General features: G+C 36.2%; 5 protein-coding genes and 1 long non-coding RNA gene across 8 annotated transcripts; all 6 read left to right on the forward strand.

Moving 5' to 3' along the window:
• The first annotated feature begins 7,234 nt into the window (after positions 1-7,234).
• LOC137747439 (uncharacterized) lies at positions 7,235-8,340 on the forward strand. The gene is made up of 2 exons (XM_068487546.1): positions 7,235-7,789; positions 8,006-8,340. Exons 1-2 carry the CDS (start codon positions 7,367-7,369, stop codon positions 8,168-8,170), a joined length of 588 nt encoding a protein of 195 aa, XP_068343647.1. The 5' UTR covers positions 7,235-7,366; the 3' UTR covers positions 8,171-8,340.
• Positions 8,341-14,704: 6,364 nt separating this feature from the next.
• On the forward strand, positions 14,705-21,517 carry LOC137748382 (WD40 repeat-containing protein HOS15-like). 2 transcript variants are annotated; one of them, XM_068488529.1, is made up of 14 exons: positions 14,705-14,994; positions 15,866-16,011; positions 16,131-16,506; positions 17,328-17,404; positions 17,529-17,575; positions 18,047-18,197; positions 18,447-18,510; positions 18,630-18,788; positions 18,866-18,987; positions 19,539-19,613; positions 20,044-20,097; positions 20,195-20,268; positions 20,793-20,867; positions 20,959-21,517. In XM_068488529.1, the coding sequence occupies exons 1-14, from the start codon at positions 14,934-14,936 to the stop codon at positions 21,176-21,178; spliced, it is 1,701 nt and encodes a 566-aa protein (XP_068344630.1). In that variant the 5' UTR covers positions 14,705-14,933; the 3' UTR covers positions 21,179-21,517. The 2 variants fall into 2 exon arrangements, with proteins under 2 accessions (XP_068344630.1, XP_068344631.1); XM_068488530.1 differs by lacking the exon at positions 14,705-14,994 and having other exon boundaries at positions 15,871-16,011; positions 16,123-16,506.
• Positions 21,518-21,920: 403 nt separating this feature from the next.
• LOC137748769 (uncharacterized) lies at positions 21,921-23,261 on the forward strand. 2 transcript variants are annotated; one of them, XR_011070117.1, is made up of 2 exons: positions 21,921-22,251; positions 22,959-23,261. It is a non-coding gene; the product is annotated as an uncharacterized lncRNA (long non-coding RNA). The 2 variants fall into 2 exon arrangements; XR_011070116.1 differs by having other exon boundaries at positions 21,943-22,209.
• A 3,384-nt stretch (positions 23,262-26,645) lies between these two features.
• Positions 26,646-27,597, forward strand: LOC137746502 (zinc finger protein 4-like). Its single transcript, XM_068486522.1, has one exon. It carries the CDS (start codon positions 26,776-26,778, stop codon positions 27,385-27,387), a length of 612 nt encoding a protein of 203 aa, XP_068342623.1. The 5' UTR covers positions 26,646-26,775; the 3' UTR covers positions 27,388-27,597.
• Positions 27,598-44,683: 17,086 nt separating this feature from the next.
• Positions 44,684-48,150, forward strand: LOC137748775 (probable indole-3-acetic acid-amido synthetase GH3.1). Its single transcript, XM_068488956.1, has 3 exons — positions 44,684-45,054; positions 45,147-45,248; positions 46,415-48,150. Exons 1-3 carry the CDS (start codon positions 44,735-44,737, stop codon positions 47,790-47,792), a joined length of 1,800 nt encoding a protein of 599 aa, XP_068345057.1. The 5' UTR covers positions 44,684-44,734; the 3' UTR covers positions 47,793-48,150.
• Positions 48,151-59,695: 11,545 nt separating this feature from the next.
• Positions 59,696-61,314, forward strand: LOC137746468 (UDP-arabinopyranose mutase 3-like). Its single transcript, XM_068486486.1, has 2 exons — positions 59,696-60,085; positions 60,902-61,314. Exons 1-2 carry the CDS (start codon positions 59,759-59,761, stop codon positions 61,154-61,156), a joined length of 582 nt encoding a protein of 193 aa, XP_068342587.1. The 5' UTR covers positions 59,696-59,758; the 3' UTR covers positions 61,157-61,314.
• Positions 61,315-72,089: the final 10,775 nt, after the last annotated feature.

Raw genomic sequence — 72,089 nt, forward strand, 5'->3', positions numbered from 1 at the left:
ATATAAATGTATTATAACTTATTCATTATTTAACTTAAACCAAATTTCTAATTCTTTTAATATAAAAATACATCGTTGCATTCAAAATTTCCAAACCACTCCATTCAATTTCCTTTAACTATTGGTTCTTTTCCTGAAAATATAATATCCATCAACTAAGATTCCCATGGAATATTGAAATATGTGGATCCTGTTTCATGGTGTCACCTAGGCCGTTGTTTATATGATATTGACATCTGACAACCCCAGACAACTTGGAGACTTCTGCAGCACACATTTTCAGAATTTGATTGATATGTACTTCCTTTCTGGCATGTAAAAAGAAATTATTCGTTGCAAATAAATTATAGTTTGATATGTCTAATTTTTTTACTTTTCATGTCCTTGTGAGGTTGTTGATATATGCCGAGCCATGTTTTCAATGACTGTTGAGGTCTACCGAGCAATGATGTCGATGCTTGTCTAACACCACCGCTGAAATCTGCCAAGCAAGCATTTCATCAAACTAGTGGGCTATTTTAAAGTAATTTAAAAAAAAAAAAAATTATGCAGACTATCTTAATTTAATTTTGTGAACATTTTAACTTAAAAAATCATTAAACTAACACTATAAAACTCATGGAACACTACGAAAGAATATGAAACACATAAAAGAAATTTTTTTTTAGTTACTTTAGCCATTGGATTTAAATTTGGACCGTTAGATTTTTTTTTTTTTTTTTTTTTTTTTTTTTTACGGTTGGATTTGGATTATATTTGATCTTAGCCGTTGAATTCCATAAATTTATAAATATAAAACTAAAGAAAATACACATATATGGTGGGCCAGTCCCACTAACCAAGGAGAATTCTGGCCAAAATTTGCCCCAGAAATGAGTTTTGGGTTAAAACTCATATTTGCCCCAAGGGTGGAGCAAGCTTGGGTAAGTTTAAAACCTAAAATTTGAGTTTTACTCGGGGTCTAAGACCAACTCCAACTCTTGGAGTAAAACTCAAATTTTCGGTTCTAAACCTACTCCAACTTGCTCCAACCCTTGGGCCAAATATGAGTTTTAACCCAAAATTCATTTTTGGTGCAAATTTAGCCCAGAATTCCTCTGAGTTAGTGGGATGGCCCACCTATATATGTATTTTTTTAGTTTTATATTTATAAATTTATTGAATTCAACGGCTAAGATCTAATATGATCAAATCTAACAGTAAAGAAAAAGATCTAACGGTCCAAATTTAAATCCAACGGCTAAAATAATTATAAAAAAAATCTTTCATGTGTTTCGTATTCTTTTATAGTGTTCCACTAGTTTTATGGTGTCGGTTTAGTGATTTTTTTTTTAATATTTATTGGAATCTAAATATTTTTAAGTTAAAAGATTCATAAAATTAAATTTGGATAGTTTACATAACTCTAAAAAAAAAAATAAAAAAAAAATTACCTTAAGAATCCTGAATTCATTCTTTAATGATCTCGGACTAAAAATTTAATCATGTAGGGTTGGAGCCAAAAACATATTTTTGGGTTAAAACCTAAATTTTTTTGAGTTCAAAATTTTAGATTTTAACCCAAGAGTTGGAAATATTCTAAAAGTGTCCAATTTGATTTGCTACCATAACACGCACCTACCTATAACTCTTAAGAGTTGTGCAATGCGTGCACCAAACCGACCTCTAAATTTATCCAAAGCGGTAACCCGTGTTTATATTTTGGTCGGAGCCAAAAACCCCATTTTCTCACGAAGTCCTGAAATTGGGACAAACCCATACGAATGTGGAACAGAAAGTCATGAATCACATGCAAATGGAATTTAACAACATAGACAACATAGGATTTGGTCAAAGTCAAAGACTTCCTTGTTAGGGTCCCACACGCAAAGGGCCCTTCACCGTCCTCCTCTGCCACCCAAATCCCTCATCCTCCTCCAATCCCTTGTATAATGTGGAATTCAAGATGCCAAAGAACACCAAAAAGCCAATCTTTTTGTGCTCCATTCTTTTTGCGCTCCATTCTTTTTGCTTTGGAGAATAATATATATGGTTGAAAGAATCATCCTATATAGTTGGGGAGGAGTTTCATATATTCAACAAAACTTAGTTTTTGAAGCATAAAAAGTTATGAAACACATTAGTTCCTCCTCATCATTTCTACTAGTTTTGATGATGTTTCTAGTGTTTTCACAGTCCAGTGTTGTTGTTCTAGTTGAATGCAGAGGTCTTCTTGGTTCAGATGGGCGTAGAGGAGCCGACGTTGGACCGACAACGAGACCTTCGTTTTCGAGCTTTGCCGGGAAGATGAGGGACAAGGTTTTCATCGGTTATCAGAAAATGCATACGTTGGCTTCTGGACCTAGCAGAAGGGGCTCTGGCCATTAGATATAGTCATATGACTTGTATAATCTTCCCTTAGATTCATACTTTCAATGTTTTTCATGTTTCCTTCATCTATTTTTGGCTGTGTGGTACATGTTATTCTTATGTATTTCTCAGAGCAACTGTATATAGTTTTGAACTAGATATGCATCAGCCTATGCATATATGATTGTAGCCTAAGCCTATGTATATTTTCCATTGATAGTGTACTTGAAGAGATGAAACACAGTTCTTAGACGCTAACGTAACTCAAGTGACTTCTAACTCAAGTAATTAAGAGCATTTACTGTGCTAGCAAAAGAACGGAAAATCTCACATCTGGAATTTGAAGTTTCTACAGTATGTAATATCTTGGACCTGATATCGACTCCTTTTTTCAGTTAGTTGTGATCACCTATGATCTCTACAAGTCGTTTATGTTTTGAGCCCAATTTGGTCGCATGTACAAAACGTCTTTAACAAATTTTGTTTAAATTTAGACAGAGCCATACCCGATGCATTTGTGTGGAGGTAATGAAGCCCTCTTGGCGCATCTATGAAAATTTGAAGTCTCTGAATCCATGAAACCCCGCTTGCAATTCGGTGTCAAAATTGTTTATTACAGGCTGAAGTTCGGCGAATGATATCTTCAACCCAAGGTTTAGATCAGAGATAGAGGAAACATGCTATGGGAACTCCCTCCACTTGCAGGCTTTGGTGGCCATCCCGAAGTTTCAACAGTCTTTGCCTTGCAAGAATGAACCAACCACAACATCAACATTTGTGTTCTTGCACTCTTTCATACTTGATACGGAAGCTATCCCCTCCATTGTTTCCAAACATTTCCGGTCCATTCAAAAACGTAGTTCTATTTAGACTCTGTCCTAGAGCCTACACCAATTTTGATGAGTTCAGACTCATCCGCCTTCACCTCGAAATCATAGTAGAAAGGAGTTGCATACACTTGATGAAGTTTCCGTTGAATACAAGTTAAATACTACATTACCAGGTTGACCGATAGTGGCACAGAAATGAAGTGGGACAAGGTGTCTTGCATTCCTACTGACATTAAAAGGCAATGAAATGAGTGGCCTGATCATTATAACAAGGTTAACTTATATACCTCACAAACAGCACAGATTTATCTGGCATCCCCAATCTTCAATTGTGTGAATACTTGGTTTAATGCCACGTTCAATTCATCCACTCCGGAAAAGATCATATCATCTCGGTTAACTGTGGAGCTATGCAAAGGAAAACGCTGAACATTTGGCACCACGAATTCTGACGAAGCATTGATCGTGATGTCCTCGTGGGGCTCTCTAGGCTTTGCCGTTTGCTGGAGCTGTAATGCGTACTCCAGGTCCCACATCGCATCACCCGTTGTGGGCCTATCATAAGCATCTTCTTGCAAGAATCGTGCTAACACAACGCGACTCCAGCTCCTCCCACTGGTCATTTGTCATTTCTTTAGGCTTCCCATCTTTTCCCTTCAAAGCTCTAGCCGAGCCTTGTTGAGTCAAGACATCCTTTACTCTCATCTGCCAGAGAGTAAAACTGTTTTTCCCGTTAAACTTCTCAACTGAAAATGACATGTTTGTAGTCATCATGGTGAACGACAAATCTGAACCTTCAATGAACCAAAGCTTCCAACAACGCTCTGATACCAATTGTTGTGCTTTGGCCGGTCAGTGCAAAACCAAATTCAAATTATCTCACCAAACTTCAAATTCACAGTTGAACAGTTTAAAATACAAGAAATAAAGACATCGAGAGAATTACAAGATTTGGCAAAATCCTGCCTACGTTCTCGGAGATATATTGATCTTCACTATGAGAATAACTAGTACAAGATACACTTGAGTTAAATCGACATAACCCAAACCCCAATCCTTTGTACACTCACAGAATTTTCCCAAGAACCTCACCCTACCCCAAGAGTTTCTCACTCTCTATTTTCTATCCTTTGTGTTCTACTCCGGATGCCCACTCAATGCATAACTATTTCCTTTACTTATAGTCATGCACTGACAATTATGCCAACAACCAAGACCAAGAAAATCTTAAGTTCACACGGCAACACCCTTTTCTATACCTAGCCTATAGAGTGTTGGAACTTGTGTTATGTGGGACTCCCAGTCCCACATCGCCCATACACCCTTTCACATAACTCTTTATAAGTGAGTTCACTCACTTGTAGTTTGAATTGAATTGGGCTAAAGCCATGGACCTTGGGCCTTAGAGTTGGAGGGTTTGGGTCTATATATTAAATGTCAAAGATGGGCCTTGGGTTCAGTTTTTGATTTTTTGGAGGGCTCGGATGGACGAAAAACACAAGTTACGTTTTTGATTTTTTGGATTCAGTTTTTTTCGAAAGGATAAAACTGATTGGACAGTTACGTTCAGTTTTTAAATTGATTGAACAGTTGCATTCGGTTTTCTTTTTTAAAAAACTGATAGGTTGGATAAGTTCAAATTATGCCATTATATATATGGCAATAAAAATCAGAAACAAGTATCAATTTTATTCCAGATTCATTCCTCCATATTTTCACTTAGAACCACACAACCGATTCGCCAAGAATCCAAGTTCGAGTGCAAGAACTTGGATTAGATAGTTGTATCCTGCAAGATAGACGTCCATTGAACTGCTGCACTGAAGTAGGGACGAATTTCTGTCTTAGGAGATTGCTTCTGCAAGCCTCTATCATCAGCAACAAGTCAGTGATTTATGATTTTATATATAATCTCATTACATGTTTATGTTTTAATATAGTGTATTTGTCGTTGAGGTTTTATATTTGAAATAAAACTGTGCAAATTGTTATATAATATACACTTGACGTTTGATTGGTTCTAACATAGAGTACAACTTTTCTCCATTTGCCATTTGATGCATAGAAAATAAAACATGCACAATTGCGTGCAAGCAAACACAAAGTCAAGATTTGCTTGCTTCCAACTTTGCTTGTGGCAGTCACCATGTCTTCTCTTGAAACAAGACTTCCATGCCACAAACATTCAGAAAGTTACAATTACAAAATTGTTGCCAACTCATAAGTATATGAGCCAAACACAACACTATTCTTAGTAGTGAAATTGTTCAACAGCATGAATGCAGAATTCAAATATCAGGAGAAGCCGAAACATGATAAAAAGCAGCGGATAGATTACTTAAGGAAGAGGCGAAAGCCAAGAAATGCAGGCGTACAAAATAAGTAGCGTTTTCAGTGATGTCGAGCTCCTAGTAGGATTGCTACCTGAAAATTCTTGCTGTATGGTAAAGATTCGAATCATTCGATAATGTAGCTGGCAACTGGTTGCCGCCATTGACAAAGCTGCTCGCCTTTGAGTACAAGAAATCATCTGCAGTGAACACCTGGTTATTGAGGTTGCATTAGCATTTGACACACTATTGATTAAGTACTTATCCAGGAGCTCATAAGCTCAAGGGAAAAAGTGGAGGAGAAAAATAAGCACAGAAAATAGAGGGATACGGGTTTTACCGGCACGAAGATTTTCCATGAAAATTTGATGGAGTTGCTGAATTTTGCAACCTTTTCGCCTGTGGAGTTCCTATCTGAGTGACCGTGGAAATTATGGAAGTATGAAGACTAAGAACAAAAAAAGTGGTGGTGGACAACATTTCCTACAATATTATGACCCTACCTGAATAAATAATAAATTAGAAGTGAACACAAAAACGAAAACTAAAAACTAAAAATCAAATGATTATCCAACGGGGTTGTGGAAATGCTCATAAATGAAGATATACTAATGTCAAACCAACGTATCACACAACTTAATCCAATTTATAACTTCATTATCTCAAATTAGCACAAAAAGAATTGAATGGGAAAATACTTATCTGAAAAATGGATTTCAATGGCCATCAGCTGTTCTGGGCGCATCATCCTCCTCGAGAGGGAAGCTACTAGAAGAAGAAGAGGCAAATGCTGAAGTTGGGTAATGCCTACTTCATAAGGTGACAAATAAAAGGAGAAAAAAGAACATAGCAGGTATGAAAGCTAAATCTTTACATGGGCTTAGTCACATTGGTTACGGCAAATGTTAATTTACAATCAAATTCAAATCGCCTTCCACACAGTTTAGATTAGTTTTCAACATTGATTACTTTTTTTTAAATACATAAGGTATTTATTTACACTAAGGGGCAAATAGTGAATTAAATTTAACAATTAACAACTCATAATTATTTGGTTTGAATTTTTGTTTGATAATAATCGAACTAGGACATTTAAAAACAATTATCACTTGCTCGTAGTATTAAACTATCTCCAAAGGAGATGTCAAATTTTAAACCTAAAATTTAAATTTGAAGGCTTACGTGGCACTTTGGCATTTTTTAAGCTTTTGATCTTCAACCGATATGTCAAATTTTAAACATAGAATAATAATTTATATGTATTTTTTTTTTCATTAGGAATGAAAAGAAACAAAAGGATAATGGTTTAAACCAATAAAAAACTAATAAAAAGTATTTAATAATTAATTAAAAAAATCTGAAAGTGATGTTAAATTTGACAGCAAAAAGGATAGATGTCAATCCATGTCATATCACATCAGATTTGACCTCTCGATTACAAGATATTAATGTTATTTTTTATTAAAATTTGAAAATTCTGACCTTTTTTTTTGGGATATGCTCTTTAAGCGGCTGTAAACTTACTTTTGAAAGTATTAAAACCAGCAACTTTAGCCGCACAATGATGAATTTTTTAATCTCAGCAAAGCGGTTTCATACTTTCCAGTAATTTGATTAGCCCACGGTTTCACCTTCATCCCTATTTCCTCGTCCCTTGTCATTTTTATGAATTTTTTTAATGTATTCGGAACATAAACTAATACTAGTGGCGCACCTTGAATTATGAAACACAAAAAAATTTATTGTCATTCTCCTTCAATTGCCATATATAAACGCATACAGAGCCCACCCAAAATCGAGACAAAAAGCAAACTACCTGCAACCCGAGTCGTTTAAGAGCGTTTACCTCTGCATCCGATGTCTTCTGTTCGAATCCCCGTTTCTCAATATGGATCCACAGCTAACCCAAACCAAAACGGAAGAAAGATCAAACCTTTGATGGTGGTGGGGCAGATGAAGCCGGTAAAGCCGAGCCGGAGCGACGAGGTGTTGTCACCCGATGAACAGCTCAAGATCGCGGAGCAGGTAAGGGCCCAGTTCGACTCTGCCGCCCCAAAGCGACCCATCAAGCCGAGCCGGAGCGACCCCGATTCAAACCCGGTTCCCTACTTCGTCGTCGACCAACAACCCACCATGCCTGAGCTGGACAAGTTTCGTTCTCTAGAGTCCCAATCCGATGCTGTTATACTCTCAGCGCAGGGAGATCCCACGGTGGAAGATGAGTTTGTGGATACAGAGTACTACAAGGAACTCAATTCCATCGACAAACAGCATCACACGGTAATATCTCTTACTTTTTTGGGAAATTCTGAAATGATTCATTATTTTCAAATCATCTATATCTGATCGGTATATATGTTGTAAATATTGGAATTTAAATTCTGATAATTTTATTCAATTTTTCTCTTACTTTTTGAGTTAATATATCCTTTGGTTTGATGAGTTCATGAATTTAATTTGGTTTGGTTTTGATTTGAATTGGATTAAATTGTTCAGACCGGAACTGGGTTCATAAGAGCGGTGAGAGAAGAGGGCAGTGAAGCTGATGGGCTCCATCTTCATCCACCTGAAAGTCATGCGAGAGTGGGATCGAAGATCAAAAGCAACCCTGCAACAAATGATTGGACTCCCAGGAACGATGACGATGACACATGGATTTAGATCCTTAATTACCTACTTAATTAATTATGCTTTGTTAATGTAATTTTGTAATTAATTAAGGAGAAGATCACTATGTTACATGTAATGGTGATCATGTTCAAGAAGTGGACTGCCGTCCCATGTAATTTTCTCTGCAATGCTCGTAATGGATCCTGTTATTTTTAATTCTAGCACCAATTTTTGGATCTATTTTTCTCTTTTGGCTGAAGGACTTGTGCCTTGTTCTTATCCCTTCCACAGTTAAGTGGATATATTTAAAAATTAAGGCGACAGCGACATGAAACCAAGAAAAAAGAATGGGACAGGAAAACCAACCTAACAAGAAAAAAGAATGGGACAGGAAAACCAACCTAACGAGATTTATTCAATTAAGATTTAAAAAATAGTTTAATAGGGTTATAAATTTGTGAAGTTTGATAATGTTTTGATGGACATTCATACACAAAAAATTCATTAAACATAGGAAACAACAGTACAAAGGGTATTCGAGAACACCTACCCATATAGGAAACAACACAATGGAATCCCGACAAATTTATCAAAATCATTCATTTTTAGTACTACGGTCTAATGATATTTCTCTTTACTTATAAGGGACATGTCTTAGATTTGATTCTCGCCAACGTGAATTTGAACTGATTATTGCTAGCCTATTGTTTACCTCTTAATATAGATAACATCATTTGTTTCAAAAAAAAAAAAAAAAAAATCATCGAATAAGAAGTGAATGTGTTTGGATTACTATAAACTCTTTTAAATTCTGATTGACTATGGTTTTTTTATTTTTTTTAGATTTTATTAACTCTCTTAAAGTTTGATTGAACACACATATTTTTTGTTTCAAAATTTGTTCTCCATATTTTGTTTCAAAATTGTCGTAGGGTGAAGTGGATACAGATAAGGTCATCTCCAACTGAATGAGGGCCAGAGGGTTCCTTTTAGCCCTATAGCCCTCCAAGAAATTAATATTTTAATGAACAGTGTCATGCCATATTTCTTATCATCTCCAACCGAGGACCAAAGAGCTATAGGGCAAACATAGTCCTATGACAAAAAATCATCTCCAACCGAGGGAGCCAAAGGGCCATAGGCCAAACATAATTTATTAATTGAATTAATATGGTTACTAAAATTAAACTACCTTATTAATTTTTCGAGATGGAATCTCAATAATTTTAAGTCTCAGATTTCGAGTGTCACGTGTCGATATATGTCCAATTTTGCAAATTTCTTGTCGATATGGAATCTTAATATCTCTTTCAACTCGATCTCTTTCAATTCAATATCTTTTAATTCAAGTTTGCAATGAATTCCAACATTGGATCCTTTTCGGATTCCAACTGGGGTCGTCATCCAATTCCAAATTGGAAGAAAAATAGGCGCATATGAGATGAGAAGATGAGGAGTCCGATGAAAAAGATGAAGTATGGCACAACACATCGTATATGGCAGCCATGGCTGGGGTCATGGCGTGTGAGCCAAATGAGGAACAACCTCAATAGGGTGGCTCTGTTGCTGGTCGCTCTTACAAACCACGAAACAGATAGATGGTGCATGACAATCTGATGAACAACTACTTTAACCCCAACTCGGTGTATACAGAAGAACATTTCAGACATCGATTCCGGATGAGGCGTAATGTCTTCGAGCGTTTACTTCATGATGTCCAATATGTCAATCCATACTTTCAAGAGAAGCTAGACAAAGCAAGTCGTCCTGGTTTTTCACCGGATGACAAGAAGGCTTTAGCGGAAGATCGACAAAGCCAACTATTATGTTAGAAGCGGTTACCTCGTTTGACACATGAATCTGACATGTTTTCTTTGGAGTCTCAGGATCCCAAAATGACATTACAGTTCTTGGGTGTTAATAGCCTGATGGAGGATAAATCACCTCAACTTGACTACCACATCAACGGTTGTCAGTATAATATGGGGTATTACTTGGCAGATGACATCTATCTAAAGTGGGCAACACTTGTCCAAGCAATTCCAAACCTTGTGGATGACGCTCAAAGGTGGTTTACCTTACACCAAGATGCATACTAGAAAGACGTTGAGAGAGCTTTCAGTATTCTACAAGCACGGTGAAAGAACGTCATAGAACTGGCAAGAGGGTGAAGTCGAGATAAATTGAACTATATCATGATGTCGTGCATCATATTACCTATTAACATGATTGTGGAGGATAAGCGCGATGACTATATTGATAGAGAATCTGATGACGACTAAGATGATCCAAATAAGTAAAGGAGGGCTCGTGCAAAAATATATGAGGGGCCTAATTTGCCTTTCGATCCAAGAAATGATAATATCTCGTAAAACGAGTACATGAGGTGCTATAGGATGATACGTTCGCATGCCACAAACAAGTACCTACAACAGGATCTTGTTGCACATCTTTGGGCCAAAAGAAGCATGGAGTAGACATTTAAGTTTTATGTTATTAAATATTTTTTTAAATGTTGTTTAAGTTTAATGTTATTTAATATTTTTAATATTGTTTAATGACTTAGGTAATTATAGGAAAAAAAAAATTAGATTTTTTTTTAAATTTGTAAACAAAATAAAATAAAATAAAATCCAACGGCTACCTGGCATCATGTTGATGCCAGGTAGCTGCTAAGCTTGAATTGTAGATCGGCCCGGGGCTAGCTGATTGGCTGGTTCGAGCCAGCCGGTTGCCCCGATTATGCTCTGATACCAAATTGTCACATCTCGGCCCGGGCCTGACCACTTCTTGAGCCCGCTCCATCACTGTAGCACGATATTGTCCACTTTGGGCCCTGACCACGCCCTCACGGTTTTGTTTATGGGAACTCACACGAGAGCACTCCCAATGGGTCATGCCTAGCTGTCTGTTGGAGACGGTTTTTGTGTTATTTTAGACTATTTTCAACCCTCTGTTTGACATCCCACATCGCCCAGAGGTTTGATCTTTATATGTCTCATCCCTACCTAGCTCGAGGCCTTTTGGGAGCTCACTGGCTTCGGATTCCGTAGGAACTCCGAAATTAAGCGAGAAGGGGGCTAAAGCAATCCCAAGATGGGTGACCCACTAGGAAGTTCTCGTGTGAGTTCCCAGAAACAAAACTGTGAGGGCGTGGTCGGGGCCCAAAGCGGACAATATCGTGCTACGGTGGTGGAGCGGGCCCGAGAAGTGATCCGCCCCGGGCCGGGATGTGACAATTTGGTATTATAGCTTAACCCTGGCCGTGGTGTGCCGACGAGGACGTCAGGCCCCTAAGGGGGGTGGATTGTGACATCCCACATTGCCCAAGAGTGTGATCCTTATATGTATATTCTCATCCCTACCTAGCTCGAGGCCTTTTGGGAGCTCACTGGCTTCGGGTTCCGTAGGAACTCCGAAGTTAAGCGAGAAGGGGGCTAGAGCAATCCCATGATAGATGACCCATTGGGAAGTTCTTGTGTGAGTTCCCAGAAACAAAACCGTGAGGGTGTGATCGGGGCCCAAAACGGACAACATCGTGCTACGGTGGTGGAGCGGGCCCGAGAAGTGATCCGCCTAAGGCCGGGATGTGACACTTTGGTTGGATCGGTTGGAGATGGCCTAAGCTTGCTAAGGGCAACTCGGGTCATGCAGTAGAGTTAGCCCACGCTCGGGGTTGGCGATATATGTGCATCGAAAGTGACTCTTCAGTATGATCTCCAGCTTTTCTTCTGGCTCTTTTTCTCCTCCTTGGCAACTTCGGATTAGTTGAAAAAAAATTATATTTTCCTTTTACAGCACATGGTTTTTCATTATTCTCATGTTTCTAATGAAGGGAATGCGGTATAAATTAGTAAATTTAGTGTTACTTTCGTCTTCCCTTGTATAGCATGCGGTTCCACCCTTCAAGACTCTCTTTTCTGCACACAAATTTTTAGGCATCCAAGCCTACAAGTTTTTCTCTCCTCAATGATTTTTGTTTTTTTGTTTGTTTTTAATTTCACACGAATACAACCTTCTTGTATCATTCTTGTCCATTTGCACCGTTTTGATTTTATTATATGTAAGTTGTTAAATTTAACAAGTTAGAATACAACCCTTATTGTGTTGCTCTTATCCATTTCCACCAATTTCATTGTCAAAGTTAAACGCTTAAGGTGAAGGTCACATCAAACGAAGGAAATAAAAAATGCTGAAGACGACAGGAGAAAGAACCTAACATTGAATTAGGCCAGCTAACCCTGTAAACCTACTCCTAACCAAGTATTAACCCAAAACGAAAACCCTACAAATTAGTTTCGTACTAAAGGCTGTTAGATGATTATTTCGCTATTAGTGTGTTTTTTTTTTTTTTTTTTTTTTTTTTTTTTAACATTGAAATTGAAAAACAAAACCTAAAAATTGAAAGTTACTTTTGTGAGTTTTCAAAATTTAGCTTTCCATTTTTAATTTAGGATTTTTTTTATTTTATTTTTATTTTTATTTTTTCATTTTTTATGACTAAAAGTAGTTACCTAAAGCGTTATCATGCTTCAAAAAATTGAAAACCCAAAAACTTAAATAGTATCAAACAAGCTTTAAAGAGAAAAGTTGGTTTAGGATTTAGCTATTTAAATGTATTGTGAAGACCTGCATTTTTGTAAGTACCAATACAATATTTGTGTGAAATGTTGTGATCACTTGTATATCCAATATATATACGGTTAGGATCCGGGGTGACAGGTTTTTGAGACACATTTTGTGGGATCCATTATGTAATGTATAGAATGATCCACCTGTTTATTTTTTATATCTTAACTCAAATATCATGTCTGTAAAAAATCACCCAAATACAAACCGTATGATTGTTGAATTAAACGTAATTTTTCTTTGAGAATCGCATTCGTTCATTTTTTTCACTATAAATGAATGTCTTAATGATTTTAGATTGTCTAATTTTTTTTTGCAAGGATACTAAAATATAGATGATTCAGATTGTTAAAACACATTACGAAGTGAACCCTATTTGTCAAAATGTACACAAACGTGCGACCCTGATCCTACCTCATATATATATATATATATATATATATATTTCCTAAATCATATGTTTACAGTATTTATTATATATTTAGCATGAAGGGATCATATCTAAATAATTTATATATTATAACCCCTAATATTCTTGGCATTATATGATTTAAGTCTATTTTGGTAAACCTTTATTATGATTAGTCCAATTTTGTATTCCTGCTTAAATAGGTCCAATGATTAAGACTCTACATCTCAAATTTATTCCTTAAATAATTACTTGGGTAATTAATACTATCTCTTAATTTGAGGATTATCTTTCATTAATGATAAATTAATTATCAGAATTAACAATCATTCCCTACAATTTTCTCTGAAGAATCGTACTCTCCTCCCTACTATTTTTCAGTTTTCTATTTGTTTTCCATTTTATTCTTCAATGTCTTCCATTAGCATTTTTTTTAAACAAACGATATTATCTACGGGAATGAGTGGGCTTAGTCTCATAATAGGGTAGCAATAATGTAGTTCAAATTCACCTATATAATGTAGTATAGAGGAATACCACTATAATGTAGTATTAAGTGGCAACTTCCATTAGCATTTTTAATGGAAGGATTATATACAACTTCCTCATGTTTTTGGTTTTTTACCTAACTCATCAAAATTTTAATGTGTTTTCTTCAATTTTATTCCTCATCGATCATCTACATGTAATGTAGGTCTCCTAATTTTTTTTCTTTTAATGAAGGCTTCTCCTCATTACTCATGTTATTTATCTACCTATAGCACATGATTTTAGTTTATCTCAACCATATCTTTGAGGTTTTTTTTTTTTGGGTTTCAACTTCTGTAGTAGTTTAAATGTATTTATCTACCTGTATTACATGGGTCCCACAAAGGCCAGATAATTCTTGTCTGAGCTTCATCTGCACTCTTGACCCCGCTCAGGACGCACCCAAGGCCCCTCATGATAATTGCTTGGTAGTTTGGACCACTTACGTCTTGCTTGAGAGATTCTCTCATGTAACAAAATTTTAAGCTCAATAATGTCATCGTTCAATAAATATTTGTTTAAAAAGTATATTATTTATCTAATAAACGATTGACATGAGTTAATGATATGCGAGAATCTAGTGGATCGAAAAACAAAAAAATGGAAGTAGCAAGGTTTGTAGGATGGACCATGAATCGATTAGAAGCAAAGCAATTAGACCCGACTGAGGCCTAGTCAATTTTACCCAATGGACTGCGAATGGACCGGGCTCATGCCCAGTGAACTTGCGCACAAGCCGATCCAATAAGCCACGTGGCATAATCTCGGTGACTAATTGTGGGACCCAAGAATACAAGTAACATGTTAAAAGGTTTTACATTATCCAAAGCATTAAAAATAAAAACAAAAATAAATAAATACAAACAAAGAGAAAATCTCAATAATAATAAAAAAAAAAACTAATAAAAAGAATTTAAAAATTTGAGTTCTAATAAAAAAATAAAAAAACGTTGTAAGTAAATAGTATATGAATAATATTTTAGATTAAATATTATTTTCGTTGAAATTGATATACAGAAATGTTTAATTAAAACTTCCGTGCAGAAAAGGAAAATGGAGGGTCCTTGCTTCCCTGCCCTTCCTTCTTCTCCCTGGCTCGGGTTTCCAAAGTCCCTCCAAACTCTGCAAAACCGATAAATAACTCCCGCCTGTTTGCCATTGCAATCTCTCTCTCTCTCTCATTGAAACTGGGCCGCACGATTTGCGGGTCTCTCATCACAGCCATTGGAGCCGGCAACTTCCGCGACGATGACCTCTATCACCTCCGTTGAGTTGAATTTCCTCGTCTTCCGTTACCTTCAGGAATCAGGTATTCTACACTTCGCAACCCCCCAATCTTATCGATTCTTCGGATTTTTTTTGCCCTATATTTCCCCTTTTGAATTGCATTGACATTCTAGGGTTTCTGGGAATTTGAGTGTGCTGTACAAATTATAAGGTTGTATATATCAATTTGTGTTGCATGGTTACTAGTATAACTTAATTAGGGTTCAGAACTATAATTTTTGGGAATAATTTTTCAATTGGCTTCCTGTTTATTGGACGTCGAGGGGGCATGAGATTATAGATCTTAAAACAGTAGTGGGTATAATTTTGTTGTGTTATCTTCTGGAATGCTCGAAAGTTCAGTACTTTCCGTTTTCTCTTTATTTTGGATGGTGCTATCCACACCCTTTTATACCTCCTAGACACCCTTGTTAAATTATGTCATTTGATCTTTTTCAATTCATTCTTTCCCACTGCCGGAAATTGAGAGGAGTGTGTGAAGGTAAAAAGAGGTGTGTGGATAGCATCGCCCTTTATTTTTCCTAATCAATTTTTTTTTAAGTTTGGTTTGCCGTAACCTGAATAAAAATTTATGTTTAACTGAATGTTATTTATATACCTACTTATTATGATATTATAAGATTTGAATCTGACTAGGATTTGATGCGCAATCAATATGCGAAGCTATTGGATGTTTTTTTTTTTCAAGTAGTAGATTATTTAACATCATATAAAAGCAGTAGAATCCGAGTTGTGGAGTGATCTTATGGGTTTTTGTACACAAGCCAATTGCATGTTTGCACACTCTAGATTTGTTATCAAAGTAAACGTGAAGCAGCTTCCGAATCAATCAAAGATTGTATCGATGAACCCAATTCTTTTTCTCTACGTTTCTTGTTTTGTTACTTCTGCAGGTTTCACGCACTCAGCTTTTGCTTTAGGATATGAGGCCGGTATTAACAAAGGCACTATAGATGGAAATTTGGTTCCACCTGGTGCACTCATTCTATTTATACAAAAAGGACTTCAGTACTTGGAGATGGAAGCTAACTTGAGTAATGTTAGTCTTCTTGTTCTTTTTATGGATTATTGAATAGCTAGTAATTTTTGTTCAAGAACTTTACGCGCAATGAACATCTTAGAATATATGTTAACCAGCTTTTGTTTTAAGCTTGCCAGAGTGATGCAGATTTGGATGAAGATTTCTCATTTTTACAACCTTTAGATCTTATTACAAAGGATGTAAATCAATTGAGGCAAATGATTAAAGAGAAAAGGAAGAATGCACAGAAGGACAAAGACAAAGATAAAGAGCATGAGTCTTATGAGAAGAAAGATAAAGACAAGGAGCATGAAAATGAACATGAAGGAGAACGTGCACAAGTAAGAGAGAAAGAAAGAAAAGAAAGGGAGAAGGATTTTGAAAAGGATAGAGAGAGGATAGAAAAGAACAAGGAGCGAGAAAAGCAGCCGGAGGACCACAATGACAAAGATGTGGTTAGAGATCAGGAAGATAAAGTTAATGTGAAACATGAAGAAAATGGAGCTTCTAGAGGTAGATTCAAGTTTTACTGCGAATGATTTTCTCTTTTGTGGTCTTTATTCTTTTATTAGCCCGAGGGCTGGTTTGGTATTGCTGTAAAAAAAACTGCTTCTGCTATACTGTGAGAATAAGCTCATTTTTGCTGCTTCACGTTTTCAGCTTTTTTTCACCCAAAATTGTGAAAATATGCTGTTTTTAAGTGTTTACCACACACTTTTTTGAGCTCAGCTTTTTTTGATACCTGCTTTTTATAAAAGCACCTCAGTACCAAACGAGTACTGAATACAATTACTAAGGCCACAAAATGGCCACAGTTTTTTAGCAACCACAAATCCATTCAATGATTATGTTCTTTTATTTTGTGATTGATGAGAAATGAGAACTAAGATGTAGACACTTGATTTTTTGGAGCTTACCAGGGTGCAGGAAAAGTTTTATTTATGTACAAACATCCACTTAGCCGGTGACCTACTCTTATATAATTTTTTTCTAATTTTTAATGAACTGAAAGTAATAAAGGAAGAATGCTTTAACTTCTTGTTTTCTCTTGTAATGATATCATGATCTGCCAAGGTGAGAATTGGTTTTGGAATGTGGTGCCTTGCGCATTTCTTGGCATTTGAGAATCTGTGCAAGGAAGTTTAACTAGCTTCATTTCATAGTCATTTAGGTATGATGAGTTAGAGTTTTTGGCATATGTGTAAAAAGGCAAAGCATGCTATGTAAAACTCACCTTTAATACAGTTGAAAAATTCCAGTTCTATCCAAAATAATCTTTCTCCTGTCAATTTCTTAACTGTACAAGTAATCATTATTTTCTTTTGTTGGAGCAGAACCAATGGATATTCCTCTTACAGATGTTGAAATCCCTAGTTCTGATGTGACAATTTTGGAGGGGCATACTAATGAGGTTTGTGCATGCTCCTATTTTCCTGCATTACCCACCTTACACTTGGCTTTTCCCCCCTTTCTATGCCGTATGTTTCTTCATATCTTTGTGTGTGACATTGGATCTCATTTCCTTTCTTCATTAGGTATGTGCTTGTGCATGGAGTCCAGCAGGTTCTCTTCTTGCATCGGGGTGTGTATTTGTTATTGTTCATATGTAGTGGATGTTTCTATTATCTATTTTCTTCTTTAGAGAATAATGAACCATGGAAAAATGTTGTTAATTTATTCTCTCTTTACTAATTCTTTCACATGTTTTGCTAGTTAATTGAATACTGATGTTGGACGAGACATGTTTTTGCCTTTATCTGCTCTTCACCATTTGATTTGATACTATCTTTTGTTGTTATTTTCTCTCTTAGCATTAAATTTCAGTAAAATCAACATCCCTTAAGACTAGCTGGAAACTGGTGATATTAATTTATCATATATCATGTTAATTGTGGGCCTTAATGTTGACCAGAATATGGGCTGTTTCCAAATCCATGGTGTTACCACACTTTGTTAGGATTACTATACCAGTGGCAAATTTTGAAAGATCTCTTCTTTCCACATTATTTTTTCAATCCCTTACTCTTGTCACTTTTAATTAATCACTTTCCAGGTCTGGAGATTCAACTGCTCGTATTTGGACCATTGCTGATGGAAGCTCCAGATTTAGTTCACAAAATGGCTCCTCAAATGTGTTGGTGCTGAAGCATGTTAAGGGTAGAACAAATGAAAAGAGCAAAGATGTGACGACACTTGATTGGAATGTGAGCTCTGTTATTGTGGATTTATTTTGTGATAATTGGCCTATCAAATTTTCTTGTAATTGATTACATGCAATGCGGATGCTCTTTGTTACGTGCTCTTGCGAGTTTCACTCATCAAGAAGAAAACTTGTTCTCTTTATTTCAAAAGCATCTAAAACTGCAAGAGCCTCTTGTATTTTCTTTTTCTTTTCTTCTAGAATTTTTTCTTTTTCTTTTGTGTATATGCAAACAAACCTTTCACTTATTCAGGGAGAGGGAACAATGCTTGCAACCGGATCGTATGATGGGCAAGCAAGAATTTGGGGTACAAATGGTAAGCAGATGATTGTTTTTCTGGTTTTTCTGTTCCATTTGATTTATGATTCTTGTTTACTTTTCTGCATCATTTTGGAAGTTTTTAGAACATATATTCTGTGTGGTATCTTTGCCCAGGTGAATTAATTAGTACTTTGAGCAAACATAAAGGGCCTATATTCTCACTAAAGTGGAACAAAAAGGGAGATTATCTTCTTACAGGAAGCTGTGATAAAACTGCAATTGTGTGGGATGTAAAGGCAGAGCAATCAAAACAGCAGTTCGAATTTCATTCTGGTGTGTGTTATTTTCACAGAACAGACAGTGTAAAAGTGGTTGTGTCAGGATTTTGACGATTATTTTCTGTCATTTAGGTCCAACACTCGATGTTGATTGGCGCAACAATGTATCCTTTGCAATGAGCTCAACAGACAATATGATATATGTCTGCAAGATTGGGGAAAACCACCCTATTAAAACTTTTGCAGGACATCAGGTATTCTCAAGCATTTAGTTGCTCTAGATTAAACCCGAGGTTAATTATGTTTTTAGCATTTTTTTTCTTATTATCGTTGTTTATGTATACTCTACTCTTTTCCTGTAGAGGCTGCAGATAGTTTTGTGTTGTTTAGATTGTTGAAGATCTAGGTTCACCCAATTCTAGTCGGAGATATATTGTCTTGATGCTGATCATGTTAATGTTCAATTTCATTTGAGAAAATCTCGGTTAACTGGTCCTCGTCTGGTTGAATATGGATTTGAGAGGGTCTTGGTAATCCAGCCTTCCATTCTAGAATGTTGCTGTTTTATTTCCCTAAAGCTTACACACCTGCATTTGATTTTGTCAACTGGAAAACCCTGAGCTTACCAGTTTATTTGAACATGTCTGGTTGTAGTTACTGGAATTTTCTCAGGTAGCAAAAATGGTTTCACTTGTTTTGAACATCTGCAAAAATTTGCATGTTTGCGAACGATAAACTTTATAATTTACAATTGTACTTGATAGTATCAGTTTTTGTGGCTAATCAATGGATTTTCGCTGTTCAGGGAGAAGTTAATTGTGTTAAATGGGATCCAACAGGTTCATTGTTGGCTTCATGTTCTGACGATATCAGTGCAAAGGTTATCTGTGCTACCTGCTCAATTTGTAGTCAAGTAGTTCCATTTTTTGTCCAGTAAGATACTTGTTTGCATTAATATTTTTAGTCTATACTTGTATATAATCAAAGATAGGTACTGAAGTTGAACACAGACCTGGTATGGGGTTGGCGTCATAGGTATACTCCGGAACATGGGAACAATAGGATTGATTAAACCAATCTCGTTTACTGCTAGATTAGAAGTTTGAGTCCAATAATTCATATATATATATATCATTCTTCTTTTGTACATCTTATCCCTATTCAGTATAATATAGCCATTTTCAATTAATTGGATCAGTTTCAGTTGGTTCATTATTTTCCATTCAATTAATTGGATCAGTTTCAGCTGGTTCGTTGTTTTCCATTGATAAGACTATTGAATTTGCAACTCATGTGAAATTATGGTGTAGATATGGAGCATGAAGCAGGAAAAGTATGTTCATGATTTGAGAGAGCATTCTAAGGTATTCCTCAGATTGTCATTCAAGTTTAATTTTCCTATCATGTCTGTTAGAATTTACTATTGCAGAATCTTAGAAGCGTTGAAAATTTGGATTGCAGGAGATATACACTATCAGGTGGAGTCCGACTGGGCCAGGAACAAACAACCCTAACCAACAGTTAGTTCTGGCAAGGTATAGTGCTTCTTAGATGAAGTGAGATACTGTATTGTGTGCATTGCGGTTACCATGTCTTTTATTATTTCAGTTAAGTTGCAAATTGTTTCAATAAATAGCTTTTACATGGTTTTCATATTTTTCAAGAAAAGCTTAAATGTTGGCAGTTGAAATTTTGTACAAAGACAGAAAATGATTTATTACCTGTGTAAAACCTGGTTGGATGGTAATTCTCCTGATTCATTCTGTGCTAACAAGTTATTGTCAAACTTCTTATTGCTGTTAACCCTGTGGTGCAGCGAGAACTGTATTTTAAGCCACTGCTCTTTTGTATTCATGTTGTTGCATTTGTGGGTTTCTGTTTCACGCCTAAGCGCAGTTGTCTTTATGCAGAAATATTATTTCTTGATAGGATTCAAACCTGCACTTCATTCTGCATGTATACGCTGCTGAGAAAGTACACTCAATACTTTCGGCGGAGAAAATACACTGAATCTTTTTGTTATGGTTACAAGTTGTATGTGATTGTGCTTCTTGTGCAGTGCTTCATTCGACTCCACTGTGAAGCTATGGGATGTGGAACAAGGAAAACTTATGTGCAGCTTGGATGGACACAGGTACTGGATTTAAACAAACCGTATGGTGTTCGAAGCTTAATAAAATTTCTGTACTTCATTCTGTATTGATACATTCAAATTGAATCAACAGGGAACCTGTTTATTCTGTTGCTTTTAGCCCAAACGGTGAGTATTTGGCCAGTGGATCTCTTGATAAATCGATGCATATATGGTCACTGAAGGAAGGCAAGATTGTGAAAACGTACACTGGAAGTGGCGGTATATTTGAAGTCTGCTGGAACAAGGAAGGCGACAAACTTGCTGCATGTTTTGCCAACAACACAGTCTGCGTTTTGGATTTTAGAATCTAGAACTGGAAATACCAAAATTGTCTTGTATCGGAAGTTAGTTGGTCGTCAAATCCAAGTCGTAGATTAGTTCTTTGCATTTGATTAGGTTGGGTGGCTGAGTGTATTTTAGGTGGGTAAGCATTGCATTTTAACCGTAGATCAAGGCTAAACTCACTAATGTTCATTTTGTTTGTGAGCCCGTTTCTTGATTCGATTGTTGATTGAGCTGCTTTTCTAGGAGAGATGTACAGGATTGCTTTCAACTTTTTTAGTTAGCCTTGTTGATGTAGTTTGCTTCTCTCTAGATGTATGTCATGCTACTGAACATTCTCAAGAAAGCTGTTACTCCAACTATTTTTCTGGTTTTGATTTGTGTTGACTACTTTGAAAGCAAAAGTATACGTTCAATTTGACTAACGCACGTACAGTTTTCGGATACGGAAGATCTAGAACCAGTTGGAAATGTCAAACTTCAGAGTTGTATTCATTTAAAGACTTAAAGTTTTGGAAGCGGAAGTGATACTAGTCGGGTTTTCCTTGGGCTCTAAGACGTGGCATGTATCTGTTAGATGGAAACCATGGTTTAAGGGGCGCTCTCAATGGGCCAAAACCGAATATTGGACCAGAACTTGAAGAGACCAAATGTAAAACAGGCCCAATGATTTTGCAATTGGAAAGACAACTTCTTCGGTTCCAGGGTTTAAATCGAAATGCCCTAAAACCCTTGCTTCCAATCCAATACCCAATTCCTAAATTTCCAGCAAGCAAAGGTATGGCGTGGCGATCTGGGTCGTCGTTGTCAAGGTCTCTGATCTCAACCGCAAGAGCTTCGACGACATTCCGGTCGTCTCCGTCGATCTCATCTCTCCCTCGCGCTCCGCTTCGTAATCTCCTCGGCTGCAACTCCCGCCGCACCCTCTTCTCCCTCCCAGTCAATGCGGGCCAATTAGCTTGCGCGCAGTCGCTGATGCCATTGCACAGCGCCCTGGCTTCGGCTCGTCTCACAAGCCACATCTCCGTCGAAGCGCGGCATTGCTGCGAGCTGTCTCAGGGTACCTCCATTGATCCCTCGTAGTAGTTTCTCTCTTTCTGCGGTGCGTCTTGTACTGACATTTTTCCCCTTTCAAATTTCATTGAATTACTTGTCATCTGTGTGTGAGATTTGGTGAAATGGAAGTGTAATGATAAGGAATTTTAATTGAAAGAGAAAAATATGGGAACTTTGAGTATTTTTTGTATGCAATGCCTTGTCAGCTGTTTGTTTAATGGGAAGCTTGTGATTCATGATACTCAGCACTAGCTTATTGATTTGTACGGATTTTTCGATCTTATTGTTTTTTTCCAGTTATCTACGTGTTAGATTTTGAGAAATGGGAGTGTAATGATAAGAATTTCAATCGAAAATAGAGCCAAGATGGGAGCTTTGAACTTGTTGGGTATGCAATGCAGTGGTTCTTCAATCGAAAATAAAGCTTATAGTTGTTTCTGAACCCAATAGAAGTTGATTAATTGTGGAGTTTCTAGATGTGATACTATGATTCTCGGTAACATTTGGCATTTCATCCTTGTGCTTTATCCTTTTTGGTGGTGGATAATGAAAGCTTCCGTATAGGTGTTATTCTTCGTCCAAATTCCAATATTTTGGACAGAATTGTGGCTGCTATATTTTTAACTATCCATCTAATCTATTATTATTATAAGCCATCTCAAGTGAAATGCTTGTGGGGTTGTCTTTCGGTGTGAGTAGTGTCTGTTTAGATTTGCATCTCAGCTTATTGGTCTTCTGGGTGCAATGTTGTAGGTTCTTGAACGTTGGATCGACACAGCAGCAGTTGTTGCTTTGTTACGTGGATCCTGAGAGTGGAAGCATTCTGTACTCCTTATGTTTGATAAGGTGGGTGTAGGATGTAATTTCACGTTGTAGTGGATAATTTCTAGTTTCAACATTGTTGCTATAAGGCGTGTTCATTTTCTTATAAGCCATTTGGCTTGTGTAGGCTTTTATGTTCAGAATTACAACATCATATGACTATTTCCTGATCTGACTAACAGTGTTGTTTTACTGTTATTTATTGCTATCGAAATTAATGGATCCAAATTGAAATCTAACACACGACATAAAGGGGGCAATTGGTCTTCCCCTGAAGCTGCATTTGTTTTGCTATAATCTTGTAGATTTTACACTAGCTTATAGAATGAAAGAGTAACCTCTCTCCAAAAGGGTGTGGTAGTTTGTAGTCGAAAATCCAACCTCATTTATGAATCAGGTGAAATCCATGTTGGTTGGTCCACATACTATGCATTTGAACTTTGTTGAGAAATTGCTCCTCTGTTTTCCTCTCATCGCATGTTTACTTACCCCCATCAGTTGATACAATTCAGATCTTGAGGGTATTGGATTACTGATTTTAAGGTGGAACGCATCTTTTTTAATTCCTTGTGTGTTAGTAAACGCGGGTAATCAGAAATTCGAATATGATTCCCCTTCTTCTCATACTCATACCCAGTAAGTAACATGCCAGCACTGATTCTTGTTTATGGACCGTACAGATTATTTGTGTCTTAGCTTGATGAACTAGTGTAGTCAAGACTGAATTTTTTCAATTTGTTCTTGATAGATGGAAAAAATTAACCTGGCATCATTGCATTTCAAAGAAAAACGCAGTCTCATGAGTTCTGATATCATAGGCGATAAATGAATAACCCAATTCGAAATTAATAATTTACTGTTATTCATTTGATTTTGGAAACTTTAACAAAAAAAACTTTCGGTACTGTTTACTTTAACGAAAAATCACATTTTTACACTAAAAAGTCAATCTTGGTATTATTCACTTTACTTTTTATTTTGTTCTTATAGTTAAAACTTAAAGTTTTCAAATTATTTTCATTAGTTTTTTTTTTTTTTTTTTTTTTTTTTTTTTTTTTTTTTTTGCCCCTTTCTTGCTTTGGATTGAATTAGAAAACAATTCTTTTGCTTGATGATTGAAGGGAAAAAGCCAAACAGCAGTGTGGCCAAAACAAATCCAATCTTCAAGCACACAGACGATCCGACTCATCATTCCAACTCCACCAAAAAAAATATTTTTTAATTTAAGCCTTTTACAATGAAGATTTTTGGATGAGCATCAAGATTCTGATTTGATTTTTTAAGAATTATGTGGTCGTGGTTTCTCGGCTCCTACTGTGCATATGTATTTATGTGTACACATAGCCCACTACTAGTACGTGATACATCCAACAATGATCCTCGGAATCCCCAACTGGGGAAAATAGACATCCCACTTTGTATATAAAGCCAACAAATTTTGGATAAAAAGGCCTCCACAATAAAAAATTTCAAAAGTAACCCAAAATAATATATGAGTATTTTCGTCATTTTAATAGTACTTTTAATAATTAATTCTTTTTGTACAATTTTTTAAATTAGTACCTCACAATAGACAATAATATGATTCAATCAATTGTTTATTAAATATTATTTTTTCTATTTTTAAACACGTTCAAAACATCTTAAGAGACGTGTAATGCCGGTTTAAAAAATGTCTTTCGGGCATAATAACATGATTAAATTAATTGTCAAATGATTGTTTTTTTTTTTTTTTTTTTTTTGAACAAACGATATATCTACACTAAGAGGGTGGGGTGGGCTTAGCCTCACAATGAGTTAGTAATAATGTGATTCAATAAGTTGTTTATTAAATATTATTGTCTTTATTCTTAATGTAAATTCAATAGAATGTAGATGAAAATTGAAAAACCGATTTTATTATGTGAATTAGTTGCTTTGATTGGTTTGTGAGGGGTTTTTTTTTCCTAGCATGATCTAAGATTATTCATTTACTTCAAATATTTGACTTCCTTTTGTCAATTCACGCATATAAATATATTTAAAAAATGTAAGTTGCCGGTAACATGTCATGATTCAAAAAATATTTTTTGCAAACGCGTGAGAACGTGCATGAAGGCTAGCGTATATATATTGCTGGGTCCTCCCAAACTCTTCATAAAGCTACCACTGCAGGTTTGCATTGCAGTATCATGTGCATACGAAATTATTGATGATAATAGCATCTCCAAATTAGTAGCGGGGCAAGAATTTTATGGGTGTGAGAGTTTTTTATGTATATAGGTAATTTGGAATCAGAACATGAGAGATTGGAATAGTTTGCATAAAATTGAAAGATTCTAAATTCAATAGAGAGAACTAAAAACATTACACAAACTCAACATCTAGAATATGACGTACATTGGAACAAGAAAATTTTAAAATATAAGATAAAGCTGAAGAAAAGTTGATACAATAAAGAGGAGAAGTGAAGAATACACGGCAAAAAGAGGGATGAAGGGAAAAATGAGTCCAAGTCTGGAACGAAAAAGAGTTTGGATTTAGAACACAGCAGCATCCTGTTATAATAACAAGAAGAAAAAAAGCAGGATAGACAGGGACCATTATGATCTATTTTGTTTGATTTTACTTTCTACCATCAGCACTCTTATTAATCTCACATGTATATTATAATGATATCATATTAAACAAATCTTAACAGCATTCATTAATAACTCAATTGATTGATTTGCTATCCCAACCTTTTCCCCACTACTATCTGGACAAACATCACATGTTAATGACTGTTGGGCCTGGAAGACTTTTAATTTTATTGCAGCACACAGATCAATCTCATTCTCTCTGTAAGTTGTATTTAATTTACATATCTAACCTCTGGCAAGACCAATTTAATTTTGCACGACACATCAAGGAAGTGGTCCATAATCTGCAGAGAGTCCAGCACATAAACATACTGAAATGTTGTCTTAGTTATTTGGTAGTCAGAGTTCATGATCATTCATTTGAAATTAAATTAAAAAACAAATAAATATACTTTTAATTTTTAATTCAACCCGTAATATTAAATCTAACAAGCATAAATTCTTGATTACTAGGTGAGCTGAAAACAAGGCTCCATAAACATATGCTGGAGGCTTTAAATCTGCAGTATGGGTTCAAAAGGATGTACAGTTCTGGGCTTGTAGATAAGAACTCCGACTTGCCTGTGTTCTCTAAGCAACATTTACCTAAAAGTGCTTTTTGATTTCAACCTTCCATCACTAGAAGCACTTTGGAAATGTTTACCTATATGCTTTTAATGGAATTTTCGGTAGTTTAAAGTGTTTGTGATTAATTCATCCATATGGAATCAAATTATATTGATGCTACTAAGGAGTCATAAGCTTTGAATGGCCAATACAATTATACATGACTTGGGCACAACTGGTCCCCTAAAAAGTTTCAAGCATCACAAAACGGGAGCACCACATAAATTTGAGATAAAATATTTTAGTAATATCCAATGCCACTTCATCCCCTCCATTATCATATTCCCTTTCTGGACTGTTTAGAATATTTTTTTTTTTTATATTTTTTTATACAAGCAATGTTATACTTTAAGTTGAGCGAATGTCGTACGTTCACGTCTGCTGTTTCTACACTAACTTAACTTCCTTCTTTTTCATCACACATCCCTTATTTAAGTTCAAGCTCCCCAATTTCTTCAACCCTCTATCCCAAACTCTCCATTTCTTATACCGTTTAAATTGAGTTTTATTTAGGGTTTGCAATGATTCCCAAAAGGGAGCAAGAAAGAGAAGCAGAAGCACAGGAAGTAAATGATGAGATTACAGAAGGTAATGATGAAAGATTAGCTGATGATCATGAAGATGATAATTTGGGAGACTGGTTGAGTTTAAGCCTCAACTCCAACGAGCCATCCGCGGCGGAAGTCGACGCCGATTTTCCGTCACCAAAGCCCTCAAATAGCAAAAAAGTTTTCTCATGCAACTTTTGTCTGAGGAAATTTTACAGTTCTCAAGCCTTGGGAGGCCATCAAAACGCACACAAGAGAGAGAGGGGAGCTGCCAAAAGGTATCACTCTCACAAAATGATGATGTCAGCAATGGGGTTTCCGTTCAGCCCTGTGGCTGCAGCAGCTAGGTCACTTGGCGTCCAGCCTCATTCACTCGTGCAGAAACCTAGCAGCAGGTCTGATGGGTCGTCAATGGTGGCGAGATTTAGTGACGCCGCCGCAGGTTTTGGGATGGCATGGACACCCTTCATGCTTGAAGAAACCATGAATAATATTTGGCCCGGAAGTTTCCGGGTGGATCATCAATTGCCACGACAAGAATCACATGTACATAATAAGCAGCTGGACTTGAATCTTCGGCTGTGATTCTAAGCTCTCTTCCAAGTATTTATTGTATTTCAATCTAAATTTGTCTAAATAATACATGTTTTAGAGCCGATAATCAACTGATGATCTTTGGTAAACAACATATCAACAACAAAACATGCATATTATCAAAATCATTGATACATATATCAATAGTATCAACACAAAATTCATTCACAAAAGTTCGATAGATAATACTAGTAGATAACAAATCAATAACGTAATGTGTATATTATCGATATAGATACAAGTGCAAAATCCGTGCACAAAAGTTCTATACCATTGTAGAAGTCCAAACTAATAATGCTTTGGTACGTGTACTTGAAATCATCAAGACAACTTTAGTCGATGGGACCTTTGTATAGTTTCATTTTTGTTGTTTATACTTTATACTTTATAGTGTAGTGCTATAACGCCAAACTTTCAACTACTGTATTTGGAAAAATAATTCAGTTTCTAAACTATCTATTCTGTTTGTCAATCAAAACTAAAAGACATACATATCCTATTTAAAGATTAAAATTAAGTAAATAAAAAATATTCCTACGACAGAAGAAGGTAGAAACTACCCCATCATTGTTAGTTTTTCATAATTGATTTTTTTTTTTTAAATTTTAAAAACTAATCACTCAATAAAAATAAATTATTTGGACACACTTGTGTAAGCATCTGTTAGTATTAATAATAATAATTCAATTTCTTTCTGCAAGACTACCAGTTGTTCAAAAAACCAAAAAAAAAAAAAAAAAAAAAAAAAAATCCAAAAAGAAGAAGAAAGGCTACCAGTTTGTGCTTCAGCTTTTAGTACAACTAAATTCTATTTGGTGTGGCAACTAATATTTAACTTGTCTTTTTCAACCAATCTAATATCTTTGGACCATGATTGATAATTGGCTTCGATCTGATTACTTTTCCATTACGGTCAGATCAGTGGCTTAATAAAATGAAACTTTAATGAAAAGCTTTCGGTATTATTTATTTTAACGAAAAATCATATTTTTACACTAAAAAGTCAATCCTGGTATTATTCACTTTACCCTTTATTTTGTTCTTATCGTTAAAACTCAAAGTTTTATAATTATTTTCATTAGTTTTTCTTTAATAAAATACTGATCCTTCTAAGCCTATTTTAAGTATCTAAATTGGACCCTCATTGGGTTGTCAAGCCCGGCCCATAATATTGTTTTTGATTGGGCCCTCTTGGATCTCTGGTCCGGAGGGTCAGTCATGAATAGATTTTTTAGTGTGATCATCATACGAGGTGGTACACCACGTGTTCTTATATAAATAATGTGTTATGTGCGTTAAAAGATTAATAACTTAAAAATTAAAATTTTCCACCACTTACATAAAAATACGTAGTGTACCATTCGTATTTCCGTCACAACTAAAAATTTCTTGTCAGTCATGATGGTAGGATTAAAAAAGAACTCCCCCATGACTACTCCATTTTGTTCGTTCAACAGATGACATTTGAAAGTTGTCATCAACTTCTTCCTCCAATAATGAATTATCTTATCCAAACTGATTATCTGTATTAAAACACAACCCAAAAAGAACTAAATGAAACAACTTAGGACTCGTTGGGAAGTGCTTTTAAATGATTGAAAACGTTTTTAGAGAAAATGCTTTTAAATGACTTAAGTGTTTTTGGAGGATTAACTTGTATTTTTATGAATGATTGGTTCCAAAAACATTTTATCTAAAAACACTTTCAATCATTTAAATACATTTTCCAAACGAGTCCTTATGCTTCAGCCATACTTAACGTAGACAAAGAAAAGTGAGGGAGCTGAGAGGTCCAACTTATGGCAATTGCTTGAGGTCTTCTCCAGCCATGCTCGTTGAGCTCGAAAATACCCAAAAAAAAAAAAAAATCATCTCAATTAAGGAGGTAAATCCTAGTTAGCAACTCAATACAAATATTATACATCGTTATATTTGTCATTCATGTGAGTTGAGCCTAGCGAAAGTACTAGTTGGTAGTAAATATTATATTAAAAAGTAACATAATATTGGTGAATATCCATATATTGGTTTAGGATGTTATGTATTACTTTACAACCATCGAGTTACAGGCTATGTTACATATTTAATTGTGTGATATGAGTTCACACTAACATGGCGTGTTTATTACTTTGTGTTATATTTAGATTTGTTATTAACTCAGACTCGAAAAGTATGTGAGTTGTATGACCGATCGCACAAGATCTTACAAATAAGAGTGTAAATTAGAAGCTAGTAACTATATTACTACTAGTCTAACTTATTTTATTCCTTCGAGTGAAATTCCATTAAACAATATGTCACGGATTTCCATCAAATAGGGGTAAGTAGGATACAGTTTTTTGTCACTTATTAAGGGGCAGAGAATAATTAGATGGCATCCACAAAATCACAAGTTAATTGGATCCTTGGAATTCATCGGCCGATCAATGATCTTCTACACTCTACATATATACAGCACAGCAGACTCAGCAGCCATGTGAAGTTAGACAAGACTCCCCATTTATCTGAGACCATCTTCCAAGAATGATATGTAATGGCCCAGCTGAATTAATCAAACATAAGCCCTATCATATTTGAATACAGCTACATATGACGAATCGACAATTAGTCTAACCATACATATATAAATACAAGAAATCCTCACACATGTTATAGATGCTAGTATGGTAGCTAATGCATCAGGAGAGCGAGCTGTTTTATATAGGAAAATAATTTTTGCACCATTTTTTTTTCCATTGTACTGTTGTATTTCTTCTTGTTTTCTTTATCTGTAAATTTTATAGAGCAATGAGGACTGAAAGGACAAAACAATCAAGGGTACAAGGGAAGAGAAGAGAAGTGAGAAACTTGCTGATTTTGTATATATTTATCGTTAAAGAAGAGAAAGTTGTGAGAAAATTGTACTATTTTTATTTTTATTTTATTAGAAAATTCTTGTTTATCCTTATTTTGTGTATATATATATATATAATATTTCTTTCAATAAGGGTAAATTAAGAAAATAGAGAAATGGAAGCATTTTCTACGCACAAGGGTTGACAAAGTCCATTTCCCTAAATACTAGTATATAAATAGCTAGATGTAGTGATTAAAAAAAAAAAAAAAAAGTAATGCTAGGGAGACAAAATTTGTAGATATAATATGAAAACTAAATGATATGTCACGAATAGAAATGAGCGTGTTTATCAACGGTTAAGTAATAATTCAATCATCAACTTCCATATTATTTCGTTTACAAAATTTTATTTATAAATTTAGTCTCTCTAGCATTACTCTAAAAAAAAGCTAGATATAGTTAAAATCTTTACCGACCGACCCTCCTTGTTTGCATATGAACATCCAACACTAGTATCAGAACGTATCTAATTAAATCATCTTATTCTAACCACATAGCTAATATAGCTAAGTCTGAGATTTGGGACCAGTTGATCATGAGGAGCTGCAGTTGCATTTGGCTACTAGCCAGGTAAACACAATTAGGCCGCTAAGATTTGGTTATATATAGTAATCTTGTTGGGATTTATAGTAACATATGGTTTGCGTTTCACGTTCATCTAGAGCACTATCTGTCAATTTTTACAAATGGGCCTAACTAAGGTGGAGGAGGGACATGCTGGTGGTTTTCCAAGTGTAATGGTCCTCATCCTATGAGAAAGAGTCATGACTCATAACCATTGCCGATGAACTAATATCGTCTAATCCTCCAATTTCAAACTGGTGGAGTCTTAACTATTATCTACTACCCTAGCTACTAGCCCAAGCAACGTACGGTCCTCTTTTTTTTTTTTTTTCTTTTTCGGTGCTGATAAAAACTTTGATGGCAAACAAGGATGCAGATTGTCCCCAAAGCATCAAAACACAGACGAATAGAATTTAGCTACTAGCTAAGAAATGAGATTTTTGAATTTAGTTCAGGTTCGCATAGTCTCTATATGATCGTGATCTAAGTTTGAATGTGGAAAGCATGTGTAGTCCAGGAGAGAGTAATTTTTCTTCGAAAATATCTTGTGTGACCCCACATGTTCTAGGCGTGAACTGAAGAACCTAGAAGTGAAGAAATAATGGATATCTAATGATGGTAGGTGGAAGGAGTGATGTCGAAATGCTTGACTTGCCTGCGATGATGTTGTGTAGAATTCCCTTCAATGAACCTAAGTTCTTGAAGCCCTAATTCAGACAACAAATTATAGGGCTGTCTTTTTATTAAAGACCTTATATAATTATATCCACCAATTCAAGTTGTTGCATGACCAAGATTATCACTAACCCTAAACCCTAAAAAAGCCAGAGAGCTAAAAACTGTTGTAATTTTTATATATACCCCTTAAGCAGATTGTCAATGGAACCTGCCTTTCACTTTTCAAAATGTAAATGTGGTAACGAGTAAGTGAATAAAATCGAGAGACATGTCATATCACTGGCAGGACAAAAAAACACACATCATATCACAGACTCAGTGTAACAATACAGAGACATAAAATTCAAATAAGTTAAAAATTAACAAAAATACATATATGATAAGTTTATTTTTTACTGAACAATGAAACATATGAAAAGGATTGCTTGTGTTGTGATAGATAATGTTATGCCCATTCTGGTCTGGCGGGATTTGGCAGATAAGATTATCGATCACCAGTTTCTACTGTGAAATGGTAGAGAAGAGATAAAATAGGTCATGGGAAAAGAGTAAACCGAACATGCATGTCAGACATAAAACGATCGATGCATGGGAATGATGTCTCCCCAAAACAAGAACTGATGATGTTTCTGTTTGCATTTATTGTGCAGAAGAACAAGCTCTACAATGTAGTCAGGATCTGCAGGAAAACCAACAAGTTGAAGGGAGTGAGAATTGAGGAAGTAAATGCTTACTGAAATTATCATCCAAATACTAGGAAAAAAAAAACATTTTTTGTTGGAAGGAAAAAAAAAAAAAAAAAAACAAATACACGTCCAACCCAAAAAAGAAAATGCAGAGCACCAAGCCAAACGTGTATTTCTCACGATTTTCGTTTTTTCTTTCGCCTAGCTTTTAGCAATATTAATCAGCCCATGGATATATACTGGTATTTTTCTTCACCAAATTTCTCCTTTCCAGTTAATAATCATTTCATATTATAGTATTCAATCCCGGACCAACCACACAAATATACTACAAAAATAACATAATATATAATACGGCAGAATATAACAAAAACTTAAAACACTGTGAAAACAAAAACAAGAACTTTGGACTTGTTTACTTATGAATGAAAAGAAAGGAATGGATTCCCTTCATGACTTCCTCTTCGTTTACTTAAATATAATCCGTAATAGAATTACCTAAAATCTATAATGAAATAACCCAATTTCAAGAATTTGATTAACTAAGGGGAGGTGTTAATTTCAATTTCCTTTCCTTAGTTTTTCCCATTCCTAAATTATCCGATTTTGTATGTGTCCATAACTGATAAGTAAACCAACCCTCAAAGAATAGGTCAAAAGAAAACATGCAATACATAACACATAAAATTCTTAATACCTAACATATGCATAAATGTTATTTACCCATTAATTATATTCCGGTCAAGATCGTTCAATTATTATTATTCCTTCCGGCTTCCTTCTTTGGACTGGATTACTAATTGTAGGATTTTTAAAACCGTTGATCCTTTCTGCAGCCAACCATCTTGATCACGTTTTATGTTACTCCGAGGTAATCAAATGGTAAAAGTCAATTATTTGGAAAATTAAGGGTTAGTCTGGTTTTATGTTGAACGATTTTGGGACAAGAGTTAGGCCTAGTGGATTTAATTGAAATTTTATATGGAAAATCAGTGAACTTCTTGCTGAGATAGTATATGGCTCTTTCCTTCTTACCCGTTTCATTGTGTTGATCAAGCACACAACTCATGGATGCTTCCATTACTTACAGATTCAATGAATGTTAACAACGTTACGTTTGCAATTTTCTTATGAGAGCACAAATTTGGTGAGAATGTGACCCAGTCCTTAGTCAAACACTCGCCTCTTACATGTCCAAGACTCCAAGTCCTTGCCTGGGTAGTTGTTAGAAGGTCAATTTCCATAAAATTTATTGGGATACTTTGGATGCGGTCCCTAACTACCAATATTCTTTGACTGAAACTTTTGTGGTTTTTTGTTTTTAATTGAAGTCCCTAACATTAATGTAATAACGTATATATTTGTAAATTAAAAATGAAATTTGTAGTTATTTATATTAATGAGATTTTAAATAAAACCCATAATTTATGGGATTAAAAATATTAAAGATAAATTATACTCTCCAACATTTTGTGTGTGTGTGTGTGTATACTCACATGGGTACGTTCATCAATACTAACCAAAAATTTATTGTACCAAATGACACGCCCCGATCTCGATGTCCGTGCGACATCGGGATGGTCACATGCTAGCCGACATCCAAGGGTGACACAAGCCATTTAATGAATGCATATGCTAAGAACATGTGAAACATGCATGTAAATTTCACATATAAATACGCAATGTAAATATTAAATACAAACTACTAAGATAATAAAATAATATTCAACTGCCAACAATGAAAACATAATGATAATGCATGACATGTTCAGAGTATACATCTAATTCAGAATATAACGGAAGGTGTTATTACAACGATGTCAAAGTAGAGATGATGGCACGATATCACTGGTAGGGGAAAGCCTCGTAGCTCAGGTCGTAAGCCTCGTACCTATGTCCTGAGGGGGAGCAAAATATACATGAGTGGACCAGGTTGATATATATAATATTGAAATAGTTATCAACATACTAACCCCCAATGTTTAAAGAAAACTCAAAGCAAAATATGTAATAGGTTTCCGAAAACCCTAACATGCCATAAAACCTTCATAAAATATATCTCGTATTAGTGTTCTAACTAGTGGTATCCTAGTCACCCGTGGTGTTCAATAATTATATCTCCCAACCCGCAGCCAACTACTATGTCTCTCAGCCCGAAGCCAGAGATTATTTCTCCCAGCTCAAAGCCGAAGCCAGAGATTATTTCTCCCGGCCCGAAGCCAACAACCGTAGCTCTCGCCTGCAAGTAGAACAGTGACCACTAGATAAACACAAACATTGAATATATTCTTTCCAAATATAGGTACATATATCTCAAAAACATCTTCATAACATGTAGTCATCCATCATATATACTATAAAGAAGTGTGTAAAAGCATGTTCATAAATAGTATATAGTCATCCATCATAAATACTACAAATAACATCATTTCAATAAAATATGGTATTCCAAAATATTCTCAGTAAGCATAATATCTCATAAAACGTTTCATAAAACGTAATCATTAAAATCATGCTCTTCATGTATGCATTTCTACTATTAAAACATGCATTTTAGAAGGGGTTTACTCACAGATACTCCGTCGTCGTAGAGTCATATGAAATAGGCGGGACGGAATCGCCGCTAATAATTACACCTAAGAACATAAAGGGTACAATTAATAAAACTCTACTCAAACGCTTGAATCTGGGAAAACGGACGTAAAAAAATGGATCCAAGATGCCGAAATTAGCCTAGGAAGGGTTCAGGACGAAACCCGAAAAAAATCAACAAAAGTCAATGTTGACCTTTGACTGGTCATAGTCAACGGGTCTCGTCAACCGGTCCAGGTCAACCGATTCAGTGGGTTGCATCCGGGGTTAGGCCTGAAGGAGTGGGCTCGGGCTTAGGCTGGTTTGGGTTTAGGCTCATTAGGCTGAAGGCCTGAATCACTCGGCCCAAAAGCTTGAGTTCGAAAGGGTTATAGGCTTGGGTTCAATGGGCATGAAGGCTCATTTCTTCTTGGCCCGAAGGCCTGTTTTCTAATAGGTTTAAAAAAAGGTTTTGGGTTCAAGCGTCCTGGGCTTGTAGCCCGGTTTGGAATTCGGTTGGGTTCAAGGCCCAATGAATTGGGGTCAGCCAAACCCGACGGAAAATGAAGCCGGAGCTTCCTGGAAACTTGCTCGAAATGCACGGGGCTCGCTGGAGATTTGGGTGTCCTTTGGGTGCCCCAGAGCTTAACAGAGACGAAGAGAGAGAAAGAGAGAGTTACATGATAATGGTGATGGTACTGACGATCATCTGGGTTTGGGTGTGGGTGTGGGTGAGGGCGTGTGAGTGTAGAGATTGAGGAGAGAGAGTGTGTGCAATAAAGAGAAAAATGAGAGTGAGTGAGCTAAGAGTGATCAGAGAAAATGAGGGATAAGGTTAAGGGCTGCCACGTGGCAGGCTGAGAAAGAAGGAGAAACTAAAGGGAGGGTCCAAATTGGTTAAGGATAGGGGACAAGATTGACATTTCATAATTTCTTTAATATAAGCTAGTTTGGGGTGGGGTTTCACACCAAAACATGGGTACTTTTTTCAAACAAAAAAAAAAAAAAAAAAAAAAAAGATATTAGGCTTAATAACATTATTAAATTTCTTCTATTAAACTTGACATGGATACATTCTCAAATCAACGAAAAAGAATGTACCCATATAAGTTCAAAAATTGGATTAGAGAAAAGATTAAAGAAAAGATTAAATGAATTATATATAAAAAAAATGGGTACATTTTATATTAAAAAAGGGTACACTTTTCATATAACAAATTGGTATATTTAAGAATGGGTACATATAAGATTAAAAAATTAAATTTTATTTTTTATAAAAATTTAATGGGTACAAACTTATTCTAATTTTATTTTTTATATTTTAGAAATGTTTGAATTGAAAATTAATTAGGAGTTTAAAAAGGGTGTGAGTATTAAAACTCTAAATCAATTACTAATTTTTATTATAAAAATTATGTAACTTACATGTAATTCATTAATATAGTAATGCTAGGGATTTTAATCAAATTTTAAAAACTAATAAGGTCTTCGTCAATGAACATTAGAAATTAGGGATTGGATACTAATTTTTCCTTTCTATAGATGTCAAATGTTTAGGAATTGTATGTTACAATATCTTGATTTCTTTAAATTGTGATCTAAAAAAAAAATGTTTTCTCAAACATTATAATTAATAAAATGATAACAGAAGAATTACTCATGAAAAAATAATTCCATGGAATACAAGACAGAGACATCATGTGTTATATAAATAGATAGGGTCCGCTCTCTCTCCATATAGATAGATATATTTTCGTGTAATAATATTTATTTTTTAGAATTACTAATTTTGTTACTGGGACAAACATAACAAAATTTGAATTATTTATCGATATAAACCGGCCTGCAAGGAATAGTGTCCAAGAGGCAAGAAATAATGTAGTATTCTAGCCTAATCTTATAATAACATAATACAAATATATGCTAACTAATGACTTAAAAAATCATTGTTCAACTAAAAGTGCAATGTTATTTAGACACACAAAACCGACTTTACAAAGATATATCAATCATTGAGGCCAACATTTTGTTGAAAGATGATCTCAGCTTATATTTTTACCATGAGTAATTGGAACAAATATAACTTGCTGTAAGTGTGCTTCATCTCCTTTCTAAGCTGGATTTATGCAACTTGCAGAAAACACACAGCTAAATATGTACTCCAAAAATGAACAAACATGTAGATAATATGCTACATCAAGTTCTAACATGTGAGATGTTAGTGCATATAGAAGGATTACCAAAATAAATTTTTCTAAAGGATATTCGATCACCACTACAATACCACAATAGGCTCAACATCTTAAAAGTTGATATCCTTTTGTGGGGAAGGTATGTTGAGCAAACGAGGATTTATGAGTGAACTAGTACAATTATTGGCGAGACATCATTTACAAGTTTTTCTGATTAATACTTTTGTGCTCAGCAAATTATTGCCTCAAAATGTTTCTTAATTCTCTGAGAACGTCGTTTGCATCACTCCATTCGTTGATTTGGTCTATATGGCAATGTTTCAACCGCTTTAATTTTTTCTTAGTTAAAAATAGTAGTGGGGAAGAAGAGGGAGAAAGAAATGACAGATGATGTAAGGGAGAGAAGAAAAAAATGTAAATGGTGGAAGGACAAGGTTGGATAAACAATATATCTAAAACGTGATTCATAAAAATGTTAAATATTTTTTTGGGCGAGGTACATGGCTAATGCTAAAAAAGAAAACACAAAATGGAAGGGGGTCTAGAAACACTTGGTAAATTGTCATTCTAAATGGAACTAAAATAATCAGAAGGGTTATGAAGGACAATAAACCCCAACTCAATGTCATTTCCTAGATCAGCAAGGTGGTCATCCACCATTTAGGAGCTATTCGTAGCAATTCTTATTTCTTCGTACAACTATTTGCAGTGAAGAATCATGGCATGCACATGAAGTGTCTATATTCTTGTGCTAACCTTTTAAGCTCCTTGTTCGTTGAACAAAGGAACAAGCACTTTTGTTTATCTAATATAATCTCATATGGATAAGCCATCACTAGGAAAAAGGAGGATGAAACTACTTGAGTAAATCCTTTCAAGACAATCTTGCGATTGCGGTATCAAGTTAGGAAACTTTAGCCTCAGACCTTTTCTTTGTTAAGTTTTGTACATCGTGTTTGTAATATGTACGTATTTTGATTACATAACAAATATAAATTTAATTAGCTTGATTTTCTAGCCATTTGGTTCAGGTCTTTAAATCAAATGGCATCTCTTACTATTTTTGGTAAATTCCATATCCCTTAATTGGAATCCGAGAGTTTTATTGGAAACTCTTAGTGGGATATGGAAGGTTCACCATTGCCAAGCCCACCTCATTGTGCGACCATGGTTTTCCAAGGCTGAAGTAAGGTGGATCGACATACGAATACCTCAGAAGTCTAGTCATGAACTCAACAACTTCCGCAGCAGAGCTGAATAGACAGAGCATCGATGCCACCATCATCCTGTTCCAAATCAGTAGGCGAAGTTCAATGACTTCGCTAAGGTTGACCATGCTTGTCCCGCAAGACACGAAAACCTAATCCAGTAAGGAATCAAAAGGTTTCTTATATTCTTAGAATCCTTACAATATAAGGATTGTCATGCACCATAAGTAATCATACTCTTAGAAGTCATCTGGGCTTCTCCTAGTTTAATATGGATTCCATATCCTAAAAGGTCTATATCTCGACTAGATACACATTTCTTTGCTTCATCTCTACTAATGTAATTATCGCACACTTATTATTTTGCCTATTACTTGAGTCTCAAATATTTGCTTACTAATTTGATCGTCGAAGAACCTTAGGCTGGCACCCCATCCTCGGGTTCTTGGCTGCTTACATTTGCATGTTCTTTTATAGGTTAGTCCAATCGATCTCCACCCTTCATGGCGGCCTACAAAATTTGGTTTCAACAATTGGTGTTTTCATTGAGAGATGAACTCAAGATCCTCCCGACCAAATTACTCTACCACAAGCACGTCTACATAAGAAAGTTATGTTAACGGTAACGTTAACATGTCAACGAGAAACAATCCACTCCTTGAGGCCTCCATCACTACCATTGGGAACAACCCAATTCTTGATGTCTTCGCCACTCCTAGTGCAAGTGACCAGACTTCTAATGTGACAACCATCCTAGAAAATGGTGACACTCCTGCGACTGGGCTTTCTCCCACGATGGAACATATTTGGGAGACTTTGTTGAAGATCAACACTTCCGTTGATAAACTTCAAAGAAACTATATGGCTTCTCGAGTAGAGAACCATGCAAAGTTTGTGGACATTGGGAAACATATGAAATCTCTAAAAAACTTCAGCTGGACCACTCTCTAAATGCAGATTCCTATCTTTAATTACAGTAACATAAGTACCATAACTCCAGAAGGGCAGCCCGTTGTGTTGACTTCTACCCTGACCCCAATGAAAATTGTTGATAGGAATACAAATGTCCCCCATGGTGGTCAAATTGTCAGCGGTAACGCTGTTGGTGTGGGGCCATGAGCCCACTAGCAGTGGCTAACATTGACAATGATGTCATGTAGCAGAAGGTGTGGGCCCTCCCACGTGCTCACCACTGAGCCAAACTGCTAATTTTTCTTGGTCCATCAGTCGTTGAATTTCCAACCGTAAAAAATTAGCAACTTTTTTTGTAGTTGCCATGTAGCGAAACCAAGGGCATCCAACGTAAAATATTAAAAATAAACGACCATGATTAATCCAACAATAAAAAATAAAAATAAAAACAAAAAATAAAAATTCCTAACCATCGTGATACCATATGATGCCTCGATGAGATGTCTCCTGATTCAAAATGTTTTTAGAAAAGCGAAAAAACTCGCGTCATGAGAAGAAGGTTTTTCTTTGAAGGAGGAAGTTCCATACGTTCCAAGGAAAGACTGACCGAGCCACACTGATTTTATCCTCTGCGTTAAAATTATTTATGCTTGTTGTAATGCTATGCTTTTGCTTTGTATTTGAAATAATTTATTGGAATTAGACTTTATCTTATTTTCATGAGATTGTAATTACAAAGTTCACACTTAAACAGACCTACAAAGTTCACACTTAAACAAACTTACAAATCTAAAGCGATAATGACATGTGGAGGTTAAGGAGGCCAAGAAAACATAATAAAATACAAAATATATTGGTAATAGTAACCACCTTTACCCTTTTTCTTCTTGTTGACATGGATATTGATACCTTCGCAATCACTGAATACCTAATATACCTTTTGATTGAGTGGATATTTAATGCTGGGTTTAGTGCGATTGAAGGTCCAAGAACGCAAAAAGTAGAAAGATGATTAAGCTCAGACAGTTGGCAGCCCAGGAACAATTGAAAATCATTTTTTGCCAAGAAATAGGCAACAAGCCTATGTGAGAAGCGATGTACATAGGGTAGCTCACCCCCAGCAAAAAGTACTTTTCCAAGGCATGAATAGGTAAATAAATAGTGACTTACCATACTCTGAAGGCCATAACCAAAAGGGGAGGCTTGGATAGTTGAGGTAGAGAGTATAAAAGCATTGAAGACACAAGGAAGAAGAACACTCAACCAATCAATCAAAAGACATCTAACTTTGCACTCCAACAAGCAAGAAACTAGAGAGCTTTAGTTTTTTCAAACTTTACCCTTTTAGTCATAGGTCCACCACAGAAAGCCATCTTTTGTCAAGTTTTAGAAGCTCTGCTACCTTTCCCCTGTGTTGTAGTATCGAATCTCTTTAGTAAACCCGATTTATATTTCATTTTCCAAAGATTACAACCACTGTAAAACACAAAGAGAAGTGGTTGCAAGAAGACGAACATTGCCTGACTAGGTCATAATCTTGCCTGAGTCTCTTTTGTTTGTACTTACATAAAGTAGATCTGTTGTTTATGCATTTCATTGGATCCTATATCATTTTCGACTGTTTTTCATTCAAAGTTTCATCTATGATTAATCTTGCTAAACTAATTAACATTGCTTCTTTATTGTTAATCGTAACCAAAAAACTAATTTGAAGGGCCCTAAACTCCCTTTAGTTGGACATATGATATTATGAGTAAAGGTCCTTGTTTACAAGGCAAGAAAAAGAATTTTATACAGACTTAACCCATCTGTAAACAATCCAATCGAACTAATAAGTTTAAATAACTTGTGGAGCAAGTAATCAATCTGTTTAATAACCAAAAAAGAACAATATGTTATACAAAGATAACGGTGGCACGCTCAGACTCATATTAGTTTTGATTGTGAGTCTCAAGGCCTAACAAATGCCCACAAAGGCATCATTCAAACTAATAACAAACTCATATTACAGTACACCAAGCAGCAAACCTTGCCCTACAGGCAAAACCCAAAAGAGTTGTACGAGGGACAGATCTAGCCCGAACACCTTTCAGAACACATATATTTCTTTTAACCTACAAATAAACAAATTCAAGTTTTCTATTCCTCTTGCCTCAGATAGGGCTATCTTTATTTGCGACATAATTGTGTGTCACTTTTATCTTCTTCTGTTCTTATTGCTCTTACAGTGTAAGCATATATATGGTGTCCACGAACAGTGACATGACCTTCCAAGCCAATTCCATATAGTATACGTACAAAGATCTTCCCAGTATTTATTTACCAAATGTTTTCTTAATTCTCTCATTGCAATGTGGATCCGGAAGACACAAGATTTTGATACACATTTTTGTGGCTCCTATTCCGTAATTTTTTTTAAGGATTCAAACCATCTATAATTCAATTCATTATTCATAGATTATTTTTGTAAAAAAATATACAATTCCAAACTTACTAAGACGTTCATTTGTGGTAAAAAAATGGACGAATACGGTTCTATAAAGAAATATTAAATATAATCCAATAGTCATATTGCTTCGTATTTGGATGATTTTTGGTAATGATGACATTTGAGAGAAGACATAGATAGACGGTTAGATCGTTAAATACATTTTGGAGTACACCCCAAAAAAAAGTGTGTCAAAATATGTGTCAAGAAGGTGTCTCCAAATTCTAACTCATATAATGGTTCGGATCGTTAAAATACATTACGGAGTAGGCTCTACAAAATAAATGTTAAAATGTATGTCAAAAGTTTGTGTGTGTGTATGCAATTTTAGATACCACTATTATAAGTGTATAGCCGGCTGAACAGTCCGACGATGTACCGCACACATGCCTACACAGAACACTCCTGCATGTAGATTAAAGTAGTTTAGTCGTGGTTTCCTCCTTTGTATATGAATTGATGAATTCTTACTTAGCCAATGTATAGATCGATTTACATACATTATTTTAATCGAGTCATGTATTTTTACACACGTCTAACATGTTATATTGTTAAATTTAAAATTAATAATATTTAAATATAATCATAATAGTGGTATTCAAATACATTATGTGTGTGTGTGTGTGTGTGTGTGTGTGTGTATAGGCATACATCTTTGACATTCGAATGTAAATTTTAAACCATCCCAAGGATTAATCCTTTTAAAATAGTTCAGTTGAAGTTGAGATGATTTAATATATAGGAAGAGATCATCTCTGGATCTCTTTCACCAAAGCCCACCAATCAATTAATTTGGGCTCTTGAAATTTAATCCAACAACTAAAATTATTATTTCTTTTAAAGAGACTCTTTGTTTGTAACTGTTGGATCAAATTTTAAGGATCTGAATTACTTAATTGATGGATTTTGATGGGAGAGATCCGTTGAGGGTCTCTTCCCTCGTATACAAGCATGTACTTCATGCCATGATGCCCTTTTTAACCCTTTAAAAAATTTACAATTAAAAAATACTGATTAATCTAATCTAATGCGATTAGTTATTCAAAAGATATAACCTAATCATTCCGAGAAGATAGCGAAGAAAACAATGATGTTATAATGCAACTGTCATGACGTACAAAAATGCACAAGAGTTGTCACCTATCGCTAATTAACCATACTAAAAATCTTACCACAAAGCCTAATTAGCTAGCTAGACATCCGTACAACAAGTAGAAACCAAAACACTCCTAACCAAATCAAAAAATAAAAATCATTAAGGTCATGATCACGTGATGGCTTTGCTGCCCCCATAGTACATTTTTCTCCCCCACCCATCATTATTTTAGGGTCAGTTTGGGATCGTTGTATTTTTTTAATAAATTGTTTATACTGTATTTTAAGAATAATTAATTGCAAAATAAAGCAGTTGAACGTTTAACAAATTGTATTCTTAAAATGTTCTGAGTATGAAAAACAGTGTAAATGCAGTGTCTAAAAGGATAAATAATGTCATTGTTTAATACTAATGAGCTTATTACATGATTTGAAAATATTTTAAAGGCTTAACTCCACTTTTTATTAAAGCAGCTTTTAAAAGCTGTTGTATAGAGGTCATTGATTTTAAAATAAACAGTACATTTTATTTTTACCAAACATTTTTTTATTCCTTAACTTTAAAGTGAAGCAGTTTTTGATGAAAAAGAACAATACCAAATTGGACCTTAATCAAACATTTATGATATTATGGAAGCAATTCCAAAAAACACTTGAAAAAAAAAAAACATATAGCACATGTTTCTTCTAAAAAGAAATTTAAGTACTTTTTTTTAACCCAAAAGTATTTAACTTTTTCTATTAAACATGATTGGAGTTTTTGGTGATTTGAAACCACTTTTAGTTAATTTTAAAAGATTTCTAAATAAGTGATAATAAGGTGTTATTTGCACTCAAAAATATTATCTTATAAATTTAGCATGCATGATGATCTATTTTTGAAGGGAGAGATACCATCTTTTTAGACCATAATAAAAAAGATGATTTACCTAACATTTTCCATTTTAAAATGCTAATAATAATTCCTTATTAATAATATAAGCTAATTGTAACAAGGGTCCATGTTCTATACCACGAGTTTAGTTTTTGTCCCTGAATTCTACTTATAGTTTCTCCCGTCCTCGAATTATCTAACTTGTTACATTAGTAGTTTTTGTCGTTAATCCCGCCAATTTTTTTTTTTTTTTTGTTAAGTTGAGCAATAAAATAAGAATTTCATAAAAATAAAAAATTTGTCAACGAGAAAGACTTGGCTCCTGAAGGATTGAGGAGAAACTCCTCCTAAAAATACGTCGGAATTCCTTAAATAATGATTAAATGATCTTAGTTTTAATTGATTTTTCGTTCATCTTTGGATAAAATACCCAAATTATTCCTTAACTTAAAAGAAAAATTGATGAAGTTAACGAAAGGACCACAAGTGCAACACGGAGCATAATTCCAGGACAAAAACAACTATTGGTAGAGTTTAAAGACCAAAACTAAACTTATATTATAATTTAACCATTCCTACAATTTAGCCAATGATATCATTAAAAATCAATGATAAATTTATAGTTCTTATTACTCAAAGCCTTCGGCATTAAGTTTCTTTATCTCTCTCTCCCCCTTTCTCCAACAACAATTTGCATAGCTTGGGCAGCCTGGTTCCTCTCTCTCACGCAGTCTCTCTCGGCCGGCGGCTGTAGTTTTCTAAGAAGTAAACAGTCTCACTGGAAAAAGGCCGCGTGGTCCGGCTGACCAGTAGGCCCAGACAAAACCCTTTGCTGACTGGTAACTCCATGGGCCCTACCTGTCGGGCTCTATTGCATATTCAATGGTAGTGGGCCCACATGTCCCCTCTTGACTCAACACTCTCTGAGACAAATATTTCCTATGTCTGCCTTGACCAATTAGGAACCGTCAGCGTCCGTCCAAGAAACAACTGGTCCACCTGTCCGCGTGGCCTGGATGACGTGGTATCGTACGTGCCACCAAGAAATCAACCAAGCACGACTTCCCCATAAAAACACCCCCTTCTCCATCAGGTCCCAACACCATAACCTCGATCATATCTCCCTCATTTCAGTAATCAAGCTTTCAGTAACATTCCCAGATCAAAGTCAACCATGGCCATTGATACAGCCACATCCTCCCCGCTGAGCCCACCGGCGACAGAGAAGGACGCCAAGGCGCTTCAGTTCATAGAGGAGACGACCAGGAACACGGACTCGGTGCAGGAGAGGGTTCTGAGCGAGATTCTGAGGCGTAACGCCGAGACCGAATACCTCAAACGGTTCGGGCTTGGCGGTGCCACCGACCGGGACTCGTTCAAGTCGAAAGTCCCAGTTGTTACATACGAGGATCTCCTCCCGGAGATCCAACGTATTGCTAACGGTGACCGTTCTCCCATCTTGAGCTCTCATCCCATCTCTGAGTTTCTCACTAGGTATATACATTAAAAAGGCTAAACTTTATTTAAAAACTTACTGTTATATTTATTGTGTGAAAAAATAAATTATTTTGTAAATTTGCATGCAGTTCTGGGACTTCAGCTGGTGAAAGAAAATTGATGCCTACAATCCATGAAGAGTTGGACCGTCGTACACTACTATACAGCTTGCTTCAGCCTGTGATGAACCTGTAAAGTTCCTTTACTCCTTCACTATTTTTATTTGTAGAAAACTTCATTATAATTTTTGGAGAATACTTTTAGATTAATACTTAACTAAGATTAAAATTTAAATGCCGTGCTTATTCTTCCATATCAATTCTTCCGTACGTATATTTATGATACTTCTGTACCTATGTTTCTATATCGATAATTCTGTACCTATGCCTCCATACTGATACTTCTATATAAATACTTGCATACTTATGCTTCCATAGCAATACTTCTATACCTATATGCTTTCATGTCAATACTTTCGTACCTATGCATCCATACCGATACTTCCGTACCTCTGCCTACCTCATACCGATACTACTATATAGATACTTGCATACCTATACTTCCACACCGATAATTAGATACAATGCATATTCACTTTGACTTTGTCTATGTGCTCTACATGATGAGTTCAAGTTTGTCTTTGCATTTTCTTTCCTCTTTTTTTTTTTCAACATGTAGCTCATGTTTTTTTGTACGTTTTATCATTCAGGTACATTTATTATGGGAGAAAGTCAAACATAAATCAATGGCTACAATTTGTGGAGCATTTAGGGCATTTTGAGAATAAAAAGTAAATTAATTATTAGTAATAAGAAAATATAACATTTAGGGCATTTTGAGAATAAAAGTAAATTAATTATTAGTAATAAGAAAATATAAGTTTTAGTTTTAATGACGACAAATATTAGTCAAAGGGCTATATTCAATTTGTAATATAACTCCCAAGTTTTAATTAATTTTTTTGTATGTTCATTCAGGTACATTTATTATGGGAGAAAGGAAAAAGAAAATATAAATTTTAGTTCTAATGACGACAGATATTGAGTCAAAGCGATATATTCAATTTGTAATATAACTCCAAGTTTTTATTAAATAATAATATTTTCTGATGATTAAAATTGAAAAACTCCTTTATATATGTATGTGTGTGTGTGTGTGTTTTTTTTTTTTTAATGAGTTATTTATATATGATGATTCTAAATAAAAATTGAGCCTAGGACCTCCTCCGGTGTCACTCTAATTAAGAATCATAAATGGGAATGCTTTTATTTTTCACTAAAGCAATTGTCTATATCTTTTGTCCGTTAAATTAAAGTGATGTACTAATATTTGATGAAAATCGAATTTTATGTCACAGTTACGTGCCGGACCTCGATAAGGGAAAGGGGCTCTACTTCTTGTTCATCAAGGCGGAGACCAAGACGCCGGGAGGGCTGGTGGCACGTCCGGTGCTGACAAGCTACTACAAGAGTGAGCACTTCAAAACCAGGCCATTTGACCCTTACAATGTCTTAACCAGCCCGAACGAGGCCATTCTTTGCGCCGACTCATTCCAAAGTATGTACACCCAAATGGTCTGCGGCCTCATCATGCGCCAACAAGTCCTCCGAGTAGGTGCAGTGTTTGCCTCCGGCCTACTCAGAGCGATTCGGTTCCTCCAGCTCAACTGGCAACAACTGTCCCTTGACATACGCAACGGAACCCTAAACCCTAAAATCACCGACCCTTCACTCCGCGAGACAATGTCCGGTATATTGAAATCGGATCCCAAGCTAGCAGATTTCATCACAAAGGAGTGTTGTGAGGAGAATTGGGCAGGAATAATCACAAGGGTTTGGCCTAACACAAAGTATCTTGACGTGATTGTCACCGGTGCAATGGCACAGTACATTCCGTTGCTTGAATACTACAGCAATGGCTTGCCGATGGCGTGTACTATGTATGCGTCGTCCGAATGTTATTTCGGACTCAACCTCAAGCCAATGTGCAAGCCGTCGGAGGTATCTTACACAATTATGCCTAACATGGCGTACTTTGAGTTCATCCCGCACGACCCTTCCGCTCCTTCGCTGATCAAACACTCCCCTCCCCCCCTCGTCGACCTTGCTGATCTCGAAGTTGGGAAGAAGTACGAGCTTGTCATAACAACCTACGCTGGACTGTGTCGTTACCGGGTGGGAGATATTCTCGAGGTGACCGGTTTCCACAATGCTGCACCGCAGTTTAGGTTTGTGAGGAGGAAGAACGTCTTGTTGAGCATTGACTCCGACAAGACGGATGAGGCTGAGCTGCAGAAGGCTATTGACAATGCCTCAGTGTTGTTGCGAGAATTCAACACAACCGTAGTTGAGTACACGAGCTATGCAGACACCAAGACAATCCCCGGGCATTACGTGATTTACTGGGAATTGTTGGTGAAGGACCCCGCGAATAATTCCCCAAGTCACGAGGTTCTGGACAAGTGTTGTTTGGCCATGGAGGAGTCGTTGAACTCGGTGTACAGACAAGGCAGGGTGGCTGACAACTCAATTGGACCACTTGAGATAAGGGTGGTGAAAAATGGCACATTTGAGGAGCTTATGGACTATGCAATCTCTAGAGGTGCGTCTATCAATCAGTACAAGGCACCAAGGTGTGTGAATTTCTCCCCCATCATGGAACTTCTCGACTCCAGGGTCTTTTCAGTGCATTTTAGCCCAAGTGCACCGCAGTGGACTCCAGAGCGACGTCATTAAGCTGAACACTACATGAGTACAAATGGAAGAAAATAAATTGTTGTGGTGGCTATAGCTTTTATTTTCCTTTGTTGAGCATAATCCTAGCTAGCCACAGCTTTTCAAAGTGTCTTTTATTTGGTTTACTTTTGTTTTGAATTGAAGTCGTTCTTGTCTGCAATAAGTTGAAGTAATCTTAATATTGAGCATGATCCTCGCTAGCTAGCTGTAGATATGTTTGTTTGTCTCGTCTGTGCTTTGCTTTGGACCGATCAGCTTTCTTAAAGCCGAGGGAAAAAGACGTTGCAAAAGTGCAGTACCTCGCTCGCTCTCTCATGCTGCTGTCAAAATTTGTAAAAATGCATTTGATGTTTCATGTGTGTGCAATATAATATTGTTTATTTTATGATAATATATGGTAGTTATTTGCATGGAATTTTGTGACGTGCTAACTATTCCTCCCACTGTGTTTTTGTTGTTGAAGAGATTCCTCCCTCTGTGTTGGTCATGTCATAACTAGGTAATTTTGATAATTAGGTGGGTATTATGGTATCTATATAAGTTAATCATGAGTGGTTAACAACTAGCTAGCCTAGGTTTCTTTCTGTTTGGAAGCATATCACGAGCACTCTCACGTATATGGATATGCTAATTAAGGGTGGGGGCGATTATTTGAAATTAGTGACATTCTTGTGATTATATTATATACTGATTAAGAACACATTTAATGGTGTAGACAAATATAGTAACTAAAATTATACTATAATGGCTGACATGGCAAATTGCATGCTCAATTGTTTTATTAAAAAATGTGTCACTCCAATAAAACAAGCAAATAGAGTGGGCAAAATTTTATTTTATTATTGTTTTTCACCTTTAATATTTACTTTTATCCGGAGGAGTAGGCAAAGTTACCTTCTCTGGTGGACTAGGCAAAGTTTAAGCCTACACATGTAGAAGCGGTCAATATTACCTACTCTCGCGGAGTAGGCAAAGTTTGCCTACTCAATTAATTACTCGATTTGGAACGCCATTTTCCTGTTAAAAAAAAAAATTAATATTGCCATGTAACGTGCACCATATTTTGCTAATGTTGTTCTATTATTGTATATTTTGGAGTTCCATAGGCTTATTGAGAAGAGGCTGATTGGTTCACGCATGCTGATTGCTGCTTAGTTGCAAGATCTCAAAGACAAACAGGATAAGGTTTAAACTAACTTGTTGCAAGTACGAGCATGGGAGATCGATCGACTACCTCAATTATCTAATTTGTTTGTTTCTTAATTTAGGATCCAATAATCTTTGAGAGAAACGTTATCACATCTCTTAGTCAGATGGACAAATTTATTATGTTGTTGTCATGATTTATCCAACGACACGAAGAACATGTGGTTTTGCTTAATTAATCCATTTGCTCTTCGACAAGATCGATGATGAGCTCGATCGTACTCTTATTAGAACGGTTGCTGGGGTGACCATGTAGAAATTTTGTAGTGTGATGCGGTTAGTATTAATATAAGTTTTATTTATATAATATATTTTAAAGTTTTAAAAAATATTACTTTCTGTTCACTAATTTTAATTTTTTTTTAAAGCAATCTGTAGGCATCAACCAAACAATTAAAACTTAAAAATTTGTATCTTTACGCAAGAGTTCATAAATACTTGTGAAGATTAATCTTTTTTTTTTTTTTTTGCTTTAATCACAAGCTGGTGGTCCAGTAGTACAGTGCGGATTACGAGGTTTTCTTAAAACTAAAAACTAGATGTCTCAGGTTCGAAACCCGCTGCTGGTGTGGAAGCCAAACTTGTGTCCAAGAGGAGACTGAAATGCCTCTCAGTCTTTTATATTTATCATATTATATTTAATCTGTCTATACTGATTGTGAATCTTAAATTCTTAATCTATGGAGAGGGCATAAAATTTGACGCCGTTACAATAATCTTCAATAAAAGCGTCCTGAATAAGATTATGGGATATCTCAAACTACTCAAAAGAATTTGCACAAGATAAATCTAACCAATCTATTCGCACACCATTCACGTAACGACGTGTGTAGACGACTCTGCTGCCAAGATAAGTTTAAGCCTATCTCAAACATCATACCAAATTTTTAAACTAAATGATGTGGTTGTTGATAATTGGATTGTTACTTAAATGTTGATTAACGTGCTTATTTTCTATTAATGATACATCACTTGATTTGCAAATTTAGTTTAAAAATTTAATCTCTCTAACATTATGTAATTATCCCACCCACGATGATTCCCAAATGTGATGTATCCTCCAAGGATCTGCCCATGGCCTGAGTTTAATGCAATGAGTCTCCTCCTATAACAATGCGTGTAGGACCATCCCCAAACGACACACCAAGACCATGCAAGCCTTCCCGTCGGCATCATGCGCATGGATGCTGGTACTGCACGTGTTTGCTAGACAGGGTTGAAAATTAGGTTTACACTTCGTGAGTCCCAAGATAAATAACCTTATCTCTCTTGTGGGATATAAATTGTTGTTACTCTTCCATATATGCATGACTTATTTTTTGCTAAGCTCACTGAAATTTTATTTCAATCTCTTCTTTTTTTAATTAAAATTTTACCACTTACCTCCCTAAAACTTGATTTTTGTGCCACTTTGTTTGGATTCTATTAAGTCCGTTAAATTTCCTTAGGTGGCATAAGTGGGTCCACTTCTTACTGATAGGGTACAAATACAAGAGTGAGGATCCCAAGAGGATCCCGGGAATTCTCCAATCACATTCGTTCATTATAAAATTGTACGGCCAGTTTTTGTCAGATACTATTTATATTTAGTTTTAAATAAAAAAAATTACAATGATTTATGACTGCACGATGTATGATATACGATGAACAGATGTGATTGGAAGATCCGGCGAGGATCCTCCTGGCAAATGCAAGGCCTACATATCTAATTAAATGGTGCCACATAGATTAAAACAAAAAAATAAGAAAAATCATTTAAAAGTTCTAATTTGTGCTTTGTAGGCTCATAAAGATATGAAAGTTCAAAAGGATTTGGGAAATTTCAATCTGGGTTTCCATTGTTTAGAGAAATCAGCTTGTTTTGGAAGAAATTATGGCAGACCTCAATTTCAATTACCTTCATAGGTTTAGAGTAATTGGGATTCTTATTTATGACATGATGACATAGTTAATTACACAACAATAATTGGGTGTTACTTGGAATGGAGCAGATGGAGATGGAGATGGAGATGGCAAGGGAGGTGGAGATAGGCGAGGGGAGAGGGGAAGAAGGCACCGGGAGGAGATGGGGTATTTTTTTTTATAGTTTTTTTTTTTTTTTTCTAAGTTTTTTTTTTTTTTTTTTTTTTTTTTTTAATAATGAATTCTCATCTGCCACATAAGCAATATTTATGCCATGCCAACAAATTTACGCAAAGTGGTACAAAATTTAAATTTTTAGGAATTAGGTGGCAAAGTTTTAAAGTGAAATTGAGATGGATTTTCGGAGGATGTAACAAAAAATAAAACGATACGTATAACAGGTATCCTTTTAGAATTTTAAGTACTTGTTTGGAAACAAATCACAAGCCTTTAGCGGGTGGATTATGGTGGGTGGCCTTTGTGACTTTGTGACAGTCCATGGCAGCCTCTCATATGTCTAGATTTCAGATTTATGTACTTAATTTGTATCATTATTTAACAACGAATATTCATCAGCTATATATTACTTTAGTCAGTAATTTCTACATGATTAATAATCAGCAACATATATTGCTCCTCCTGATCTTTCTCTAAATGTAATTATGTTGATCCTAAAAACTACCAAGCTTACGTGGCATGCAGATCGTGTAGTCAATAAGCTAACTACATTCTTCAGTTGTGTGCGGGGTGTGCTAACTCGTCGGCCGAGCTCAGCTGGGGAGTTAAATGTGTTGATGTCGTGTTGAGCGTGTTGCTGACTTCTTGATCTTGCGATTACGGTCAAAGAAGGAACACGTCTCGGTCTTTAGGTTCTAGAGCTCGAAGACAAGGCTGCCAGTCTTGCGAAGTTCACGGATCGTCGGCATTGGGTTTGGTCACAGTGATTATATTCGTAAAAGTATAAGCACGCCGAACTGGCACCAAACTATACGAACACAAGTACTCCAAAGAGATGTATGTCTTGATGGTAAATGTGGTTTAGCCATTAGAATGCCGAACTCTAAAACTTACTTGTGAACATCCAATCATAAACAACTCGACATTCAATATGTCGAGCCCAATAACTTGTAACACCTCATTTCACCAAGAAGCCTAATGAGATGATCTCTACCAACAAAGACTCGAAAATCCTTGTCGACCGAGACTTTGATAGGTAATCAGTCGGCTTTGACACAGTGCTGTTTATCCAAACTGAAGGTGTTCCGCTGTCGGCTGATTCTACGGCAACAGTGCTGTTTATCCAAACTGAAGATGTTCGCTGGTTGCCTTCACAGTGCTAGTGGCGGAAAAGGAAAATAAAAAACTCAAGGTTGTTGAGAGGTTTCGCGTAGAGCGAAAATTTGCGTAGGGTAGTTTGTGTGTTGAATTGGGGGCCCTTAAATGATGCACTCCCCTATATATAGCAGCGAATCTACTCCTGGCCGAACCAGAGATGTATCCGGATTAAAACTCCCAAATCTATTCTGATTAGGATTCAGCCAATCCTAGTTCCAATGGGTTTCTGAACCAAGCTTCTATAATGAATTAGATTCACTCCCGACTTCTTAGCATCTTCAATTCTGAAACCCCTTTGTTGTACCAGGACTCGACTTCTTCGCTCTTATCCAAATCAATCCTTCTTGCAATAGGACTTGGCCGACTTAATTGGACAACTTATGACAGCTAGACAGCCCATAGTATTCTTGAAAGAGCATTGGACCAAACACAATCCTAAGCTCAACCCAATAATGTTATTTTGGGCCCAAACAAAATGATATAATGGTTTAACAGTTTTCATAAGTTCTTAATTGTATTATCACAAAAGACTATATGTAAGAATGTGAATGTTAATTTGTCTCTCATTTGTAAGGACTTACATAAGTTTGAAGACTTTCCCCTATTACCCATTGAACATAGTAGGTTATTCACTTATTGCGCTCAACAACTCATATTTCATTAGGTTTAAATGAGTTCACACATAATGAAGCATGTTGAGAGTGCAAATTTTATCTAAAAATTAAAAAACCTTCATACAAACTTATAAGAAGTTAAACTACTCTCCTAACTACGGCCAACCAGTTTTAAAACATCGACTTCATTCCATTATCATGTGGTCTCTATGAATTTTTGGGGTTAGTTCAAACAAATAGTTCGAAATTGCATTCAAACTCCACTTCAAAAAAGTGACCACACTCGACAGAGTCATGTAACTTACTGAATATGTCAATAACAATAAAGAGGTTATGACAGTAATTAGTGTGTTCCTCTTGCACTGGAATAAAAGAAAGAAAAAATTTGTTGATCGACTGCATAGTCAACATAGTAAATCTAGCTTTCTAACTAACCAGACCAAGGGGTCATCAGCCACACTTCTTAAATTGAAATTGAGATCATCTTCAAATCTATGTGTTCAGAGTTGATGGATATAGAAATTTGGATCACTCAATTTAAATCTTGTGGCTCTCATTAGCCACTCACATTGCCCACCTCACAGAAAATCAAGCCCATGAACGACCCGAACCTCTTGTTCTCTTGAATGGTCTAGTTTTTAAATTTGTCAGCTCTGGACACAAAGATGAGAATGAATATTCATTCAACATGGCTTGGGCCTCCCATTTTCTTTGTTCTTTTTTTTTTTGAATAAACAATATTATCTATACTAAGGGGGTGGGAAAGTGGGCTAAGCCTCACAATAGGCTAGCAATACTGTGGACCAAATCGTCTTTGGTGAGAAAGACCCTTCACTTACAAGTGAAAAGGAATATCATTAGACTGTAAAACTAAGGAGAACGGAGCTCCCCTTTTCTTTATATTCTACATATTCAGTCTTTATTTTTTCTTAAACAAATTAATCATTTAGATTCTAGAGGAGTTTTAAATTTGCAAAAATGATGCATTGTATGTATATGTATCTTTTTTAAGATATGATTATATAATTTACACTATAGAGTTGCACATTTGGTCAAAATAGAATGAATTTTTTTATAAGAATTTGATATTGAACCCAACAACCATTGAAACTGAATATAATAATCTCATTTATTATAACAAAATATTACTAAACTGTAATTCTAAGTGACTTGTATTTATTTAAATTTTAAATCATAGATGAAACATGATTTTAACTATTAAAAATCTATTTTATGTGCATATTTTTTTTGGATTTTATATTTTGTATAGAAAAAAAGGCAGTCATTATAAATTTGCTCAGGGCTTCCTAAATCATTGGACCAGTCCTGTTGCCGTGCTCTAAAATATGTGCTTAAAAAAAAAAAAAAAAAAAAAAAAGAGCTTTTAGTCTTATTAATATTTTTATCCACTCATCAAATATACAGTTCACACAAAACGTCCAAAGAAAAGTTGAGATTTTAACATAAAATCAATTGTTAGTATGGAGTCTCTGAACTTCTTATAAAGGTATATTAAATTTCCGATATGGGACATTATTTCACATCCTCACAAACGCAACCCAGAAACATCAAAAACTTCCCTTTCCTACTATCGCTGTTATCTAATATACAAGAATCGTGCAGTGCCTTAATATTGAAGATGTTACGCCGACGTCCCTACGTAAAGATTTTGATTAATGTGTTATCGATCCAGACTGAAATCTACTTTTAGAAGGCAAATAGCAGAAAAGAACTGGCTATATTGCACAGACAGCTGCAGGTGCTAAAGCTGCATGCATGATGTACCTTTAATATAATTTGACGCTTTCTTATAATTCACGATCAGTGTTAAAAGAGCACTGCAACCTTTACTGTTTGTTTTTTTTTTTTTTTTAAGGCTCTCTTTTCTCATGAGGGTTCTGTTCTGTCGACTGTGATGATAACTTTTTTCTCTTAAAAAAGAGAAAGAAAAGAACACTGCATGGATCGACACTAAAGTGCGATCACACAGAACTCGAGAGGTCACTAAGCTTTGGCGCAGAAGGAAAAAATATGCCGAAAGCGATATCTGTGTCAAAAAAAGAGTGAACTGTCTTCCACACAAGGCAAACTTTGGTAAAAAGCAATGTGTGAGTGTGTGGCGACACATCAGTTACGAACATTTAGAGCAGCTCGAGTGTAGGAAAGGCTTCCTAGGGCACTGTCTGTTGAATCTTAAACAGTAACAAACAGTAACTACCTTTAATGAATAGTATCATCTCTAAACTGAATAGTCATGGCAATATGCAATAAAATATTAGCATTTTTTAGTTTATAAAATAATAAAAAATAATTTTATTTCAAATTTTGGATATGATTTTTAATCGATCTCATCGTACCACGTTTCATTAAATAAGAAATTACAACCCAAAGTATTTGAGAAAATATAAAATTGTGGTGTATGATAGAAGATAATGATAAGATATTTATACAAAATTAAATCTTTTTTTTTTTTTAAAGAAATTTTGGATTTTTTTTATTAATTGTTTACATTTTTTAAAAAAATTTATTAACTTTTTACATTTTTTATTTCTTTTTTACATTTTTTTTATATTAATTTTATAATGTGGCTGACGTCAGCCTTGCTGGCCTGCGATTCGAGCTCGCCCTTTCACTCGAGCACCCCTCAGCCCAATTGCCCGCGTGGGCTGGAGCAAGGAGCGGAGGCAATTGGATTGAAAACCTCCCCGGTCCACCGGGCTATCCACTACGGTGGAGCTGCTCTTATACTGCTGGTCTTTAGGGTTTGAACCTAAAATGTGTTCTTTAGGGATCTAATCTAAGTGATAGTTTTATGGGATAGTTTAGTTGCGGTCCCTAGTCCCTAATTGTTATAGACTTAAATCTTATGCATTTTAGGTTTTTGACTGAAGTTCCTCTCCTGCTACATTAATGATATAATAATAAAAGAGATACAATAACACCAATAAAGACTCTACCGTTTATTTGCTTTCATTTACATTGGCAATTCAATTACTCAAAATTGGCATTCTAGATATGTTAAAAATGGGATTTTAATCTATTTTTATAAAATATGAGTACATTTATGACACACCCAGATCCGGAATGTCCACTTGGATTTTGAATCGAGTTGTGTTGGCCGACACTTGGAGGGTGACGAAGCCATAAAGTGTAGTGTAGTGGAAAAAGGATGTGAAGAAATTTAAACCTAAAAGTGCCTATTCAAAAAAGTGCTCGGGTGAGCGGGATTGAACTCATTTCACACGTGCTGTCAGAGCATAATACAATATAGTAAATAGTCACATCCCAGTACGCATAGTAAGATATTGTCCGCTTTGGGCTACACCCTCACGGATTTGTTCTTGGGCTTCCACCCAAAACATGTCTTACTATAGGGAGGTGGGCAAGTACATATAAGGCACATCACCTCCTCTCCCCCTAGTGATGTGGGATCTTACAATCCACCCCCTTAAGGGCCAGACGTCCTCATCGGCACACTTCTTGCCAGGGAGTAGCTCTGATATCAAATTGTCACATCTTAGTCTGCATAGTAAGATATTGTCCGCTTTAGGCCATGCCCTCACGAATTTGTTTTTGAGCTTCCACCCAAAACGCATCTTACTATAGGTAGGTAGGCAAGTACATATAAGGCACATCACCTCCACTCCCCTGAGCGATGTGGGATCTTACATTTATATAATAAAATTTGGCTACATTTTACATATAATAAATTTGTACATTTATATAAAAATGTGGGTACATTTTACATACAAAAAATTGATACATTTTATACAAAAAAAGGGGCACGTTTTGTATAACAAAACATGGGTGCATTTTATATAAAAAGCAATAGGTACATTTTATATATATAAAATATACAATTTAGATTAAAAAAATAAATAAATTTTACATTAAAAAATGGGTACATTTTACATAAAAGATGGCCCTTACGAAAGAAAAAAAAAAGGATACATTTTGCATAAAACAAAGTGGTACATGTGTAAAGAAAAATGGGTACATTACAAATAAATTATGGGTACAAATAAAAAGTTAAAAAAAATTATGAATAAAAGTTTTAAAAATAAGGGATAAAAAGAAATTAATATATGGGTACAAATTGAAATGTAAAAGAAAATTGGTATTGTACCAAAAAAGGGTTGCAAATTAAAAATGGGTACAAATTAGAAATAGAAATATATGATAAAAAGTTTAGCCATAAATATAAATATACCAAATGTAACGTTTCTAACACTAAATAAATTTATTTTAAAATAAAATTTAATTCTCTTGACATGTAAATATTTTATTTTTAAAATAATTAATTACGTTTATTAAAACCCAAGAATCTTGATAAAAATTTAAAAAGGAATAAGGTTAGATGAGAACCTAATTTCTCCTAATTTTATTTATGTGAAACTTTTTGGATGGTGCGTATTTTTGCCACTTTGATAAGATGTTCAAACTTTCATTCGTTTTACATGTTTTTAGCTAGCTAGTCTATAATTTGTTTTACCAAAAGATCAACCCCTCCATCTCCTTTTTCACTTTTGCCAGGAGAAGAATTTGTGTGGGATTAGTTATCATGATATGACAGCAGTGTTATATATACGGGGCTAACTATTCTCTTGAAAACGCTCTACAGAGCATTCTTATGATTTGAACCGTTTATTTTTAGGTTCTCATCCATGGATCATTTTTACAACTGCACTCAAATTGGAAATAGTTTGGTCCTTCAATTATTATTATAAACATTTCATAGTTTATCAACAACATTGTGTTTATCTATTTATTAGATCGCATTTAAATAACTAGACGTCTTCCAATTTCAATAAAATTTTGCATAGATGATTGTTGAGGCCCAAAAATGTCATGAGCAAGCCCAACCAAGCCTTGAAACCCAATTGTCATACAAGTCTCTATTCAAGATCAAATACATGCAAAACACAAGACCGAGGAAGAAATATATTTACGAACATGCCATGCTACGGTAATTAGATCGGATATTTATAAATCACTCCATGCCCATGCCTACTTGTCACGCTAAAATAAGCTCAAGTCACACGCTCAGGGTTTGTCAAGTGAATTGTGGTGTGCATGGTTACATAAGTTTATTAGGCCTATGTGGAGTTAAGATTATGGAAGACTTTGGGCTACTTGGGGGGCCAAAAGATCCAAGCCCATAACCTTTGAAGTACACGTTGGCAGACATTAAGAGAGAACTAGTCTAGTTTATCTCTTACGTTAGCAAGCTAACTAGCTCAGTTAAGACTAAACCAAATTCTAGCTCTATGTTCATGTGAAAGCTCATCAAAACAAGCATTTAATGCTGACTTTCCCTTCCCAACTCACGCAGAAGTTCAATGCATTAAAGCCATAAGGTGTGTTACCAAAAGCAATGCTTGTGGAAAGCTGACTTGGGAAAGTCGCGCCTTGGGAAAAAGACACGATGCATATTTTAACATTTAGCCTCCTTACACCAAAATAGGGGGTACCAAGACAACTAGGGAGAAAAAAAAAAAAGAGAGGGGGGGGGGGACAAGCCATAACTAGAAATTCCTTGGGAATGAATCATTCAACTACAAATATAGGTCAAGAACCTTAGCAAGAGATCCTCAATCCCCCAAAATAACACATAGAACTAAAGAAACCCAGAAAATATCACTCTACAACCTTATAATTTTTCATAATCTCCCGCTGAGTGTCCCTACCATCGTAAGCCTTGCTGCCACCCTAGGAAACCCAGATTATTCAACAGAAAACACCATGCAATCACCCAAGCTCTCTTTCATGCAAAACTGATGAACTTCTAGCTTCCACACCATGTTTCTCTTGATCAAGCCATTATCTATTTAATCATGTTATCTTCAAGTCATTGGTCCAACTGGGGTATTTCCTAACTTTCCAGATATTCCGAAACTTGGTACGAAACCGAACCAAGGGACACAAAAGGACGTTCTCCAAGCCCAAATCCACTTCGACTTAAAAGTTCCCAACACTATCTTTAACTAATAACCTAAAAAATGGGTCGTTCATATTATGATAAATATTGTGGAATGAGTGTAAATGAGTAATTAGCATCGCATTAAGTTAATAATTAGTTAGTACTTAAGCGCTTTTATAGTTCACTTTTTTTATTTGAAAACATAAAAGCAAAAATAGTTACGAAACAAATTTGTAATTTTAAAAAATAAAAACTAAAATCGAAATGATTATCAAATCTAACAAAAAAACCTAAGTAAATTAAAAAAAAAAAAAAAAACAAAAATGAGAAGAGAGCAACCAAATTTTAAAATCAAACTAAAGATCCCCCTTTTTTCTCTCCCTCAATTAATTTTTCTCTCAATAATAAATATGTCCAGTCCAATTATGGGATTGGGCATTGTGCAACAATGGGCTTTTCTTTTGGGTAAAAGTGCAACAATGGGCTTGTGGGCATCTGAATCAGACGTCTTTTAGTGTACTTAAGGGAGGGTCATCTACAACTGCACAACAATTTCTTTAGCCAAGCTGCAAAACCGGGCTTTCTCTAGTTCACATTTAAATGACTGGGAATGTTTTTAGACAATATTTTTGAGTTCTAAAAATACGTGAAGTACTTTTTGGAAGCATTTCAAGTAGGGTTGGGCAAACGGGTCTTGGGCCCGCGGGTATAGGCGGGTCGGGGCGGGTACGGGGCGGGTCCTGTTTTTAAATAGGGGAAACGGGGCGGGGCGGGCCTAGGTAATGGCATTCTAGGGTCGGGCCGGTTCCAGATTTATAGAAAAACGGGGCCCCGAACCGGCCCGTTTGTAATTGAAATGGACGGCCCAGATTGAAAATAAACATACCTTCCAATCATGACCGTTGGTTTTAGGTTTTAGTCTAAACTCCAACCCGTCTCTCTCTCCCTCCCTCTCTCTCGCTCTCCGTCGGTGAGAAGCAGCTGCAGCCATGGCGCAGTACAGCAAGGTCGCCCCGACCCCTCTGCTGAAGGACGAGCTCGACATCGTCATCCCCACCATCCGAAACCTCGATTTCCTCGAGATGTGGAGGCCCTTCTTCCAGCAGTACCACCTCATCATCGTCCAGGACGGCGACCCGTCGAAGATGATCAAGATCCCGGAGGGCTTCGACTACGAGCTCTACAACCGCAACGATATCAACCGGATTCTGGGTCCCAAGGCGTCCTGCATCTCCTTCAAGGACTCTGCTTGCAGATGCTTCGGCTACATGGTCTCCAAGAAGAAGTACATCTTCACCATCGACGACGATTGCTTTGTAAGTATCGCTTTTGGGTTTCGAAAACTTGGGATCTTAATTGGGGCTGTTTTGGATGTGGGATTTGATTTTTGAGTTGAAAAGGTTGGATCTTGGTGGGTTTTGGGAAGTGGGTTTTGTTGGGGTTTTCGAAATCTTGTTGTTCAATTGAATTTCGATTCGACTCGAATTGATTAGTTTGTGATGAAATTCTGTTGCTTTTGTTGTTTAGATCTGTTTCTGCTGCTAATGTTTGACTTACCCTCATCGTTTACTTTTGTTAATGAACTTTACTTGCTTTGATCTCTGTTTCTTTCGAGTCATATTTTAATATCATAGTTGCCTTTGGTTTGATCCGTTTCTTACCATGAGTTCTTTCCGTTAGTGTACTTAAAGTCTTGTGTAGAGATGTTGTTTGTTAGTCATTGTCTTCTGATCCGGTTTCGGTGATAGCATGAATTATATAATTGCAATTCTATGATATCGAAGCTTTTGAAAGATTTGTATTGTTTTCGTAAATCTTAGGTTCAGCACTAAGCTAATTGATATACTGTTTACTACATTCACAGATCTCCACCTTGCACTCGAGTCTGTTCGAATTATTGTTAGATTTACACCTAAAAGTTTCGGCTCGTAAATATTGATTAAGATTAAAACGTTTAATTTCGGTTTCGTGTATTCGTAGTTTGAGTAGCTGGTGTTGTGTATTTGGAACTGTTGCTGGAATTAGCAATGTTATGGTGCTGCTAATGTGTTTCAGATTTGATCGATATCCTTAAAATTCTTGTGAAATTGAGGTGTTATAACTTAAGTATGGTACTCTTTGTGAAAATGCAGGTTGCCAAAGATCCTTCTGGCAAAGATATCAATGCACTTGAGCAGCATATCAAGAACCTTCTGTCTCCGTCAACTCCATTTTTCGTCAGCAGGTGTGTGGTGCAGGGGAACCTTGAGATTGGAAGTCTCAGAGAAGTTGATGTTAAGTCTGGGCTTCCTGCCACTACAAGTACTGAAAGATTGGAACTTCTTGACGATGACGAGCATATTCTTAGCATTAAAATAATTGGTGGGGATCACAGACTTAGGGTATGAAGACTTTGATATGAAGTTCTGTGTTCACCGGAGTCTTTGCATATCCTTTTATAATTCAGCACATACTTCTCTTTTCCTTTTATTTGGTTGCACATTTCTCAGCATACAAGCTAAAAGGTTAACTAGTTCACAAGATTTTGATATGAAGTTCTGTGTTCACCGGAGTCTTTGCATATTAGTCTGCAGTTTTTTGTGCAATTTGCAATCTGTGCAGTTTGCAATCTGTGAATATGTACAATTTTTTTTTTTCTTTCAAACAACCAAAAAAAAAAAAAAAAAAGGACCCGTGGACCCGGCCCGAACCGGCCCGTTTCAACCGGGCCGGGTAATGTCCGGTTCTTATATTAAAAAATGTAATCCCCGGCCCGGCCCGCCCCATTCCCTTTGAACCTAGGTCCGGTCCGGTCCCTTCAAAATTGGGCCCGGCCCGGCCCGTGCCCAGCCCTAATTTCAAGTGCTTTTTTTTAATTCACTTGTATTTTTATTAGTAATTGGTTCTAAAAACATTTTTACAAAAAAAAAACAGTTATTTTAAAAATACTTCTAAACGAGCCCATAATCTTGCCATTCAAAGTGAATTAGTAAATGCCAAGCAGTTGTACTTTCACCTTAATCTCAAGTTGGAGTTTGATGTTCACCTTCCTACCCAAAAGCAACCGACCTACCATTCAGATAGAAAGTCTTTACATGTCCGTTACCCGCCATAGACTTTTTGAAAAGCTGGTTCGTTAAGATTGTCCAGCACTACCATATACCCAAACGACCAACTACCATTCCAATTTTTTCATGCCTCTCATACCTCAACGTCTTATACATACAAACATACCTCAATGTAGTTTACCAAAAGAAAAAAAAACATACCTCAATGTCTTATACATACAAACATACATATTTATACTTTATACACACATTTATATTTATAATTTATCGGGTTCCAGCCTGGTCTAGGTTTTTTGGGTGCAGGTTTTCTGTGGTATGAGTATATTATTACTCATATATTACTAGAGTTTCAAGCATTTCATTATGTATTGGTCAATCTTTCAACAAAAACCAACAACTTTTCTTCACATTTGCTCAATTAGATCTCTGTGAAATAGTGGCCAATGTACTCTTAGCATGCTCATTCCCTTCTGAAATGTACTTGGAGTCGGAGCGCACTGTGTTTCTCCCGGTATCCCACAGAAGCTGGAGTTGAACTCAGCACTTAACTTCGAGGTGCATTGAGGTAATGCATGAAGCATTTCTGTAAACGCTGAGTTTTCATTATTTCTGTTTTGTCAATGTAGTTTTTTCGGGTTGATATGAACATTCATACTTGGATCTTTGACCTCATTTTCAACGAGATTTGATCTAGTGGCATCTGTTTTCACTTTGCTAGAAGAAGTCGTGGGTTCATATCTTATGAATGCCAATTGTTAGATAATAAAAAATAAAAAAAAAATCTTTAGCCTTGTCTCACCCATCACATTAAACTAAGTTTCACGAGATTTTAATGCATGTGGATCTTAAATTCTGTTACTTCGCATTTAGGAACACACATTTGATGCAATTTGCATTTCTTCCACATATATAGAGTGATATAAATTCATACAGCAGTACTGCTTGATCTTCATGCGTATTACGATTTCTCTCTCTTAACGACTACTTATGGTGAAAATATAGAATTTTGTATCTAATCGATCAAATCCTGTTATTGAATACTTTGTTTTCGTACTGCTGGGAAAAAAACTGCAGGTGGCATATCGGAGCTGTAGAAATGTGTTCTATAATAGATGGACTAACAATTCAACGGAAGCTCCAATCGATCAACTCTCAGTCTTCCAATTTAACCACGAGTATTACCTATGACGTAAGACACGTTACATTACATGTAATGTTTCATTTTCTTGTTGCAAAAGTTATCTGCGTAATGAAAGTTTTAACACAACATTAGTAAATGGAAGAGATCTCAATTTTTCTCTTTGTATAATGACAGGATGCTTTGGTAGAATGGTGCATCACACTTACTTTTCTAGGGCGTTTGATTGCATACATTGCAATTTTAAGTAAGATTTCGTCGAAATTTGAAGTTCAAATTGCTCTTGTTCTTCATATTGACTACATTAACTAATGCAGTTTCATCAACCAAATATGTACTGCAGCATTGCTTGTGATTGTTGCATTCATGGTAATGAAGTACATAAACGAATATAAGGAGACCGGCTTAGAGGATGTAGGAGGCAGTGCTGAAATTGACCCGTTACAGCCTGCAGGAAAGACAATGCGATCAACATATGGGACATGTGAAGAGTGGGATATTGAATCCGGAAAGTGCCGCAGCAGCAGTAGTAATAGCAACAATGCCGTAATTATGAGCTCCTCAGAGGACTTGTATGACGGGAAAATATGTGCGATCTGCTACACTGAGCAGAGGGATTGTTTTTTGGTTCCTTGTGGCCACTGTGCTACCTGCTATGTCTGTGCAGAAAGGTATGTAGACAATTCGAAACGTTTCAGAATATGTTGATGTTCGATTGAAATTTGGTATCTTATTACAGAGATTACATGTTGCAGGATCTTTTACGGGGAGACCAAGACATGTCCAATATGTCGAAGATTCATACGGAAAGTAAGAAGATTATTTGCTGCATAGGATAGGACTAATTAACCTCTTTCGGATTTCTATTACCTTTTTTTTTTTTTCCCTTTCTTTTTTTTACGTGAACAAACATGTCCATTTTTCTTCATTTTTGTAATTTTTTGAGGGACATGGGCTGTCCTTCAGAAATTAATTCAATGACGGATGTATAATTTATATTTGTATTTGTTAATCTAAACTATACACTCAGACAAAAATATATGAGACGGTTGTTTCACAATAGCAATATAGGATAGGGAAGTGATATTGGCATTTCAAAAATCTCATTCTACACTCCTCACAAGTGTATTTTTCTTTCCAAATATAGAAAGTTTGAAGTGTAGAATGAGAATTTTGGAGTACCAATAACAATTCCCTATAGGATAATGTACCATAATAATCTTCTGTTGGTTGTTGATCATCAATGAACCAGCATCTTTGTGATCATAAATTGTGGATCAAGTATCATATGAGGAAATTGAAAATCGAAGTCATACGATTGATGTAACCATTAATTTTGGTCAATTATTTTTTACAAGATTTGTAGTGGCCGTGTGACGTACACATTCAAAAGTTTCTTACATTAGTGGTGAGGAGCCATGATTGAAGGTGCCCTTCCAATAAACAATATATTAACTTTTTATTTTATTTTTAATTAATAATATAATATTCCATTCTTTACAATTTTTGGAAATAGAAAAACGTTAAAGTGGGTTCTAGTGAGTAGAGAGAGATGTAAATCACAGACGTAAGGCATATTTGGATGCATTTTCTTACGTTTATTAAAAAAACGCTTATGATCACATTTGGCAGGAAAAAAAAATTAAGAACGCTTCCCTATTTAAAAACACACGTAAAATGCTTTTTATAAAGATCTATATATCTCTTTTCAAAAACACTTGTAGTTATATTAAAGATTTTGAAGTGCTTCTATGAAGCGTTTATACTGGAATGCTTATGAGAAAAAGACATTTTAAAGAAACATTGTCAAACAGACCCTTAATAGATGGTGGTGGTGCTTCTCAAAGAAATGGTAATTTTCTCTAACGCTTGGTGAGTAAACTACTCGGCCCCAGCCTTACAATTATGGTGGCACTTCTCAAATAAACTATGAACGATACTTTCACGCAATAAAGCTTCGCTCATATGTGAATGGATTGAATTTTTCATATGAATTTTAACCAATACATGTCTATTAGAACTTGAATGTTCTACTCATATGTGAATGGATTGATTTTTTTTCTTTCTTCCATTGCACCAACCACATCTTGTCCATCTATTTTGTGATAGGAACATGTCGAATTTGAACAAACTCGACTTCACCACTTTGGAGGTCTCTGGAAGGAACTACCTCAAGTGGGTCCAAGATGTGAAGCTTCATCTCACTGCAAAGAACTTGCGTCCTGCCATTGAAGATGAGACGGACAACCCGGTTAGCGAAGCAGAGAAAGCCACTGCCATGATCTTTTTCCGAAGACATATTCATGACACATTGCAAACCAAGTACCTTGCTGAGGAGGATCCACGAGCACTATAGGTTGCTTTGGCTGGTCGCTTTGATCACCAAAATGACATCTTCTTGCCTGAAGCAAGACATGACTGGCAGCATTTGTGCTTCCAAGACTTTAAGTTTGTGAATGAATATAATTCTGAAGTTTGTTGAATTTGATCACATCTCAAGTTTTGTAACGAAACTTTGACCGAAGAGGATCTCCTAGAGAACACCTATTTGACCTTCTTTACTACTAATATTGTCCTGCAGCAACAATATAGAGCTCAGAAGTTCCCTAAGTCTTCGAATTTGATCTATGTTATACTTCTCGCTAAAAAGCAGAATTAGCTATTGATGAAAAATCATCAAGTTTGACCTACTGGGCGACTGATGTGCCTAAAGCACACTATAGGATGAATCAACGCACAAAAACTCCAAAACAGGCGTGGTAGGGGCGGCCAGAAGCCACCCCGTCAACGTCAACAAAGCCAAGGCCTATCTCAGAGAGGAAATAAAGCCCCGAAGTGCCCTAACCTCACTCCCAAGGCCCCAAACTTCAAGAATAAAGGCAAAGCACCTGAAATCATGGATGTGGATATGTGTTATCGTTGTGGTTCTAAGGACCATTGGTCTTATGTTTGCCGAGCTCCCCAAAAAGTTGCAGCTAAATATCATTCTCGTCGTAAAAAGTTTGAATCAAACTTTATGCAAGTGGACGAACTGGAAAGTACAAAGATGGAGGTTTTTGACTTTCAGGAGGATACCACCCTTATGGAAGATTAGAATCTTAGACATAAACTAGTTTTTTTAGTTAAAATTAGACATTGGGTTGAATTCCACAATAATGGCCAAACCCCCCGGTTAATTTTGAATAATTTTCCTTTATGTTTGGATTATTTGTTGGTGATTTATTTTTGGAAATTAAGTTTTTAATTAATTACCATCCTTAAATACTTAAAATTATTTTGAATGGATATTTGTTTTTAGAACTTTTATGCATGTGACCAATTCAAATTAATTTTTCATTCTAGGTATAACTAGTGGGGAAGTTAGTTATTTGGTAGATAGTGCAACCACGCACACCGTTTTACGTGACCATATCTATTCGACTAACTTCATACCTAAGAATGCATCTCTGACAACCCTCTTAGGTTCATCCAACTTGATCGAAGGATATGGTAAGGCATGTATAATGTTGTCCAATGGTACAATTTTGACCATTGATGAGGCATTTTATTCTCCACGTTCCGAAAGAACGTTGTTGGCTTTTGAGGACATTAGAGATAAAAATTACCACGCTGAAACCCATGTAGAAAATGGAGTTGAATTTCTATGCATAACTTCCTACGAATATGGCTAGAAGCGTATTCTAAAGAAGATGAAGCGTATCTCGAGTGGTATGTATACTTCAACCATATGCCCCATAGAAAGCCATTATGTGGCCGGCCCTACCTTTGGGACTGTGCACGAAATTACACTTTGGCATAATCGTTTGAGACATCCTGGATGAACAACGATGCGTCGTATCCTTAAATCATCACATGAGCATCCACTAACCCGAAGTTTAGGTTTGATTCAAGGAATCAGATGTCAAACCTGTTCCATGGGAAAACTTATCATTAAGCCTTCTTATGACAAGATAACATTCGAATCCTCCCATTTTTCTACAAAAGATTCAGAGGGAAATTTGTGGACCGAATCACCCTCTATGCGGACCATTTAGATATTTTATGGTTTTGGTTGACGCTTTCACACGTTGGTCACACGTGTCCTTATTGTCCACAAGGAACGCTGCATTCTCCAAACTATTGGCTCAGGTTATCAAGCTTAGGGCTCACCACCCTGATTATCCAATCAAATATATTTGATTGGATAATGCTAGAGAATTCACATCTAAAATTTTTTATGACTATTGCATGTCGGTTGGGGTTGAAGTTGAACATCCAGTACCTCATGTTCACACCCAGAACGGTCTGGCAGAGGCATTCATTAAGGGCTTACAAATGATTGATCAATCATTGGTCATACGTACCAAGCTCCCGATCGTTACTTGGGGTCATGCAATATTGCACGCATCCATGTTGGTCCGCCCGAGGCCTGTTGTGACCCAGCTATATAGTGCCCTTCAGTTAGTTACTAGATACGAACCCGACATATCGCATCTGCGCATTTTTGGTTTTGCCATCTATGTACCGATTTCACCACCCTTACATACAAAAATGGGGCCTTAGCGAACAATGGGAATCTATCTCGGATATGATTCTCTTTTGATTATTCGTTACTTATAACCTTTGACAGGCGATCTGTTTACAGCTCATTTCGTGGATTATCACTTCTATGGGATAATCTTCCTGTCATTAGGGGGAGATAAGAAAGTCAACGTTCCTAAAGAACAACGCGAATTATTATGGACGACTCTTACTTTGTCTTATTTAGATCCCCGCACTTCTTAGTCTGAAACTGAAGTGTAGCGCATATTAGATCGCTTTCACCGATCTAGTGTTAGTGACAAGATCACATATTCCAGCTGCAAATGTGACTGCAAAAATAGATGTACCAAATGTACGACGGACTTCCCTCCTGGAGGCCCAGGACGCCAATTTTGGTAATCCACGTACATTAGCGGCTAGCCAATCATCTGCCTCTACACATAAGCGTGGCAAACCTCTTGGTTCAAATGATTCAGACCTTCGGAGGAAGAAATCATTCATCCCCAAGGAATACAAGTCATAATAAGAAAGGATAACTAGAATCAAATCTAATTTAGGATTTACACAATCACACTTTAATAGGAAGTTTACAACGATCCCCCTTGAGTGTGTAAATACATAAGGTAGATTCGGCATCATGTAGAAATGAAGTGATTGTTGACGATGCATTATCATATGCAGTAGCTATTGAGATCATACCCGTTCTGTTGATGAATGTCAACGTAGAACCGATTGGTCAAACTGGAAACAAACAATCCAAGTCGAACTCGATTCGCTTGCAAAACGTAAGGTGTTTGGACCTGTAGTTCTTACTCTTCTGCATGTGAAGCCCGTTGGCTACAAGTGGTTTTCGTTCGGAAGCGTAATGAGAAGAACGAAATTGTGTGTTACAAAGCTCGTCTTGTTGCGCAAGACTTCTCACAACGCCCCGGGATTAACTATGTCAAAACTTATTCACCTGTTATGGATGTGATTACTTTTTACTACCTTATCAGTTTAGTAGTTTCCAAAAAATTGAGTATGTAGTTGATGGACGTAGTAACTGCGTATCTCTATAGGGACCTTGATACGGAAATTTATATGAAAGTTCCTGAAAAACTGACATTGACTGGATCAAATATTTCCAAACCTATGAACACGCTCTCAATTTGGCTGAGACGTTCACTCTACGGTTTAAAGCAATCTAGAAGAATGTGGTGTAACCGTCTGAGTGAGTATTTGACAAGTTAGGGATGTGTGAACAACGAACTATGCCATTGTGTGTTCATTAAGAAGTCATATTCTGATTTTACGATAGTTGCAGAATATGTCGATGACATGTACCTTTTCGGAACTTTTGAAGAGCTCACGAGAATTGCTGCGCACCTCAAGTTGGAAATTGAGATAAAAGGTCTAGGAAAGACTCGATATTGTTTTGGTATCGAGATAAAGCACCGTTCGCATGAAATCTTAATACATCAATCAAACTACACCCAAAAGTTGTTGCGCCACTTTAACGGGGATAAAGTGAAGCCTTCGAGTACTCTTATGGTCGTTTGATCGCTAAATGCAAAACGAAATCCCTTCCGTCTGAAGGAGGATGATGAAGAGATTTTAGAGCCCGAAGTTCCTTACCTAAGTGTGATAGGTGCTTTATTGTACTTAGCTCATTACACTAAACTCGACATCTCCTTCGCTGTTAATCTTTTGGCAAGACACAGTAATGCACCAACACGCAAATACTGGACTGGTGTTAAAGACATTTTCCGCAACCTTAAGTGTACTACGGATTTAGGCTTGTTCTATCCCCACGGATCCTCGAGTGATGATGCACCCCCTCATCTCGAGTTGATTCTCGCCTTGTTGGTTATGTTGACGCATGATACTTATCTGATATGCACAAGGCGCGTTCTCAAACGGGTTATGTCTTTACCGTTGGAGGCACCTCAATCTCTTGGAGGTCAACAAAAAGACCTTAGTTGCCAATTGGTCTAACCATGCTGAAATTCTCGCCTTACATAAAGAAACTCGGGAATGCTTTTGGTTAAGAGCAGTTGTGGGCCATATTCCAAACTCCTACGATCTTTACCCCGTCATTGATGTCCTGACGACGATTTATGAAGACAACACATCATGCATTGAACAGCTCAAGAAAGGTTACATCAAATGAGACAACACCAAGCACATTGCGTCAAAGTTTTTCTTCTCATATCAACAACAAGAGCATCAGAAGATTGAAGTCACACAAATCCTTTCACATGACAATCTGGTCGACCTCTTCACCAAATCACTACCGAATGCGACGTTTCAGAAGCTAGTTCAAGGAATTGGTATGCGTAAACTTTCTGAGTTGTAACATTGATAATTTTCTTTAGAATTGTGTCAAACTCAGGGGGGAGTATCCTAAAGTATACTTAAATAATCTTAATGTACTCTTTTTCCCTATGATTAAGAGCATTTTTCCCACTGGTTTTTTGCTACCTAACTAGGTTTTGACGAGGCACCCACCTTGGGTTAATCATATCCTTGATGACGTCCCATAAACATTTCTTTTGACTTTGCATTACTCACGCATTTTTCCTTAGACTATGAATTTTGTCCCTACTCATGTTTTTGCCATAGCCTTAGGGTTTTTTAATGAGACTTACTTCCTTATGCAAGTTCCTACCTTATTGAGAATAACGTTGTTCCCAAAATCAATGATGACGAGTCGATTTCCTCAACTTCTACATGATGCCAAATCTACCTTGAGTATTTACATACTCAAGGTGTAGTGTTGTAAACTTCCTATTAAAGTGTGATTGTGTAAATCCTAGATTTGATTTGATTCTAGTTATCATTTCCTATTATGACTTGTATTCCTTGGGGATGAAGGATTTCTTTTCTCTCTTATTACTATAAATAAAGGCACTACATAGGAGGGATAACACATACATTCCCCTACAATTCTACAAACAAATCTCTCTCTAAAATCTGTCCTTACCGCCGGCCCCCTTCCATTAGTCGAATAAAATAGGCTACAATAGTTTCATATTAATTGTCAACATCTAACACAGGTCATCAAATCTAGATTTTATGTCCCTTTTTAACCCCGATGTTTCTCCCTGCACCAATCCTTCACCACCTACGTCCGCTACTTGGTTCATCGCGTGTTTCCCTTCAACGGCACACTCGTGTTGGGTGGTTGATAAAGTGCGTTTAGCACTATTTGGTAGGATTATGGGAGCGCTTTTTGCGTGGGTGACTCACTCATCCCCATTTTCCGTTCATCCAGTTTGTTCGTGGGTTCTTTCTTTTGGTGGTGGTGACAGATCGGCAATGGCGGCGCAACTGGCGTAGTGGAGTTTGCACTCTTCCAGATCTAGGATTTTAATTTATTGTTGTAGGCTTGCTCTTTATGGGCTTTTCGGTTGTATTTACCTTCGGCTTATGCTTCTATTTGGATTGCCTTTGGGCCTTTTATTTCTTGTTTTTATTATTGAAAGTTATCTGTTTGACCAAAAAAAAAAAAAAACAACCTTGACAGCCGGAGCATTCGATGTTGACTTCAACATTTCAAAATTGAAGTCTTACTATTGATGTAATCATTAATTTTTGCTGATTAATTTTTGTTAGATTAGTAACACAACGTGACAATATGATGTTTACATTACCAAATTGTCTCACATCAGTGGAAATGAGCCAGGGTTGAAGGTTTCCTTCTAATAAAACGTAATTAATATTTTATTATATTTTTTTAATATACAACATAAATTGTTTTTTCTTTACAATTTATTTTTGGGATTGATTGGGTTAAGTAATTTGATCAAAAGTTTGGCAAATGTTGTTACTTTTGTCCGTTTTGTGTGTGTCGTAGATGAAATGTTTAATTCAAATGTGTGACATCCCACATCGCCCAGGGGAGTGATCCTTAAATGTATATTCTTATCCCTACCTAGCACGAGGCCTTTTGGGAGCTCACTGGTTTCGGGTTCCGTAGGAACTCCGAAGTTAAGCGAGAAAGGGGCTAGAGCAATCCCATGATGGGTGACCCACTGGGAAGTTGCTCGTGAGTTCCCAAAAACAAAACCGTGAGGGAATGGTAAGCCCAAAGCGGACAATATCGTGCTATGGTGGTGGAGTGGGCCCGGGAAGTGATCCACCCCGGGCCGGGATGTGACAAATTGGTATCAGAGCCAATCCCTGGCCGGAAATGTGCCGACGAGGACGTCGGGCCCCTAAGGGGGAAGTGATCCACCCCGGGCCGGGATGTGACAATTGGTATCAGAGCCAATCCCTGGCCGGAAATGTGCCGACGAGGACGTCGGGCCCCTAAGGGGGGTGGATTGTGACATCCCACATCGCCCAGGGGAGTGATCCTTAAATGTATATTCTCATCCCTACCTAGCACGAGGCCTTTTGGGAGCTCACTGGCTTCGGGTTCCGTAGGAACTCCGAAGTTAAGCGAGAAAGGGGCTAGAGCAATCCCATGATGGGTGACCCACTGGGAAGTTGCTCGTGAGTTCCCAAAAACAAAACCGTGAGGGAATGGTAAGCCCAAAGCGGACAATATCGTGCTATGGTGGTGGAGCGGGCCCGGGAAGTGATCCACCCCGGGGGGGGATGTGACAAAATGTCACCTGCAAAATCAAAGAA

This window comes from Pyrus communis, chromosome 10 (assembly GCF_963583255.1).
Source record: "Pyrus communis chromosome 10, drPyrComm1.1, whole genome shotgun sequence".
NCBI classification, from domain to species: domain Eukaryota; kingdom Viridiplantae; phylum Streptophyta; class Magnoliopsida; order Rosales; family Rosaceae; genus Pyrus; species Pyrus communis.

What these genes read in the sequence shown, in the direction of transcription:
- LOC137747439 (XM_068487546.1), top strand. Translation starts at nt 7,367, where the DNA reads ATGTCTTCTGTTCGAATCCCCGTTTCTCAATATGGATCCACAGCTAAC. An exon ending in TCGACAAACAGCATCACACG is followed by an intron (nt 7,790 to 8,005) that starts GTAATATCTCTT and finishes TAAATTGTTCAG; the next exon opens with ACCGGAACTGGGTTCATAAG.
- LOC137748382 (XM_068488529.1), top strand. Translation starts at nt 14,934, where the DNA reads ATGACCTCTATCACCTCCGTTGAGTTGAATTTCCTCGTCTTCCGTTAC. An exon ending in CCGTTACCTTCAGGAATCAG is followed by an intron (nt 14,995 to 15,865) that starts GTATTCTACACT and finishes TTACTTCTGCAG; the next exon opens with GTTTCACGCACTCAGCTTTT. An exon ending in AGAAAATGGAGCTTCTAGAG is followed by an intron (nt 16,507 to 17,327) that starts GTAGATTCAAGT and finishes TTGTTGGAGCAG; the next exon opens with AACCAATGGATATTCCTCTT.
- LOC137746502 (XM_068486522.1), top strand. Translation starts at nt 26,776, where the DNA reads ATGATTCCCAAAAGGGAGCAAGAAAGAGAAGCAGAAGCACAGGAAGTA.
- LOC137748775 (XM_068488956.1), top strand. Translation starts at nt 44,735, where the DNA reads ATGGCCATTGATACAGCCACATCCTCCCCGCTGAGCCCACCGGCGACA. An exon ending in ATCTCTGAGTTTCTCACTAG is followed by an intron (nt 45,055 to 45,146) that starts GTATATACATTA and finishes ATTTGCATGCAG; the next exon opens with TTCTGGGACTTCAGCTGGTG. An exon ending in CTTCAGCCTGTGATGAACCT is followed by an intron (nt 45,249 to 46,414) that starts GTAAAGTTCCTT and finishes TTTATGTCACAG; the next exon opens with TTACGTGCCGGACCTCGATA.
- LOC137746468 (XM_068486486.1), top strand. Translation starts at nt 59,759, where the DNA reads ATGGCGCAGTACAGCAAGGTCGCCCCGACCCCTCTGCTGAAGGACGAG. An exon ending in CCATCGACGACGATTGCTTT is followed by an intron (nt 60,086 to 60,901) that starts GTAAGTATCGCT and finishes GTGAAAATGCAG; the next exon opens with GTTGCCAAAGATCCTTCTGG.